General features: G+C 37.2%; 2 protein-coding genes across 3 annotated transcripts in view; one reads left to right on the top strand and one right to left on the bottom strand.

Annotated features, from left to right (window-relative positions):
- Nucleotides 1-10,809, top strand: part of RIC1 (RIC1 homolog, RAB6A GEF complex partner 1) — a 177,356-nt gene extending 166,547 nt beyond the window's left edge. For both annotated transcript variants that reach the window (XM_044656642.1, XM_044656637.1), the window contains 7 exons: nt 1,625-1,783; nt 1,895-2,031; nt 3,898-4,184; nt 4,963-5,160; nt 5,835-6,012; nt 6,385-6,573; nt 8,532-10,809. In XM_044656642.1, coding sequence (XP_044512577.1) covers nt 1,625-1,783; nt 1,895-2,031; nt 3,898-4,184; nt 4,963-5,160; nt 5,835-6,012; nt 6,385-6,573; nt 8,532-8,817 — 1,434 coding nt within the window. In that variant the 3' untranslated portion in view covers nt 8,818-10,809. The remainder of the gene's footprint in view (nt 1-1,624; nt 1,784-1,894; nt 2,032-3,897; nt 4,185-4,962; nt 5,161-5,834; nt 6,013-6,384; nt 6,574-8,531) is intronic.
- A 4,741-nt stretch (nt 10,810-15,550) lies between these two features.
- On the bottom strand, nt 15,551-69,280 carry ERMP1 (endoplasmic reticulum metallopeptidase 1). The gene is made up of 15 exons (XM_044657036.1): nt 68,958-69,280; nt 67,183-67,484; nt 57,122-57,249; nt 55,535-55,640; nt 39,088-39,234; nt 35,968-36,060; nt 33,923-34,135; nt 32,021-32,241; nt 26,227-26,401; nt 23,906-24,096; nt 19,997-20,149; nt 18,507-18,709; nt 17,671-17,786; nt 16,692-16,855; nt 15,551-15,715 (listed from the first exon to the last, which is right to left on the bottom strand). Exons 1-15 carry the CDS (start codon nt 69,278-69,280, stop codon nt 15,551-15,553), a joined length of 2,700 nt encoding a protein of 899 aa, XP_044512971.1.
- Nucleotides 69,281-72,089: the final 2,809 nt, after the last annotated feature.

The raw sequence follows: 72,089 nt of genomic DNA, 5'->3' as shown, positions 1-72,089 counted from the left end.
GATCCCAAGTTAGCTACCTTATGATAAATCTGTCATTCATTCTAAGTTCTTCAGCCACCTATCAGAATTTGGGTCGTTGGTCTTTCTGTAATAGACTTTGAAACATTAATGAGCATTTATTAAGCAATTACTGTGTCAGGCATTGTGCTAAATGCTGAAGATACAGTGAAAGGCAAAAACTGTATCTGCCCTCAAGGAGCTCACATTCTGGTGGGGGAAAACAATATACAAATAACTAACCAGGATATATAGTATAAATGGGAGGTGATATCAGAAGAAAGCAGATAGGGGGTCCAGGAAAGGCCTCCAACAGAAGGTGGTATTTGAGCCAAGTCTTAAAGAGAGCTAAGGAAACCAGGACATGGAGATAAAGAGGGATCTCATTGCAGTCCTAGGAAATAGTTGGACATGGAAGCACAGGGATGTACAGGATATTATAATAGAGTAAGTAGGCTGGTGTAGCCAGGTTCTAGAATGCATTAAAGAGTAAAGTGTAAGAAGACAAGAAGACAGGAAGGTAGGAAGGGTCCAGATTAGTAAGCAGTTTAAGTGCCAGATGACTTTGTATTTGAACCTGGAGGTAATAAGGATCCATTACATTTGAGCACATGGATGACAGAGTCAGACCTGTGCTTTAGAAAAATCACTTTAGCTCCTGAATGTCAGCTATATTGGAGTGAGAGACCTAACTTAGGGAAGGGACATCATTTAAAAAGGAACTGCAGAATGAATGGAGAGTACATGTATACTAGAAATGTACTCAAAGTAGAAACAAAGTTTGCCAACAGGTTGGAGAGATAAAGCTATATGGAGGAGTCTAAAATGATTGAAATTAAATTTGATCTCTTGGCACCTTACAAGAAGGAGGTGAGCAAAGTCAGGGTTTAAACTTATTAGGTACTTATATAATAATTGAGGATGTATGCATGTAAACAATAAATATATTGATTCACTACTTCCAAATATCAGTTATTTCATAGAAACTATGGAAAGCTACTAGATTATCCTTACACTAGCAATATAAGGTTTTATGATATTATTTTTATTCTACTTACACCAGTAGATTAATTTTCTCACCTTCTCATAAGATTAAGTAGTTTTTACTATTTATAGATTTTAATTTTAACCCCACTAAGAAACCAGCCATCTAGAACTGCTTATTCTAGGTTTGGGGAATCTTGGGGGGGGGGAGGCCAGTCACATTGGATGTTCCTCCAGTGGTATATATGACAATCCATCTATGACTTTCTGAGTTTTTCTGAGATCCTTGTACTCCCATAAGTCTTCTACAGTAGCTCTACCTGGCACCCAAGAAGCTTTACTTTGGTCTTTTGATATTCTTTTGGAACCAGTTCAGCACCCATGTTCTTCTTTATCCTTAGCCCATGCTCTCACTACATGACCAACTTGCCTCCTTTTCTGATTATAGATTCTTTGATCACTTTTAATGTGTGGCATTGTTTATAATATGCTCTAATCTACTTACACCCACAGTGGATTTCCATTGTCCTTTTTGTCATCCACTATTATGACTGATTGGTGATGGGGGAGTAATTTTCAAAAAGCAGTGGTATCTGAGTGACCCTATTTTTATTTTCTTTTGGGCCACCATTGTTGCTTCTAGAATATGGAAGTCCCAACAGTGAGCAGACAGCATGCCACTCTACTCTTCAACACTGCTTTGGAGCAAGGAAAGTGGGACCTCTGTCGACATATGATTCGATTTCTTAAAGCCATTGGCTCTGGAGAATCTGAGACACCTCCACCAACACCTACTACTCAGGTTTGAAAGCAAAATGGTACCATTTCAGATCACCCATTAGCACTTGGCTTTTATTGATTGGCATCGCCTCTTACAAGCTCATTTTCTTTGTCCTGTGGACATTTCCATTAGGAACCCAGTTCAAGTGGTGGATTTGAGTTCTTCAGGAACCGAAGCATCAGTTTATCACAGTCAACTGAAACTTTGCCTGCAAGCAAATTGAACTTGCAAAAAACCCTCAGTATGCCCTCTGGTCCTTCTGGGAAGAGGTAAGAGGAAGAGGGGAGTCAACAGAAGTGAAGAATTAGAAAGAAAAAGGAAATTAATAAAAGCATCCATTAAGTCCCTATTATGTGTCAGGCTCCTTGCTAACGACTTTACAAATATTATGTGATCTTCCCTTCCAAGAAGCTTGTGAGGTAGGTGCTGTTATCCCTGTTTTACAGTCAAAGAAACTGAGGCAGACAGGTTAAGTGACTTGGCCAAGGCCCCATAGCTAAGTAAATATCTGGGGCCCAATTCGAAGTCAGGTTTTCCTGACTCCAGGCCTAGAGTTCCATTCATTGTGACACCTTATTGCTTCTAATGAAAATATTTTACTGTTTATTACCCAGTAATCCTATGCAGCTATCTTTATATATGGTAGGGAGGTGCCTCTATGGATTTTGATAACTAAATATCACCTGAGGATTTTTCATTTCCTTATTCCAGATGCCCTCTAAAGTAAAATAGTTAGACTTCCTTTCCCTTTTTCCCCATTTTCCTCCTTCCTTATCTGGTATCTTTGCCCCTTAACACTCCTCAGCTAACTCCTTGAGTAGTCCTGTTTGCTAAAAAATGAGAAGAGCAAGTGAGAAAACAGAATTAAAAGTTGTGCTGGTGATGGTGATTATTTTTCTTTGGAGGGAGAAAGTGTGGTTAGAAAGAAAATGGATTGTTAAAATGGACAAATAATCTCTATTCTTTTCTCTTGGCAAGTAGTTTTACTGCCCCCCACCCCACAAAAAAAGCTTCTTTATACTTTTGATTGCTCAGGATCCTCAGGAGGAGGAAATTATCACCTTCCCCTTCTCCTCAATGGAGAAACAGGAAGCATAGAGAGCCCCCAAACTAGATCTGAACAGTGTTCCCAAATTATCAGGCCATCCTTTACAGTTCACTCTGTGGAGTCCACAATTCTGTTTTCTGTATCATGTAGTCTTTTGATGATCTTTTTTCCCTTAATCTTATTAAAACCTTTTCAAATCCTCCTACCTTTAATATGTTTTTTGTGTTTACAAGTAGCATCTCACCTTTACACATAGGAAACATGGGATTTGTTTCCGTTTTTTCTAAAAAGTAAGAAATAGCATAGAGAAAAGAAAGCTGGTCTCGGGTCAAAAGACCAGAGTTTGAATTCCCAGATGTGTTACTAACCTGTGGGATTCTGGACAGGTCTGGTTTATTGGGGCCTTGATGACTTCTAAGACCTCTTCCAACTCTCCAGTAACTTTATCTGTATAGTGCCTGGTCCATAGTAAGACCAAAAAAATTGACATCTATTGTCAAATATTAGTTCTTTGTAAATAATAGCTTTATAGCTCCTGATGCTAAATCTATGGCTGTCTTTCCCATATTTTGACCCCAGTGTGTCATTGTCTATTGTTGTCTTTCTCTTTTTCATCTGTAAGTGGCCTCTAAACTTTGTTTTGACATTTATTCTGAACTTAAAGAATACAGTAATGCTAATGTCAGAGGTCAAATTATCATCTGTGGCCAAAGTGTCATCCAGCCTCCTAAGTGATGTGTGGAATCAGGAAGGAGGATCTAGCAGAGTCGGTACCTTGGACTGTGTCGTGTGGTACACACTGGCAATCCTAGCTGTTGGACAGGCAAAGGCTAGCAGAGTCAGGGAGAAATGGGGCCCTGGTTGGAAAATGGAGGTCAGTGGAGTCAGACCTAGGAGCAGCACATGGGCAGCCTGGATGAGATGGAAAGAGCCAGCCTCTAAAACAGGCAGACGCACAAGAAGTTCATTACCTGTCGGACTAGTTCTGATGCTGAGCCACTGAGGAAATCATTGACCTCCGTGTCTTGGACTTCCGCCAAAGCCTCCTGTAAAATGGTGCTACACTTTCTTCTCTCTCCATCTTCAGGTGGAGCAAAGACAGTGACTCTGCCGAAAATATGTACATTGACATGATGCTCTGGAGGCACGCGCGACGCCTCTTGGAAGAAGTGCGGCTGAAAGACCTCGGCTGCTTTGCCGCCCAGTTGGGCTTCGAGCTCATCGGCTGGCTGTGCAAGGAGCGCACCAGGGCTGCTCGGGTGGAGGATTTTGTCGTTGCCCTGAAGAGACTCCACAAAGATTTCCTGTGGCCATTTCCAGTCATCCCCATTTCTTCTATCAGTTCACCATTCAAGAACGGAAAATACCGAATAGGTAACAGCGGCTTCTTGTACCACAAACATGGGGCTGCTGGTGGATGTCTGGGAAGATTTGTTCACTGAGTCCTCCTTGGCTGAGCTCTGATAAGATGGGAAATCGCTTTTAGGCCTATTTTACAGACACCATGTAGGGGCGACCGTGCCGCCCCCACGACGTGTCTGCCTTAGAGGTCACACGCGACCACCAGTTACCGCCTCGCCTCCCTGTACCATGTCCTGTAAGTGTAGAGAACTCGGCACCCGGTGCTGTCCGCGGTTGGGCATTCAGGGTCGTCCGTGAGGAGCAAAGTCTGTAGTCTGACATCCACAGCCTGATAGGAGCGTCCGAGAGGGCGAAAATACTGGGGGGAATTTTGAGGAGGAATTACATTAGGGGGCAGCAATAGTACTTCCACCTGCCAGTTGTTGATTCAGACTTGCGTTATATAAAGCAAGAACTATATGTAGTCTTTTGCTTATTTTGATTGATGACATATACGGTCTGATATTTTGGTCACGGTCATTGTTAATACTCCCTGGTATGGCCTTAATAAAAATTAAATTAACTTTTTTTTGTGAGGTGTCAGGCTGGTTTTGGGAGGAGGGGGGTGGGGATCAGATCTTTTATGTGGACCTTTGCATACAAGTTTGCCTGTTCAACAAAACTCGTGTGTGAGGCATTATAAGGTGTTGGGAAGGAATTAAAAGAGTAACTCTTTATAATTATATACTAGCATCTAAATATTTGTTCTGGAAGAAAGCAGTGTGAATCCTTTTTCATTGTCTCTATGCAGGTGGGGGAGAACCATTATTAAAGTCTCAGTCAGCTGACCCTTTTTTAAACCTTGAAACGGATGTTGGAGTGCCGGCTGCCCCCCCAAGAAGTCAGAGTTGGCTCGGCAGCATTGGTTCCACGCACCAAGAGATAGATACAGCATCATCCCATGGACCACAAACACAAGATGCCTTCCTGTCACCTTTATTAAATAAAGGTATACATCATTTTACAATCATCATTGCCATATGATAAAAAAGTAGATTTTTAGGAACCATGAAAATAGGTTTATAATTTGGATTTTTGATAGGAGGACTGACTTACCTATAAGCTTGTGAAAACATGTTTAGGTGACATTTCCAAACAAGCAATATTAATCAGACAAATGCATTGATATTGGCTCTTCTCTAGTATTTTCAATGAAAATGCTCTTTATACAGCCTAGAAAGTGGATGTAGGAAATGTTAAAGAACAGAAATCATGATTATACCGGAATTCAGAAACTTAAGTATTATTGGTACATACCAGTGTCTTCACTATGAATAACATTAGTTACTTTTGTCCATTTTTTTCTGTATTACACAAAGGTGAGTAAGCTCAAGCCCTAGGCAGTTTCAAAACAATTTACATAAGCATAGAGACACTTGGGCTTAACTAGCTGTCACAAAAGTAAATGATTATACTTGTACCACCTACTTCAGTGTTAGTGTATAGAAAGTAAACTTTAAAAATACTATAGAAATAAAAACTATTCTTTATTGCCTTGGTTTTCAGTCTGTCAGTGTTTGAGAGAATTCATTTTCCATCAAGTAATTTTATATCAGTTTCAAGATTTTTGAAGTGTCATCTTAGTGGGACTAGCAGAAAACTATATTGTAAATTCCTTACTAGGGGATGAATGCAGTATTGGTTCGGCCACAGACCTGACTGAAACCAGCTCAATAGTGGACGGTGACTGGATGATGGTGGATGAAAATTTCTCTACTCTAAGTTTAACACAATCCGAGCTAGAACACATCTCTATGGAGTTGGCCAGTAAAGGACCACATAAATCCCAGGTGCAGCTCCGGTGAGTCTTATGTAGTTAGAATTTTGTACCCCAGGGCTACGTTCCCCAGAACTCCTTTCCTCTCATGCTTACGTGTAGCGACGACCGAGGGGTCTTTTACTGCTAACGTGGCTGGGAAAACACTTTTTCTCTCTCTCTCACTTTACTTCCCTTTACCTTGAATTATTATTATTAATAAATCTTATAAAATAATACTTGGAGTACTTGGATATTTAATTATAGTCTTACAGTCTCATATTTAAGAGCAGAGAAATTTTTTAAAGAAGCATATTGTTAACAATAGATAAAAATGAGTAGCTCTTTCCCTGGTGTCATTTGTTTTTCACTGTTTGTAGACCCTCCCTGCTATAATACACTTTTAATTTTGTACAGGTATTTGCTACATATCTTCATGGAAGCAGGATGTCTGGACTGGTGTATCGTTATAGGCCTTATTCTTCGAGAACCTTCTATAATTAATCAGGTGTTTGGTCTGATGCAATCTTCAGAAGTAGATGGAGAGATGTTACAGAACATAAAAACTGGGCTACATGCTATAGATAGATGGGCTTCAACAGATTGGTAAGTGACAGCTTCCACTGGGCTTTCTTGTCTATGAAATCTCTTAAGACAATTCTTAGCTATTTTTCTAGTTCTGTTATTTTATTTTATTGTAAAAGCTAATTATAGCTCCATTTTCTTTCTTTTTTTTTTTTTTAAATATAGCATCTCTCTGACATTAGATAGGGGAAATCTTTATCCTGAAGAACTGACACTGAATTCTTGTTAATGTATTTTGCTTTGTTTATTTTTAAATAGAGAATCTTAAGAGCTATAGTTACATTTCATGAAAAGAAACTAAAATCAAGAACTTATATTTTTAAAAGGTGGGGAAATTATCCCAGGTGAAGCGTTTCATAGCAATTAATCATAAATTCAATTTTTGGTTAGCATTACTACCAGCAGTTTTTAGAGAGTGTAAAGAACTGGGGCATATCATATAAAGCTGTGGAGAGATGGACCACTATTCATTTTTAGATATATTTTTATTTATTTTGTTAAATAGTTGCAAATTGCATGTCAAAAAATTAACTTTTATTTTTTTTAAAATGTTGACTTCCAAATTCCTGCCCCATCCCATCCTTGAGAAGGAGTATTTTATAATGTGAATTATATATGTGTGAAGTCATGCAAGACATTTCCATATTAGGAAATTGGAAAAGAAAACACAGACCAAAAAAAGAAAAATATCAAGAAAGTTAAAAAAGTTTGCTTCACTCCGTACTCAGTCCCTCAGCACATATTCTGGAGGCACATAGCATTTTTCATGTCTTTTGGCATTGACTTGAGCAGACCAGCTGAGTTTTTCACAGTTGGTTGTCATCACCCTATTGCTGTGTATGTGTACATTGTTCTCTTGGTTCTGCTCACTTCACTTTGTATCAGTTCATAGAAGTCTTCCCAGGTTTGTCTGAAACTTTATCTGCTCATCATTTCTTATAGCAGAGTAATATTCTATTACAGTCACATACCACAGCTTGTTCAGCCATTCCCAGACCGGATAGCCATCCCCTCAATTTCTGGTTCTTTGTCAGCACAAAAAGAGCTGCTATACATGTTTTTTGTACATATTAGGCCCTTTCCCCCCTTTTCTTTGTTCTCTTTGAATGGAGTCAAAAGATATGGAAAGTTTCATAGCCCTTTGTGATTAGTTCCAAATGTGTTCTCCAGCATGGCTTGGATAACAGTACATGACTGTCCTTATTCTTCCACCTGCCTTCCATCGTCTTCCTTTTCTGTAATGTTGCCTGACAAGTGTGAGGTGGTACTTCAGGGTTGTTTTAATGTGCATTTCTCTAATCAGTAGTAATTTAGAGTATTTTTCATGTGACTACTCTTGTTCATATCCTTTGATCATTTATCAACTAGAACCACTACTAGCAAAATTAATCTCAATTCAACAAACATTTTTTAAATGTCTACATGTTCAGGCTATTATGTTAGAAATATAGTGCTATTCTGAGGGACTTATGAGAAAGAACACTATCCACATTCAGAGAAAGAACTGTGGGAATAGAAACACAAAAGGAAAACAACTGCTTGATCACATGGGTTGATGGGGATATGATTGGGGATGTAGACTCTACGATCACCCTAGTGCAAATATGAATAATATAGAAATAGGTCTTGATCAATGACACATGTAAAACCCAGTGGAATTGTGTGTTGGCTATGGGGAATGGGGGGAAGATCATGAATCATGTAACCATGGAAAATTTTTCATAATTAATAAAATAAAAAGAAATTAAAAAAAAGAAATAGAGAACTTTCTCTGAAGGAGCTTACCATCTAATGAGGAAGGAAATACGAGTACAGAAGTAACTGACACAAGACTGTGAAGTGCACACTCACACTTCTTTATTTCAGAAGACAAAGAAGTTGTATTTATAGGAGCCTTGTGATGTGGCACCATATTAATTATCCGTACTAATCATTTTAATATTAGCAGACCAATATTGAATTTCTTTGTCTCCCTTTAGCCCTGGATACAAGCCATTTTTAAATATCATTAAGCCACAATTCCAGAGACTGAGCGACATCACAGAAGAGCAGATCCAGCCTGAAGCCTTTCAGCCAGTGAGCAAGACTCCCGAACAGGCTGCCAGCCCCAGAGCCGAGGAGAGCAGAAACTCTGCTTGCCACAGCAGCAGCCCTTCAGGTGAGGCTGGCAGCAGCAGCACTGCAAGCTGGACTGAAGGCACCATGGCTGGATCCCCAGAAGAAGAATCTTTTCAGGATGGGACCTACGACTGTACGGTCTCCTAACAGAAGTGGTTTTCTGTCACCGCAGGCAGTATTAGCAGAGTGCGACTGAGTACACTGTGAACAAGACAGATGCTTTAAAGGGGAGAAATCTATTCAAACTACTTTTTTAACTGACTTTTCCCTCCCTCAAAGAAATTTGTTTGAATCCATAAACAAAATGATTTCAAATAAATGTTCTTTCATTTAAAAAAAAGGCTTTTTTTAAGCTGCAAAAGTAATAAAGATTATTGTACAGATGTACATGAGAATACCTGGTTTTATTTTTAAGGATTTAGAACTATCAATAATAAACCCTTAGGTGGTTCTCCATCAGCCTAAACTTTTTCCTGCTGTTCTTACAGCAAGTGGTTGTTTCCACAACCATTCACAGTGCACAGTGTGATCCATTAACACTGGCTGCTGTGAATTTAGCTACCTGATACACTTTGTGTAGGACCCTACACACAAGTGAATTATGTACCAGAGCTCATGGAGACACCACAAAGGACTTGGCCGAGTATACTAAGTTCCTTCTTAAGTTTTATTCCTGTTTTACCTAGCTGTAGGCTGATGAACCCCAGTTCCTCTAAAGGGTACTCACTCATGAATTATGCTGTGGGGATACCACAAAAATATTTTGTACTAAAAAAAGTGTATCTTTGTGTGAATAATCCTTATTTGTAAATATTCTCAAAGGAGCTGCTTCTCTCTCTGCTTGAGGCTTTGTATCATAGTTTGTAAAGTATTACATTACTCTGTACCCATGACATGCAGGAAGGGCACCTTGCTTTGGAGTAAACAGCCTCTCTCCAACGGACGTGGCATAAGAGACGTAGTCTCATACCTTGATCATGGAGCCAGTGAGGAAAGGCTTTATGCAAATTCATGGAGGGTCTTATTTATTGCTTTTGTAAATGGATTAAAATGAATTTTTTTTGTAAATACAATTGCTAATCCTGTATCATAGCTACTTAGCACCAGTAATGTAAACAACGCTTGCTTCACTGTCACTTTACAAGCATTTTATAATGTATTTCAGGATAAGAAATCAATTTTTTTTTATATAATGCTATGGAAACATGTCTACATAATTATTAGTTGCTTTATGGTACTTTCATCCCAGCCTATATCTATCACAATGTACGTAATACTAATTATCTTACAACAGTATTAACTTAGATAGCTTGTTTGTACTGTGCAATTTGAACAGAGGAATGCAACATTATTTTATAAAGCAAGAAACAAAAAACCCCATTTATTTTTGTAATGACAATATTTGATTGATGTGGACCAAATTCCTTCCACCCTGTAAGACACTCTTCTTGTAGTGTGGTTATAAGCATCCATCTTACTCTCAGAAATAGAGCTCTTAGAGCAAAAGCAAACTAGCAAGGTTAGGTTTTCTTGTAGTTTTTTCTTAAGGGGAAAGCTGAAGACCATTTAGGAGCCTTTTAGCTGAAAACATCAAACATATTTGAAATTATTTTAGAGTTCAGTAATTTGCTGTTGCTTTACTTTTTATATCACAAGTGCAATAATATTAAATAATAAAATTCCTGGCTGGGTGGTATTTAAGTGATTTATTGGTCCTTGGGTCCTGTGGTGCTAGTTTTGAGTTTCAAATATCTTTCATATTTTTCTCTACCCTCATAGGCAGGCAGAACCTTGCATGTGAGTGACAAAATAAGTATTTAAAACCTTTTTAAAAAATAATTCAGTTTTGCTACAAAGGGCAACTTACTGTCTGGGATGGAAGAGCTGGGCATCACAACACATCCCATGAAAGCAAATACAATCCGTATTCCATGAAAAGGGTCTTTCCCTGGGAAAAAGATGAGCGTAACAATTCATAGAACTTTTCAGCTCATGTGTTTTTTTGGAATGTGCAATAACTGAAGCCCCACGTCTCTACATAGTAAAAGATGCAAATTTCTTACTGATGAATTATAATTAGGAGGCCTTGAAGAAAAGATTCTGCAAAGTTTACAGGTTTATTTTCTCTCTCCAGTAATAAATTTGTTATATATACTTTAATAAAAAAATTTAAATTATCCTTTTGACTGACTTATTGTACAGAAAACAGACCCACTGTTTAAGCCACATCTTATGTTGTCATTTGTCCACTCCTAAGATGACAGATATACAGCCTATCAAAAAAAAGACAAAGTAATTGAGATAAAATTCATTCTTAAATTAGAATTTCCTTAATGTGTATTTTCTAATGGGCATACTTAACAAAAACAAAACCATCCTGGGAACTTGACTTGATCTGACAGCTGATTATAGAAATTACATTCTCTCTATTTCTATATAAGTGTGTTTCTAGAAGTAACTCAAAGCAAAGGTATTCTGAGGATCCCTTTAGCAGTTCTAGTTTGACATCTGGGTCATAAATGAAGTCACATTGTCAGCTGGATCTGGAGTTGGGGAAACCTCTGTTCAAATCCTCCCTATGGCATGCTGTAAGACCTTGGGCTAGTCATATGCTAAAAGGTATATGGAAGGCACTATCAGGCCTTGCCAGGCCCCCACCCCACCCCTGGGCTCTTACTTAAAACACATCTTAAATGAACAAGTCTGCAAACAAGACTAAAAAGCACTGGGCCAGGAGTCAAAGATCTGGGTTTCAATCCTGTCTCAGCTAGTCATTTAGCTTCACTGGGCTGGGGTTCCTCTTGGGATGGCGAGAATCAAAATAAGATGGCTGCAGCGCTACACAAATGTCACGACTGCATATATTGTGTGGTGTCTGCACTTAAGGCTTAGTCTGGTGCCACACACCCTAATCTCCACCTGGCCTGGGGGGGGGGGGGGCGCTCTGAACTCTCAGAAGCGTGCAGACAGACTCCAAGTGAGCACAAACGTTTTACTGAAGCTGTTTTCTTCTCAGTGGTCCCTGCGCTACTGCTCAGAAGAACATTTTGGCTGCAGATAAGTGATAAAACAAATCAATCTTTTTAAGTTTGTAGCCCAGCTCATAGTTAGTTACATATCATAAATATGTAGCATTAACCAAACAGCTTTTACGCTTGTGTAATTTGAAAGTAAAAGCTGAGAGCATGAAATTGACTGTAAATAATTTAATCTTCTTGAAGCTCTGAGCATAAATACTCTGCATTCTGTTTTGAGTTTTTATGTGATTTAAGTCCAACTTGAAGGAAAAATGTATAAGATGGCATCTTATCTGGGCCACAGTAAAGCACAAGAAAAGAGTCAAAATGATTCTTAAGATATCACCCTAACAGCCTTTCTACAGAGAAAATTTGAACAAATCATTCCTCCTCAAATATAGACAAATCTAAGCAGAGTATGTGGATTCACTTGTGCTTCTTGTTTCTGTTACTAATGGTGAAGATGCTTCAACTTTAAATGACAGGTTGGGATTGAGAGCCTAAATTAAGGGAAAACTTGCAGAGATCGTTTTCAGGTCAAAAGTAAATGACAGAAGAAGGTAGGAAAAATAAAAAAAGAAAGGAATAAAACAGTTAACTAGTTGAGCCTCAATTCATTTTTACTATCTCTTTATTAAAAAAAATTATTAACACTTAGAATGTTGATGATTTAACAGTAGCAATCCCTCCAATCAATCCACTGCAGCTGAGCAATTAGCAATTCCCAAATAACTTGGCTTTAATTTCTATGAAGTTGAGATGTAAAGTTTCATTCCAAGGTAAAAGTCCTACCATAACACACATTCCAGTTAAAATGTTATGTTCTTTGGTCACATCATCCACCATAAAGAGAAACCATAATTATATTTTAATTACATTTTACAAACAAAACAGATTTTTTTAAAACACACGTATGTAACTCTTGAATGGAGGGGAGGGGAAGGAAATCAGAAGAGAGAATTTCAGAGACTGAACAATGTTTTCCCTATAAAAAGAAAGGGTGTTAAAAAGTTTAAGTAACATAAGGCAGCGAGTAAATCTTCAATAATCCCAACATAAACCAGGCAACTCAAATCAACAATCACCAGGGTACGTGTCCACACATACGCACGCACATACACACGCACACGCACACATACTTTGTATATATGTTTTTATAAAGAATGCTTCCTGAGTCAGCAAGCTGGCTATCTATTCCTCAAATATGCACACAATTATTGCTTCAGTGGTGATATTTTAAGGGTTCATAGCATGCTTATTTACATTTGTTAAACCGTGACAACAGGAAACTCCATGTGACAATCATTCTTGAAGTCAGAGGCACAATGTAAAATTCAGAAATAGCTAAATCACCCTTCTTCATACTTTCTCCAAACATTGTGCTACTTACAGCTTAAATGCTGTATAAAATAGAGCATTTGTTATGATTTTAAAAGACCTTTCTCAAAATGAGTCACTGAAATGATCTTATCAGAGGCTCTAAAAAATATAAATGAGTTCATTTATTCTAGATGCTACTGGTCTGTCAAGAACAGCTCAATGTGCTTATTAAATAGCTCTGAGTATTTTATTTATTTGAACTTTTCTGGCATGTAATATAAAAATGGAAATATTGCATTAACATTCTAATAAGACTAGTGATATCTCTGTACTAAAACCACCTGGAAAGACCAACTCCTATGACAACCAAACTTCATAAAATGATCAACACAATTAAATGAAGAATATATTTTAAAAGGACAAATATTCCAAAAAAGTAAAAAAAGAAAATCATGATTACCACCAAAAGTGAATAGCAGCATCCTCCTTATCCAGGAAAAATACAAGGGAGATATTATTTTGCTTTCTAGAACATTTATATCTATCCCTAATAATAAATTCTAATCATTTCAGATTTTAGGTTAAGCACAAGGACAGAAAATGTGTATCTACTTAGACATTTATAAAGAGAATCCCTTTTCTGTCCATCCCATTTTCATAACCATGGAATAGAATACTCTACAATAGCTAAAAAGTTCCCACATGCCTCAAGCCTTCAGCATCACAAAATCAGAAATGATCTTTCATCAAAAGGCCTAGCAGTAGCCAGACACAGACACTGAATGGAAGTTTGGTGCTTCAGAAACAGTAAAGCCTCCAGAATGCAATGTGTAATAAGCCAAACCTTCTGGCACCCAACTTTTAGGGAGTCCTGCTGCAGTCTGCTGCCCATGGGGCTCACTTTAGTTTTAATGAGACACAAATTAGGTAGGCAACTTAGAGAAGATATCCTATTCAGTGGTCCCCAGCTTGTAAAAGCAGACCACCTTTTCTTACCATCCTATTCTCACTTCTAAAGGATATGGAGACTTTGCTCATTTTAGGGAGGTAGACACTTCTCTGTTTTTTCATCTCTAATCATGGGACCTTATCTAGTTTTTCTTAATAAAGTGAATGTTTAGTTTGTAGTCCTGCATATTTGCTGAAGCTTAATAAGTATATCTATGCCCTCTTTTTTATTTTTGATTAAGGAAAATCTAGTAGAGTTTACTATCCATCTGCCTCAACCTGTCTGCTATAGGGACTCAACAGTGACCAAGGCCATTTTACTGATAGCAAGCTATCTACAAGTGACATAAAATTGAAAATGAAAAGCACATTACAATCAGATACCAAATTCCCGGGCACTATCACATCATTTTCACAGTATGTTCTGGGGTTCAATCTCACCAGAAGACACATCTTCAAACTCCCAAGGAAAACTAGCCATGCAAGAAAATAAAGGAATGGATTTATAGAACTAATCTTATAATAGAATGCAACATGAACCCAGTACAGTGTCTTCCATATAAGACATCTTAAAAGACACAGAAATAGCCCAGAAAAATAACAAATCCTAAATAATAGAGAAATCAGAATAAATATTTATAAAATATTCAACCATATCAAAAAAAAAAAAAAAAGGCCCAAGGGGCAGCTCAGTGCTCTGATGCAGCAAGTTGGGGTCATCTTGCATCTATCTGTGTCTAGATTCAAGCACTAACAGTTCCCTGGAAAGAAAGGCCTATGAGAACCCAAAGGAAAACTTGGCTTCTCCTACATACTCCATTCCCTAAAGTGGTATATTCAAGAGCAAGTACACAGATTTCTAGAATATAAGGCATTGAAAACACCATGGCCGAGATATGCAATGGTGATCCAAGACACTGGCATGCAATTCCCAATATTGGTGAATATTTCACAAGTGTAGCAATGTGTGGGCACTCTTCAGTTTCTTTAAGGATTACAGTTCATTAGAGCTGGAAAGGGACTTTGAAAGATCATCCATTCCATCTCGATCCTTCACACAACCATATTATCCCCTACACAGTTCCATCCTAGTTAGCATCACTACTTCGTACATTGTTCTACCCACTGAACAACACAGACACTCTATGGCTTTAAATCAGAAATGCTAATACTTGACACCTTGATAACACTTAATTCAACATTGCCTGATTTCTACATGATCCTGAGGGAACAGTATCGTGTTCCCTTTTTCTTAAAAGGTCACATAAGAGATACCCTTGCAAATGGCAATGACTACATAGGCTTTGCTCTCTGGCATTTTCAAGAATCAAAAAGGCAAACTCTCTAGTGTTCTGCTGCTTGAAAGTTTTTCCCAGCCTCTTTTCTAGCTGAAACAAGGAATAGCAAAACTATCAGTTGTCAAGTCAGGCTTTCCCACCTATTTTAAGAAGCTCAGCTTCCATAGCACACTTAAAAGCCATAGAGTGCACCTAATCACAACTGCTGAACCAAGCCAATTCCCTTCCTAAGGTCATATTCCATGTCAGACAGGAATGGAGGATGGCACTAGCCATGTTCCTACAACTGGACAAAGATTAAAATACATAGAGCTCATAGGTGCAAACCCAACCGGAAGGAAACGTCCAGTCTGGGAACCTGTCCTTCAAGGCATCCAGCTGGGGAGACCTCTTGTCCTCTCCAGAAAAGTAATGGGCAGCGATGGCCACAGTGACCATTCCCTCAGGATGTTCTTCTGAGACCTGGCAGAGAGAAAGGGGCAGGTTTCATTTAGTGTTTGATCCCCCTCATCCTGACTAATCTTTTTAGTGTTTCACTCCAAATACAAATTTAAATCTGCCCAAATGGGAAGCACAAGGTAAAATAAAAAGTTACCATCTAGGAAAATGCATATTTTGAGGTCAAAACCTCAATGAGCAGAATGAAGATGAGTGAAAGAACCAGTAAATGTGCAGCTCACATGCAGAATGAAAAGAAAAAGAGAACTGTTACCAAGCATGTGCCAACAGCCATTTTGCTAGAGAAATTAATTTTTTCAATGATGTCTGGTTACAAGAATTGTTTAAAATAATTTTTTAAGTACATTTTCTAACCAAGTAGGGCAAAGTCTACAACCCAAGGTGCTCTGCCTTGGACTAGTCATATTCCTTTATAAAGCCCAAAGGAAACCCACTACCCTAAGGCTCTTCAACCTTTTTCAACAACATGTGCGTCTGAATCACCCCCCGCACCAGGTCAGTGCCAAGCCCCTCCCCCATCCCTAGACCCCGCCCCCCACCAGAGACACCAAAGAGGAAGGATGCGCTCCCATGGGCTTGGTCAATGGCCCGAGTGCTTTGCTCCCCTCTAGCTCTACCACCTGTGAGCCACCCACCTTACCCCCGTGCTCTCCCATTGACAGCTGGGCAGGGGTGGGGGATGGGGGAAACATCATCAAGGGAGGGGAGGAGCTCCGCCTTTCTAGTTGGGGGGGAGGAGGGGGTGTGCGCGCTCTGAGTACCATAGGTTCGCCATCACTGGCCTAGGCACAAGCTAAGTGCTGGGTCCCAGCTCAGCTAGTCCATTTCACAGCAGCTGCCTCTCACCTGAACCACCATCACCTCATTCTATTTCCAGTTTGGTGATTTAACTTCTGTGGCCTGACTAAGTTCAGTGACAGAGAATTTTCTAAAGTAAGTGCTGAGAAATCAAAATAAAATTCAATTTTCTCCTTCCCACCTGCACATCTATCCAGAATTGCCAGGGAGAAGCCTGTAGTCCATGAGAGTAAAATACAAAATAATCTCCTCCTTTACTGGTAACTGGTGTGCCATTGCCAAGAGACCATTGGGAAAGTGTTGACCCATCATGTGTTCGGACATAGAATGACATGTGACTAGGACCTATATGGTAAGAAATAGAATAATTTAAATTGAATAAGGAAAATCATAATAGTAAAAAGTCAGCCTTCTCCTGCCCAAACCTATCCATGAGTGTCCAAGTTGCAAATAAAATAATTTTAAACCCTTATCTTAGAATCAATACTAAGTATTGGTTCCAAGGCAGAAGAGGTATGGGCTAATTGGGAGGGGGGGGGGGGTCATACAGCTAGTGTCAAAGGCCAAACTGGAACCCAAGACCTCCCATCTCTAGGCCTGTATCCAATGAGCCACCTCACTGTCCCAAATTGCAAATATCTTTTGACTCACCCCTAAAATTTAGTTTGTATTTATATAGTTCAGAACAGTTAGTGAGAATGAGCTTCAGTTTCTAGGACTGATATGTACACCATCCTCCGCACAGCCCCAAAAAGGTGTTATTTCCAATAAGGAGAGACATCACCTATGATTAGGTATTTGTGCTCACTTTCAAAGAGCAACTCTTATGACATTACAGAAATGATCAGGTACAACCCTGTAAATAAAGCTAGCAAAGGAGAGAAAAACTATAAATTGGCTTTAGGTTATAGAAAGAGCAGAAAAAAAACAAGATCAATAAAACAGAACAGTTTACTTGTGCCAAATGGAAAGCTGAATTTCATTAAGCACAGTCCCTAAATGAAGGCAGTACATATTAACTGGAAATGGGAATATCCTAACCTGGATCAACTATTTTTAGAGAAACTACAGACCTTTCCCACCTTACTCATCATGACACTAAATTAGAAAAACATCAAATAAGAGAAAAGATAAAAAGAAGACATAATAATCTTACGTGCCTGTTACTTCAAAGGTTAATTTCATAGAGTCCCAAGGTGTTTGTTCTTTCGATATAAGTCTGAAGTGAGCAGGGTTTCTGGGAGAAACTTCTGGTGCAGGAAGATACCAGTTTTTCCTTATTTAGAAAAAAAAATTATTTTAAGAGCTTTAGAAATGCTTTTACTATGGGATGGAATCTCATGTGAAGAAAGTATTATGCACATTTTTTCAACATAGCATCTGAAGCACCAAAGATGTGTAGTTTAAAGTAACATCATAATTTCTATGTCAATAAATCAATTTCAAAAATCATCTGGTTAATTCTTTCTGTAGGGAAAGAATCTAAACAGCACCTCCTAAAAGACCAAAAGAATTAGCCAATAGTAAAAAATGATCACCAAAATTTAGGTTAATATAAAGGGCTTTAATCCCTGATACCACTGCTCTCCTTGTATCCTCTTGCCTTGGGACCAGGCTTTCCTTCCCAAAGCATAAAGGCTTCCTAGAAAACTTTTCTGATTTTTCTAAAATATCCAAACAAGCTAAATGAGACTGAAGCTTCCTGCTTAATAATATAGGCTACTGTATATATAATATAGTCTCATAATATAGGCTACTGAGCAAGCCTGCCCTTTCCAAAATTCCCAAAGAAAGAATCCCTAAGACTGACAAAACTGAACCACTACAGTGAGAAACATCCCTCAAAACAAGCAGAACTCTGAATGACATAAACAGTAGGAAGGATTCATGATTCTTCATCAGCATAAATATTTAATAATGGAAGAATGACTCACTAATAAGCATTAGAAAATCTCTGTCCACAAAGGCACCTAAAAATAACAATGTTCCTACCAACCTGATTAAAAAATGCACTGGAAGGTACCAAGGGAAACCACAGAGGGGAGCTGCCTCCTCACAAGGGGCTCTGATAGTGTCATTGATCTCAGGAATGTGGGGAGTGATGTGAGACATTCCAGTGTAATCAAATCCATTAATCCATATTCCAGAGTCTCTTTTCACTACATTTCCATCCAAGCCATGAAATGTTCTAGTTAAATGCTGAAGAGGAAAGAACACTGATTAAAACAAAATAAAGCAAAAAACTTAAATCAGGAAAAGGATAAAGAATCATACCAAAAGATGATTTTAAAAAATAAAAATGCAATTCTCCCTAAGCAATAATGTAAACTTTGCAAGTACTTAAATACTGAGATAACTTCAAGTCACAAAAACCAAGCTGAACCTCCCAAAAGATTTCTCCATACCATATGGATTCCTTTGCTCCCCAAACTGATTTCCTATGGCAATTAATCTTTATTCAGGAACCTCCTACTTTTAGTTCTTTTCTCCTATTTTGTTTCAAGATTTGTCCAACAATCAATAATTTAGGGGCCAATTAAACAACCTAGGAATTATCCCAGATTCATAATTCTCCTTCTATTTTTCTTTCTTTTAACAACTTGTTAGCATGTCTATCAAAAAATGAGGGCAAGAATAGGACAGGCAGGCCATATCTAATCAAACACTGGTATTACTCTACAGCAGCTCAGAGAGTAGATTTCAACTATCCAAAAGAATGTAAAAGGTTCACATTATTCATTAGTCTCCATTATTAGTCTCTCATTATCATGTGATGCAAAGAAGTCAACTTCAATTTTACCAGCATTCTTCAATACAAAGTCTTTATTTTGCCAAAAATTTAGAGTTCAGATTTATTGTCAGTCCAGAAGAATACAACTTATTTATCACAGAGGATTTTTTAAAATCCTTACCTTTTGTCTTAGAATCAATACTGTGTATGATATTCCAAGGCAGAAGCGCACTAAGGGCTAGGCAATAGGGGTCAAGTGCCTTGCCCGAGGTCACATAGTTAGGATGTTCTGGAACTAGATTTGAACCAGGGCCTCCTGTCTCCAAGCCTGGCTCTCTATACAACTGCCCCTACAAGATGACTTATAAACTGATTGATAACAATTATCTATGTATTAAAACTTAAAACAATTATCCTCTAAGCATTTTCCCAATGTAGTAATTTTGAAAATACATCATAATTATTTTTCCTTGTTCTGGTTTGACTAAGTGAACATTTTTCTATTAACTGTCTAAGAAATTAACATTTTATCTGATCAGAAAATTTCCAGCTGACAAATACTCTTCTTGAAAAGTTTACCACTACTCAGTTTTTTCCTCATGGCTATCCCCTCAAAAAAGATGAAGATCAGCTCAGCAAGGTCAGACCAAGAATGAGAGTCTGATTTCCTAATAACTAATGAATCTCAAAATCTTCCTAAAATCTTAAAATAACTCAACATAAAAAGTTTTTTGTTTATTTTGTTTTGTTTTTACCTGAAGAAAGACTCTTTTAGGCTTTGGATTAGCAGGATCAGCACTATATGGAAAGAAGATACCACTGCAAACAAGAAGGAATGTAACTGCACACACTGAAGCCAAAACTAATATCGTCACCTTTGTGTTTTTGGCAAGGTAGATGAAGTTAATCTGAAGTACAAAACACAAAAACAGGCATCAATAACAGATTGGTTAAAAGATTCTATTAATGCACTCAGGTTAACTTACACCATAAACTTTTTCTATCACATAAAAATAAAGTGGTGAGGAATTTCTAACATAGCTCTATCCAACATCTCGGACACAGAGCAAGGATTGTGTAAGGATGCTGATTGTTCAAAAAGATCCCAACAGAGCAGAGGTCCTACGCAGAGCTGTAGACACCACCAAATCAGTCATAACACTGCCTAACTTGATGGTCAGAAATCAGGGAAAATAAAGCAGGGTGAGCACTTCTTGCAGGGCGCTCAAATGATTATGCTCTGTGTTCACACCCACTTGTTCTTCTACCATAAAACTATAATGGCTATCTTAGCACAGCACCAAAAAGGATCATCTAATTGGGCAGACAAGAAAGAAAACATCAATAACATCATAAAATTACAAGAGCGGTATCTCAGCCATCTACCTCCAGAGAAAAGAACTGATGGGAGTTTTTTGTGTCTTCTTTCACAAGATGATTAATATGGAAACATGTTTTGCATGACTGCACATGTATAATCTGTATCAAATTGTTTACTATCTCAGGGAGAGGGGGAAGGGGAGAAAAAAGGAGAAAATTTGGAACTCAAAATTTTAGAAAATGAGTATTAAAAATTGTTTTTATATGTAATTGGGGAAAAACAAAACATTTTTTAAAAGAGCAGTGACTCTAAATCTCTTCAAGGCTGGTAATAATACAAAAATTCAACCAATATAAATTATCTATTATGGGCCTAGCACTGCAGAAAGCACTGGGGACCTAACATGTAAAGATAGACTTTCCCCAAAAAACTTATTTTCTACATACAACTTCTAAATTCAATGCACAGCAACTACATGGCATGGTTTTATGGAATACTGTTGATGGCTCACGGAAACTAGCTCTAAATAGGTGTTCAGAAAATCATCATGACCTAATAGATAATGCTGGACAAATTCCACCTTAGACACTTACTAGCTGTGTGACCATGAACAAGTCCCTTAACCTCTCTCGGCCTCAGTTTCTGTATCTGTAAAATGGTGATAATAATACCTGTAATATATATTTCACTAAGTCACTAGAAGGATAAAAACATATATAAAAGATTTTGAAAAGTTTAAAACAGTTTATATAAAAATATAAACATTATCTATCATCATCATCATCATATCAGATTAAGAACAAAAGGTCCTTAGAAAAATAATCAGAAAATGAGGCCTAAGGAAGTGACTCACTTAAGCTCACAAAACCATTAAGTATCAATATCCAATCAATAAGGAGAAAAATAAAAATAAATAAAATAAAAAGTAGGTCAATTGGTTTGGAATGTCAGGTGTGTGAAAAGAAGTAATGTGGAAGAAGGCTGGAGCTGTAAGGCTTGAAATGACCCACAAAGTGTCTGCATTTTGCCCTGGGGGTGATAACAGACCCAGCACTCCTATAGGAACAGCCAGCCTCTGCTACAGGGGACTCACTAGCTGGGCAGAAAAGCTCCCTACTTCAGAAGGCTGAGTCAAGAGCCTCCTGAACTGTGTAAAACCAGGCAATGCCAGTCCTAGGAGGTGGATTCCACAATGTAGTAGAAAGGGCACTTGCAGAGCACTGTGCCTGGCACATAGTAAGTATTTAATAAATGCTTGTTGATTGACACTTGAAGGCAGAGGCCCTGGGTTGGTTCACGACCTGCCTTTTCTATTCATTTAGAATCTCTGTGTCCTTGGGCAGAGCTCTCAATCTTTCCAGAGGCTGGAGGGGCTTTGGAGATTTCTAGTCCAAATCCCTTATGTTACAGATAAGGAAACAGCTTCAGATGATAAGTGATCTACCCAAAGGTTTATACCTAGGAAAGGCTGAAAATTAAAGAAATAAAATAAAATAATGTCCTTAAGAGTTTCAAATACTTTTCAATCTTCAACATAAACTAGGGAACCCTAAGTAGACTCAGTCTTAGAAACAATGAAATGACAGACCACCAAAGCAGAAAAACTGTGAACCAGGAAATTATGATAGTAGTGCTTCTATACACAGTCCTCTACACCCTTTGTCTTTCTTCCCCAGAGGAGCTCCTGTCTGCTCTCAGCTTCAGGCTTTTCTGTTGCCCTAATGAGTCAGAGGAGAGAAAAGGAAGAAGAAAGGAATTGGAAGACGACAGGGTCAAAGATTCAATCTTGGTCAAAAAGCTAGTCTTCCTGCTCAAGTTAAAATAAAAAGTTAACAAAACAATGGACAAGGATTTGTTACATACCTTGATTAAAGTCTTCAATAAAACAAATAGCCTTCATTAAATAAAAAACTGGGATTTTACAAATATTTCCAAAGTTAGTTACCAAAGAACTTAAGGATTCTACCAACATAGCATAGGGTTGCTCAAAGCAGGAACCCTTCATTTACCCAGCTCCAGAGCACTGAATTGTTATCCTCAATTCCTCACTCTCCCTCACCCCACATACCCAATAAGTTTGTGAAGTCTGACAATTCTACCTGCCCAATAGAGCTTGTGTCCATCTTTCTCTCCACCCTTTTCCAAACATCCACCACCTACTACCTCTCAGGCTATCCTCCCTGCAGCTCTCCTTTTTCCAATCCATCCTATACACAGCTACAAGAGTAATATTCTTACAGCACAGGTTATATAGGACCATGGATTTGGAACTATAAGGAATCATGGAGGTCACAGAATTCAACCCTTTCATTTTAGGAATGAATATGCGGCAGCATAGGTTAAATCTTAGATTAGTCACATGTCTAGGAATTGGCCAGCCTGGATTTGAAACCAGACCTTCTGACTCCAAAACTAGCCTTTTCCCACTTTATCATGGTACTTCCCTGCTTGAAAAACTAGTCTATTACCCCTAAAGTTAAATATAAAAACTTCTGTATGTCATTTAAAGTCCTTCACAACCTAACTTGAATTTTTTTAGACGTTATAATCCTTTATATACTTTTTGGCCCAACCCAACTATTTGGACAACAAAAATGTCCTTCTTGTTCTTTTTCAACTCTGTGCCTAGAATGCCTGCTCAGCTCCTAAGAATCCCTAAATTACTCCAAAGTTCAGCTTAAGAATCCCTGCCTATACCCCAGCTGTTGAAGTCTCACTCCAAAACTGCTTACTTTATTTTGATTATATCCTGTATATACTTGTGTGTTATGCCCCTTCCCCTATAAAATCCAAATTGCTTTAAGACAAAGACTGTTTCATTTTTGTCTCTATATCCCATATGACTAGCATAATGACTGTCTATATATAGTAGGTGCTTAATAAATACTTGCTGATTAATTAATTACATCAATAATTCATCCAGGATAAGATGCTACTAAATTATTATTAGATCCACAAATGATTGTTCCTCCTACCCCTAGCTACAATATGTGACCTAAATGTTATATTTCCCACAGGTTCATAAAAAACATTAATAACCATTCAGACAGGCTTCGAACCAAGTAAACCACTAATGGATCTCAATTATCATCTGCAATAGTCTTCACAATCTCAAAGTCAAATATAACAAAGACAATCTAGAAAGAAGTTTAAATAGAGAGCAGGCCAAAATTCAGTGTATGTAATCCACAAATTTTTCACTCAACAATATTTATGTGGCTCTTTTTTTCCCCTTTAATATATCCTCCCCAATTCCTAAAATACAAACATGACTGCTACATCTAACACAAATTGGACTTCGAAAAAATTTGCTTTTAAAAGGAAAAAATAAAATTTTTCTTACAAAATAGGAAGACAAAATCATTGCACAGAGAGCCAAAATGGAAGCCAACACAACATCAGGTGGGATTTCTGAACCACTTCTTCCCAAGATGGGTGTAAACATTTCAAACACTGCCCAAATGAGGTACAGTGCATAGAGATATGGAATAAACATGCCCAGAAGGTAAATCATGATAAATCTTCCTTTGGCACCTGTAAGACAAGAGGGAAGAAAAAAGTTTACAATCTGTTCTGAAGTCAGATCTAGATTTTATATCATCACTATACATTTGAAGAGCAATTTATAGGATAGATATCTAATAGTTAAACATTTAAAAAAGAAGGTTCAATATAGTTGTCCCTTTTGTAAAACTTTAAATATTGGAAGAGGGCAGAAAGATTCAGATATAGTAGCATGTAAACTCCATGTGTGTATATGTGTGTGTGTGTGTGTGTGTGTGTAATGGTAATACATAAGACTATTTGTCAAAGACATGTGAAAGTCCCTGCTTCTTCTGAGACTTATGTTCTACCAGGAGGTAAGGCTATAACACACACAGAAATAAGCAAGAGTTGATAAAAACTGAGGAGATATGGAATTTTTACAATGTGAGGAAGCATGAAGTAGATGGAATTAAGGAAGGTTTCATGGGAAAAAATAGCATGTGAACTGAACCTTAAAGACAGACAAGGATTTGAGATTTAAAGAAGAGAAAGTCTGAATTTATGTCAGGATGCCATAGCAGAAACAGATGTCAGGTCTAAAAGGACAGAAATGACCTAGACTAATAGAAGGGAAGGCTCTGGCACTTCCAAATAACAGAAGCCAGCAAGAATAAGATACTAGTGGTAAAACAGGAGCACAGGACAAAGGCAAGCTGTACCTGGCTAGGACCAAAAGAGAAAGTTTCTTTCTAGGGGCCAAGTTCATGTGCCATCTACTATGAAAAGTCCCTCCTAATCCCCTTAAGTGGTCACGGCTTTCTCCCTACTCTTATTTCTATATGGTTATCTCTCCAAAAGAATGTAAACACCTTAAGGACAGGTACTATTTTACTTTTTAGTCAACCTGCCCAATCTCCTGCACATAGCAGCTATTCAATAAATGTTTAGTGGATTAGGTTGGAGAAAAACCTAGAAGCACATTTTAATAAGATAACAGAGAGTCTTTGAACTCACATATACTCAACTTTCCAATTGTTTGGATAGCATTCTTTAGATTTTTTTTTGTTTGTGATCAATGATAGAATAGGCTGGGAAGAAAGAATATCATAGAAGATTTTAAAGAATGCTTTTCTCCCCACTGACTAGTCATTAACTTTAAAATTAGGCTGGGGACTCACCTACTCATAATAGCTTAACTAACTGTGGTTCTCTGGAAACTAGAGGCCAGAGTTGCAAAGCAACTAAAATTTAAATATGTTTACCATTTTAGAAAAACTCAAGTGATGGCAACAATCAGATCATGGAAACTAATGAGATTACTGGTTGATAGACCAGCATGCCCTATCAACAGCCAGGATGGAGTGATGATGAGACAATTCCTGAAAACTGAAGAAAACTCCCACCTCAGCAAAATCTGGGAGAGAACAGTCTGTAAGAGGCAGGAAATGTCTTAGTCATCATGACCTTACAAGTATAACTATACCATACTGACCTTCCTTTTTTTTAAATTTTAAACCCTTAACTTCTGTGTATTGACTTATAGGTGGAAGAGTGGTAAGGGTAGGCAATGGGGGGGTCAAATGACTTGCCCAGGGTCACACAGCTGGGAAGTGTCTGAGGCCGGATTTGAACCTAGGACCTCCCATCTCTAGGCCTGGCTCTCAATCCACTGAGCTACCCAGCTCCCCGCTGACCTTCCTTTCTTTTGAAGGGAAGAATAGAGGGGAAGACAACTAGCTAGGGATAGTTACCATGTTCTTAGCTAAAGAAAAAACACAGATTATCCTATAGAAGGCACTATTCTAGAAAATTCATCCCCAAAGCAAAATGAGCCTAATCAAAGTGCTCATTTCTAAGCCTCAGGTATTTCAATTTTTAATGTTAGGAGTCACTCACCTACATCTACTAGAATCTCAGGTACATTTTTATCATTTGTTTACTTGGATTACAGTGAAAGTCTAACAGAAAAAGAAATAGCAAAATAAATGTAATTATCTTCTATTTTAGCTATAAGGTCCTTTAGGAACACAAAGGAAGGAGAACTACAAAGTATTCTGGCCCTTAAAACAAAAACACCCTACAAAGCAAAGATCAAGGTTAAAAAATATGCCGAAGAAACATATCTGGAATATAATTAGAGGAAATCTCCCCCCTACAATTGTATGAAAAAGTCCCTACCATTTTGCTTGAACTCCTTATTGACAAGCAGCTTTGTGAGCAATGGAAACACCACCCAGATAGCACTAAGAAATGCAGAACACAGTCCTTGGGAAGTGAGCAGAAGAAGAGAACTACAATGCACGAACACTGAGATGTCAAAAAATACCTCTCCCAGGTATTGTTCATTTGTATGCTGAAAGAAAAACAGAAAGTTTTCCTTGGATGGTTTTGTTTTCTTTTGTCTTGCAATTTAATGTAATCACTTCAATATTCTTTTAAGTAAACATTCTCAAAGCAACCTCCTCCCATACTGGCATATAGTATCATTAATACTTTGTAACCAAACCAAAGTTGTGAAACCCCACGAAACACTGTTGAGCTGATAGGTTGCTCTTGACATTTTTCCTATGCAATGATATCCTAAAACATTATTCTCATCAAAACTATGATTTTGCAGAACTAATTAATTTTTCTAAATAAATAAGTCGTTTAAATAGTGCTAGAAGCCATCCCCCATTCAATAAAAGGGCAAGGGATATGAATAGGCAATTTTCAGTTAAGAAATCAAAACTTATCAATAAGCACTTGAGAAAGTGTTCTAAATCTCTAATAATTAGAGAAATGCAAATCAAAACAACTCTGAGGTACCACCTCACACCTAGCAGATTGGCTAAAATGATAGCAAGGGAGAGTAATGAATGTTGGAGGGGATGTGGCAAAACTGGGACATTAATCCATTGCTGGTGGTGTTGTAAATTGGTCCAACCATTCTGGATGGCAATTTGGAACTATGCTCAAAGGGCTTTAAAAGACTGTCTGCCTTTTGATCCAGCCATAACACTGCTTGGTTTATACCCCAAAGAGATAATAAGGAAAAAGACTTGTACAAAAATATTTATAGCTGCGCTCTCTGTGGTGGCAAAAAATTGGAAAATGAGAGAATGTCCTTCAACTGGGAAATGGCTGAACAAATTGTGGTATATGCTGGTGATGGAATACTATTGTGCTCAAAGGAATAATAAATTGGAGGAATTCCATGTGAACTGGAAAGACCTCCAGGAATTGATGCAGAGTGAAAGGAGCAGAACCAGGAGAACATTGTACACAGAGACTGATACACTGTGGTACAATCGAATGTAATGGACTTCTGTACTAGCAGCAATGCAAGGATCCAGAGCAAGGCTGAAGGACTTATGAGAAAGAAAACTAGCCACATTCAGAGGAAGAACTGTGGGAGGAGAAACACAGAAGAAAAACAACTGCTTGAACACATGGGCTAAGGGGGATATTATTGGGGATGTAGACACTAAACAATAACTCTAGTCCAACTATCAATAATATGAAATTAGGTCTTAATCAATGATACATGTAAAACCCAGTGGAATTGTGCGTCGGCTAAGGGGAGTTAGGGGTATTTGGGGGAGAGGGAAAGAACATGAAACATGTAATTATGGGAAAATACTCAAAATAAAAATTAAAAAACAAACTAAAAAACCAAAAAATAAATAGTGCTTGAAGTTTTATAAAATGCTTTCCCCAGAATCCATATTTGTCTACCCATTTTACATATGAAATAACTGAGGCAGAGATTAAATGATTTGCTTAAGGTGACACAGATAAGACAAGGGCTGAACCACCAGGTTTCCCAACTCTGAGACCCCTAAATCACACTGCCTCCATAGTAATCTGTTTCCTTAATGTTTTATTTATGCTTTTTTGATTTTACTATGTAGAAATCTTTCCACTGCCCCTTACCACTTTGAAAATGAACTTTCTTCTAAAAAAAGTTAAAACAAATATGACATCTGTTAACATGTGAAACATTCTGCCCTCGGAGTACCCTTTCCTCTGCCAAGTAGGGATTATGTTTCATTAATTCTTCTTCAGGACCACTACTATTGTTGTTTGGTCACAATAATAGTAGTAATAATAGCACCACCACCAACAGGAGTAGTAATAACCTACATTTTAAAATGGGTGCTCAAGCTTACTTAAAAAAAGAAAAAGAAAGAAAAAAGGCACCTTTATTATTTCCCTTTCACTAGCTTTCCCAAATGAAACATCATCCATGATAAGGAATCCCACATGGGCTGTGTCCACATCACACTCCATGCCAGGCTCCTCCTATCCTCCAAAACCCTGACTCCATATCTGCCCTGGGAACTACTGAGTCATTTAAACATTAGGGAGATAAGAGAAGGGTAGGAGTGTAATTCTTCTAGTCACAAAGACAGTCAGATAAAAGTATTGCTCCAACCATCACTCCAATATGTCCCCCAGCTTCCCAAAATAAACCTTCCAACATCAACTGAAAATGACAACTTATTACTACAAAGGGCATTCTGCTCTCCTAGCAGTTTCAATTACTCTTCTCTTTCTTTATTCAAATATTCTAAAAGTTGGCAGCCACAATTTAACAATTCAACCTTTATCAGTCACCTACTATATACCAGGTACTGTTCTTTATCCTATAGCATTTATAACATGTATATCAGTGATTCCCAAAGTGGGTGCTACCGCCCCCTGGTGGGTGCTGCAGCAATCCAGGGAAGCAGTGATGGCCATAGGTGCATTTATCTTTCCTATTAATTGCTATTAAAATTTTTTAAAAATTAATTTCTAGGGGGCTAAGTAATATTTTTTCTGGAAAGGGGGCAGTAGGCCAAAAAAGTTTGGGAACCATTGAATTGTAGATGAACACAGACACGGACCCCCAAAACTGAGGAAATTCATAATGGAGGAAATAAGCTAAAACAGATTTCCATTCTAGAAGTTCAAAGGGCAAACACTGTACTTCACAATAAATTGTTTTATTCCATTTGATTTGTATACTGAATCTGAATTTCATCTTCACCAAATCTAACTCACACAGGTGAAATTCTATAGTAAGGCAATTATTATCCAAACTGTGACCAAAGAACAAGTGCTTCTGAAGTCCTTATCATCTCCCTTAACCCTCTCCTTAACTTTGTGGCTGTCTCTGTCATACATTCCTGAATAGGGAATCTGTACTAATAAAAACAGGTAGGAAAAAAGGAACAGAAAAAAAGTCAAGAAATAACTTTATAATTAACAATAATAAAATTTCAATTGCAATTTTCCTGAGAATGAATCTTGTACAACTTGTGTGGAAAATATAAAACTTTACATCTATAGCATTGGGGCCTTCTAACTATCATAAAGTTGAAAAAGATATTAGTGTACATATCAAAAATGACTGTCAAAGGAGAGTCACGTTAGCAAACTCAAGAAGAATGGAGACATGAGTGATCACAGATTATGACCCCAATACTTTCTCTCCGTGTAGAGGAAGACCTGGTTTCAAATTCTGGATCTCCTATACTACCCAGATGGGCTTAAGTCCCCCAGCCTCCCTAGGAATGAGTTTCCTTGTTGGTGAAATGAGGGGGTCAAACAAGATACACTGAAGTCCCATTCAGCTGTAAGTTCTTTGAGAGTAAGTACATAACCAAAAATTAGGCAGAATTTTTGAGAAATCTCCAAATATAAAATTTGGCTCAAGTTACAGAATTAACTTATGAGCTCTTTTTTTTTTTCCTTTTAAGAATTAAGCTGGGGGTCGCTAGCTGGGTAGCTCAGTGGATAGAGGGCCAGGTCTGGAGACAGGACACAATTCAAATCTGGCCTCAGACCCTTCCTAGCTGGGTGACCCTGGGCAAGTCACTTAACCCCCATTGCCTAGCCCTTACCACTCTTCTGCCTTAGAACCAATACAAAATATTCATTCTAAGAGAGAAGATATAGGTTTAAAAAAAAAAAAAAGCTGTATCTCAGAATTTTCAAGTTAGTAATATTAATTCTATTAGTATACAAGGACTAAAATAATATTCTTTTACAGGAAATTATCTACATTAGAAACAGCGGGATATTCTGTGCCTAATAACTAAAGATAGTTTCCTGTAAAGACGTAGAATATACAAACAATATGCTCTCTTACAAGTATTAATGAAATTAACACAAAAGCAAAAGGAAAAGAACACAAGAAGCAAAAGAGTCTAACAAATGTGCAGAATTCAGTTATCTAAGTTCTTTATCATTCTTTAATTGATGTTATTTTTAATGTAAAACAAGTATCTTTACAAATTGGTCAATGAAGAAAAGTCACATGGTATAAAAAGTCCTCAGAAAAAGTAATTTGTTTAAAAATTTAAAAAAAAGAAAAACTGACAGCTTCTAAGATACAAAAGTTCTTAATTTTTAAATATTTATTTATTTAGACTATTTTTCCATGGTTACATGATCCATGATTTTTCCCACCCCTCTTCCCTTCTCCCCCATCCTCAAGCTGACAAGCAATTCCACTGGATTATACATATATCATTGTTCAAAACCTATTTCCATATCTTTCATATTTACAATGGAGTGATCTCGTTTAAAGCTCAAACCCCAATCATTTCCCCATCAAACCATATGATCAATCATGTGTTTCTCTTTTGCATTTCTACTCAAAAAGAGTTCTTATGAAAGTTGGTACACTTAGAATTTTATCTGACTACAACTAAAAAATTTGAAAGGTTTCTATAATTTTCCATATAACTTAGAAACAGGAACATGAAGCACAATGACAAGACAGGGCATAAAAACCTCTCTGAAGTTAGTTTGGACAGAACTGAACAAAATGACTTTTAAGGATAAGTAAACAAAGCTTCATGGCTTGAGTTTCTGAGCTATTCTCTTCTAAAGTACCAGCCCTGGTTCCCAGCCCATGAAAAATGTTATGAAGCAATAACAAACCTGCCTAGTTTGATCTAAAAAAGTATCCTCAATTAAAATCTACCACAAGCAGAACTATGATTAAAAAAAAGGAAATTTAGCTACTAATAATGCCAATTTTTGGAATCTAAGTAAAGCTAAAATATTTCCCATCAATTGGTTTGAATTCACAGAGAGCACAAATAAATATGAAATTGTGCATATGTTAAATGCTTGGTTCTAATATTGTTTGACCTACACTTTTCTGGATAAAGTTCACCTCCCTTAGGGCAAGATTCTGCATTATAGTTATTTTTTTTAATATTCATGCATAAAACCCCTTTTCCTAAGACATTTGATCTAAAAAATGTTTTGCTGTATACTTCTAACTAAATAAAGAAAAGCTGGGCAATATTCCTGTTCTGCTGGTAATAATCAGATAAGAAAAACATCTTTTCTTATTTTCTTTTCACAAAGGAGAAGGCTAACAGGGAGGGGCTGAGGGGGAAGACAAGTACAAATAGCAAGACCTAAATAAGAAATGGAAAGAGCCTATGCTAACAAGCCTCACTGATGAGAATACCAAATAAATTTTCAGCATATTACAAATTTCATAACCTGTTTAAAATAACCTTGATTTGACATAAGAGAAAGAACCCTATCCACATCCAGAGAAAGAACTGTGGGAGTAGAAACGCAGGAGAAAAACATTTGCTTGATCACATGGCTTGATGGGGATATGATTGGAGATGTTGACTTTAAATGATCACTCTATTGCAAATATTAACAATATGGAAATAGGTTTTGAACAATGATACATGTAAAACCCAGTGGAATTGCTTGTTGGCTCCAGGAGGGGGGAAGGGAGGAGGGGAAGGAAAAAACATGAATCATGTAATCATGGAAAAATATTCTAAACTAATTAAAAAAATGATAATAATAATAAAAAAATAAAATAACCCTGATCTGAGAAACAGTTCCTATAGTATAACAACAAACAGACATCTAAGAAAGACATTCTTATTCCATCATCATAGTTAAGATTTTTCCATACTTTAGGAAGCAAAAAGCAAATCAATAAATCTCTTATAGCACTTACCACATAGTAGAATCTTTTTGCAAGTGTGTGCACAAGTGTTATCTTAGCCACAGCTGCAGTCCCATATAGACAGACGGAGACATAAAAGTGGTTATACCATGAAAGAGACTGTCCAATCAAAGAAATGAACAGGGCTATAATAAGAACAGTAACTAAGCTGGTAAACCAACTTATCAATGTGATGCCAAGTCCACAGAAGAAATCCTTTGTGTAGTTAGTAGCTAAAGAAAAGAAAAGAAAAGTTTAGGATACAAACTTTAACAAACTCACTACATAACAAACTAGTAAAATTACTATAGTAAAAGTTAAGTCAGTAAAGTCTTCTATGTCATAAAGAATAAAATTATTTATTGAAGATAACATTTTTTAAACACTAACAAAAGTGATTCAAGTTATTAAAATTTTCCCCCAAAGAAAGCTCAGAATAATTAATCAACTAGTGATCACTGGATACCTATAAAGTCCTGTTGTTAATGCTAGCCATTCAAATAAGGCAGCCCAAAATTGTTTGTGTATAGTCCTGAATGTAGAAATAAGTCTACCTGGCCTCTGGAGTCTCTTCCAGTATATTCTATGTAAAAGACTTATTCGACATGAACATTTAAGTCAAAAGATTCATGGATGTACATTTGTAAAGTAGGTCACAACCATATTCGGTAGTTTTGAAGGCACAGTGGATAGAGTGCTCGGTGTGGGTCAGCAAGATTTGAGTTCAAAGTCGACTAGACATTTACTAGCTGTGTCAGAAATAAATGTAGGACTCTGGTGCTTATTTTTCAGAGTTTACTAGTTACTTGGATAGACATAAAGAGAAAAAAGCCTCCACACTAATCACATGGGTGGTCTCAACCTGACCACTGCAGTAGCCACTCTAGTAGCTCCCCCAGCTCCATCACCTGCGATGGAGGGCCCCCACGTCCTGGATCGTTGCTTTTTTAACCTCTCCTTTCACATCCTGTTCAAGTTCAGAATCCTATCTGGGATCAAGCACGTAGGCCACAGTCCTGTGACTCATGCTAGGTGCGTAGCTGACACAAACTCACGCAGACACTCTGGCTGTGTTGCCCAGAAGTGGGGAGGAGGAGAAGAGAACTTTCCTCACACAGCTGTAAGACCTGGGCAAGTCATTTAACCTCCCTTTGCCTCAGTTTCTTCAGCTGTTAAATGGGAATAACTGCATACTTCATGGGACTGTTGTGAGGATCAAATGAGATAATATTTGTAAAGTATTAAAAAGTGCTTAGCGCAGTGCCTGGCACATAATAGGCTACATACAAATGCTTATCCCCTTCCCCTCTCCCACTAAATAGATATGTATGTATGTATGTATTATATATGTGATTTATTGTTATATATAATCATATATAATGCATATTAGATAGGTCATATATACACCTGTTCTATGAATATTAGAATATTACATTAGTTTAGCTATCAAATGTATCTTATAATTATATATAATATACCTCATGCTATAAGTATAACATCTGATATATATTAAACATTATCTATCTGTCACAGGGCGTGAGAGTCACCTGAACCATAAAGAAGGTGAGTGACTTCTCTAGGATCATGATTTGATCACAGGATCCTAAATCTTAGGATCACAGGCAAAAATTAAAGCTATCTCCTTAATTCCATGTCCAATACTTTAACCACTACACAACCCCTCCCTACTTCTTGACCTAGTACAAAAAAACGCCTGACTTTCTATTCATGCTGACTAAAAGACAAGACTTTGAGAAGGTCATGGGATACTCTAATCAACAAAGATGCGTAGACTACTTGTGGGAGTCTTTCTTAGGACCATATAGAGTTCTTCCATTTCTTATGTAAAGATAAAGAGTTATTACCTCATAATAATTCTACTGCTCTATATTTATACTGAAGATATAGACTCACCTTTCTGTTTGGGCTTCAAGAATTTTTTGCCCAAGTATAGGATAACAACTACTACCACCATGTAGTTAATTATTGAGCCAACACGAGCTGGATAGGCTATGACAAACAAGCCAAGCACATCAAAAAAGACCATGTTTCCATGTCGGTACTCAAAGGAAGAAGCCAGCCTATCAGACGTAGCTAAATATTTAAGCACAGCTAAAATGTTGTCACCTATAGGAAAAAGCATATCATTTTAATGTACTATGTATAATTATTCTATACATATTTTAAAATAAAAATTATCAAGCTACGGAAGTCAGTTGATCTTCAGTGATGTTTTAAGTAAAGAAATAGAAATATTTCTCTTCACATTCTTCCTCACTTTCTTTTTCCTTTCATAATCATATTTCTTGAAATAGATGTCTAAGTTCATGGCTTCCATTTCCTGTCCATTAATTCTGTCCTTGATTTCATCTTACCAATCCCCTGAACTACAATTTCAAAAAATTACCATGACCACTATCTGGTCAAGTCATATCATTTAAAGCTAAAAAGGACTACTTCATCCATCATCAGTTTTATAGAAGACTGTATGTTAGGGTTCAGAGAGTAACATAAGTTTTTTTCCATGCTAGTCCTGGCCTTCTCAGCTTCACTTCAACCTACTGGTTTACCCCCTTCCCTCCAAAGTCACACTTTCTTTGAATTGTCACAACAGCAGCTAAAGCAGATGCTGAAAAAATATACAATGGCTATGCCCACCTCATCTGGATTTCTCATCCCTGTTTATCTCCATAACCTCCTACCATCCACTTGGCGGTCTCTGGGAATAAAGTAAACTAGCAGTATAACTGGTATAATCCTTCTCAGATGCTTTAGCTGTGCGGCTGTGAGCAAGACACTTCATCTCTCTAAGTCTTAAAATGGGAACAGTGATAGCACCTACTTCATAGGGCTGTTGTGAGAATCAAATGAAATAATGGTATATAATGCACTTTGCAAGCCTTAAAGTGCTACACAAATGCTGATGATCATCATTATTATTCCTAGCTACTGCCTAAAACCTCAGTTGCTTCTTCTGTCTTCTTCAGGGCACTACAGAACAGAACTGTTTCACAGAGTCTTTGTAAGACTTTTAATTATTAGGAAACAAAAGTGAAACATAGAGGGAATAAAAAAAGGTTCCCTCTTATTCCCACTGGAACAGATTGCTCTTTGTTTACTAGTTCAAAAAACAAAGGGAATGAAGAAGGTTCAATTCCTCTTGGGCAAATGAAGTTCTTTCTCTTACACAAATGCATAAACACTGGTACTCAGGAGCATCTCCTATAAACCCCATCAGAAGTCTCTACTACCAAAATCACAAAGTATCTGCTACTCCCATGTAAAAATGTATTCTCATAATTTTCAGTGAAAACTCAGAATTCTTACACAAGGAAAAAGGCTTCTCAATCATGGTTAGGTAGAGTTGCTATAATATAATTTGTACCACATCACAGGTACATTATGGGGTTAGGCTTTTCTAGTTTGGCCTAAGTATTTAGTCACCACTAATAATGTTCTTTCTATAAGAAAATACATTCTGCATTCCAAAAAAACAACTAACAAAAATGGAACATGCCTGGTTAGTGTTAATAAAATGTAAAAAATTCACTCTTAGAAATACTGTTAAAAGTTTGTTTTCACCTGGCATAATTTCTTGCTTAGTCAGCTCCCTAAACATAAAAAATCCAGATTAACTATAAAAGAGATATTATTGCTAACACATAAAACAATTATATTTTTAGCATGATTTTTTTAAGTAAAAGCTGAAAAATATCACAAAAATGCTAAAAGTAATAGAAATTATAGTTTTTTTAAAACTTAATGAGCACTACTAACCCAACAACCAAAAGACAGATTAAGGTCTTTGAATAGAGATCAACATAAACAATGGTCTTGGAAGTGAATGGCCTATAGTCTCATTAAATACATTCAAGCTCAAGAAGTGACTTATTTTAAAAGATAGATGAGTGGGTAACCACCATGTCTAGCTGTACCGATTGTGAAAATCTAATACCAACCTGCTCTTTGAATAGAATCGGTGAGAATTCTGTCTGGTGTATCATACCTGGTATGATAAATGTAGCCATTCTCAATAAAAGCCAAGTCTATTCCTAGGAAGTGAAAAGGGAAACATGAAACAAACAATGCAATTCATAAGTTAATTTTATTTTTATTGAATATATAAAAGTCAAACTCTTAAAGAACAGCCTCACTTACAATCTGTTCATTTCATATATGTTGTTTGTATCTTTTTGATTGCTATCTGGCCAGAACCAAAAATTAAATTTCAAACAATTTGTATAAGGGGCTGCTCTTTTAGGCACAGAAGAAATAAACCAACAAAATTTCAAAAATCCCCACTGCACTGTCATATATCAGGGCTTGATAGATGTGTTATTTGAGGTAGATGGAAATTAGCTGAATAAGCAAAGGATATCAGATTGCCTGACTCAAAAAGAAAATTACCTCCATACAATTTATGATTCACTTTTATTCATTTTAAATGCGAAACTCAGAAAGGAGAAAGCCTACTCTCACTTCAGTCAAAATTACTTACATAATAATCATAATAAGAATCACAAAATGAATTTGTCTTCCTCCTGCCAAGCTAATGACTATTTCTAAAATAAAAGATGTCCATAACTATATCTGCCAATTATTAAGCAATGCTTGAAAATAGTTTGATTTTTTTCAACATCACCCCTCTTGGTTCTCCCTCTGACGTGTCTAAACATTCCTGGCTTTCTTAGTATTCCTCATGTCTTCCATCTCTAGGTCTTTGTCTAGGATATCTGTCCTGAAGTTCATTTCCCTTTTACCCCACCTTTTTGGAAGTCCTATTTTTCTCTAAAACTCAGCTCAAGCACCAGACTTTCCTCAATGTTCCCCCCCACCTAGCTGCTAGTGCCTCAGGCCTCAAATTAATCCATTTTGTTTATATTTATAAATGCAGTGGATAGTGTTGGACCCTGAGTCAGCAGGACCTTGAGTGACAAAGTTCAAAACCAGTCTCATATATTTGCTGTGTGATCCTAGGCAAGTCATTCAATCTCCACCTGCTTCAATTTCCTCAAGTGAAAAATAGGGATAACAATAGCAGCTGTCACCTAGGATTAGTGTAAGGATCAAATCAGATGTTTTTTGTAAAGCATTCTGCAAACCTTAAAATGTTATATTAATTGCTATCTATCATTGTTAACATATGTTTCTATTGGAGGGCAGTGGCAACGTCATTTTTGTCTTTGTAACCACAGCACTCAGCATGGTGCCTAGCACAAAGTAGGCCATATACAGGTGTTTGAATGGCTATTGTTGACTAATGATTATTTCATAATCATTAATTAAATCTCAATAATTCTGTTAATCAGGTAGATAACTTGCCCTACTATACTCATATATAAGGGAAAACAAGAGAGTCTGTGAACCAAAATCACTATAGTAGTTATGATTAAAATTCATATACTAAAGAATAACATCTCTCAGGAAATATTAGTAGAAACCTAAACATGCACATTTAAAATTTTAGGCAATCATTTCTAAAAGGAATTGAAGATATCATCTAGGTGTAAGAGTAACCATCCAGGGGTTTACCACGAAGAGGAGATGGATTCATGAGATATAACAATGAGGGATCTGAGTGTCCATCCTCCTTCTTCATGTTAAATATTTTCCCAAAATATGTTCCCTAACAAGGAGCACAATGTGAAAGAAAGGACACTGGCCTGGGAGTCAGAGGACCTAGGTCTGCATGCTGGATCCACACAAAATAACAACAATAACATTTATAGATCACCTACTATGTGCCAAGCACTGTGCTAAATACTTTATAATGAATAAAACCAATACCTAACATTTATATAGTGCTTTCTACATGTCAGGCATTGTGCTAAGTGTTTTACAATCATTATCTCTATTGATCCTCACAATCCTAAGAGGAAGGTGCTATTATTATCCCATTTTACAAATGAGAAACAAAGATGAAGTGACTATTTGAGGTCTGCCCTTCCAGACTCCCTAAAACTCTCTATTCACTGTGCCACCAGCTGCCTCAATTCTATGTGTTACCTGTGCTCTCTCAAGGAAAATCACTTCACCTGTCTGGGTTCCAATTCCCTTGCCTCTAATGTGAGAGGACTCAATGGGGTGAACTCTTATGTCCTCTTCTGGCTCTAACTCCTCTGATCCTATGATCCCAATCTCATTTCTTCACAATAATGTATGTCTATAGGCTACCTAACTTCTTGTTACAGAAATAAAACATCATGAAAGTAAAGAATGGCTTTTCCCTAAGGGCAAATTTTTTTTATCCTTGAGCTATCCTCTAGAAAATAATAAATTTTAATGGAAGAGTATAATTTCCTTAAAATAACTGTTTTGACAAAGAGCTTTGAGGAATTTCTCTTTCACTAAGGTACACTTGGACAAACCAAAATCATTTAACATATACAATTTTAAAGGTTAGATGATTTCTTAAATTTCCTTCCAAATGACTCCTCAGAGACTAAAAATGGTAAGAAAATGCCACATTTTAATTAATAAAAGCCAGACACTAAAATAAATTAGGGCCTCAGGCAACTTGTATTCACGCTAAGATTATTTTTCCCTCCTGAGGGCATAAAGAGATAAACAATAAGACAAGGTAGTAGCTGTCAGCGTGAAACCCTTGGAAAAGGTTCAATGGCAGATGCCAATATTACCTAGAGCTCTGACTCCCTCACAGAACAGGGAACATGCATAAAGGGTTGGACTAGATAATCTCTAAGGTTACTTCCAACTTGTGATTGTACTCAATATGACATATCTCACAGCTTTCATTTGTACAGAAAACTAGTACAAGAATTAATTATCACAGGCTATAAGACCTGAGTTCAAATTCTGCACCTGCTTCCTCAGCTACAAAATGCAGATAATAATAGCCCCTATCTCACAAGGCTCCTGTAAGGATAAAATGAGGTAATATTTGTAAAGGTCTTGACAAATCTTAAATCCTAATATAAATGCTAGCTATTATTAATAATTTTACATGCTGTCATTGAGAGAATTGAAATGATAATTATTTGAGGTTATGAGGAACTATTGAATTTTTTTATTCTTATAACATATTTATGGCAAAATGTTGCTAATATAACATAGCTTACCTGGAATGCTACCAAAATCCCTGTAGATACGGAAATCTGTATCTGAAGGAATAATTCCACTCTGAAAAACCTCCTGAGCTACCACTGAGGCAAAAGGGTGCTTTGCTGACAAAACATATGCTTGGACTAACCAAGGATTTTCAGGACCTACAAGGAAACATCAGAATATAATTAACAAGATCCAGCTGGCATTACCTTGCATAAAATGAGACAAAAGACTACTAAATTTCATAGAAAACAAAAAACTTGGTCAAGAAAAGGCAAACCGAGCTTGTTGGGCCCAATTTATAGAAGCACATTATTCAGCCAATCTATGGTATGATAATATTAGAACTGGATTGCTTGTAGGGACTTATAGGTACAAACTGTAGGTACAAAGCTACTACAGATAGTCCCCAGTGGACAAATACAGCTTATAAACAAACACACAATATAGTGGGTTATCCCCATTTTACAGATAAGGAACTATTGGCAGCAGTTACATCTGTACAGAACTTAAAGGATTAAACATAAAGCATTTTTCTCACCATCCCATGAAGTAGGACAGGGATAGGAATAGCAAGGAGACAGGGAACTCTCAGAAGAAACTCTCTCAATTCAGATTCTCCATGTAAACTACAGCCCTCGACAGCTGCCTAAAGTGGTTCCTCTCTGGGCCTGAAAACTGGAAGGTCTGGCTCTGAGGAGTGCTCTCTATGCACAAGGCCACACACTGCTTCCCTGCTACAGGTATAAACAAGTCCAGAGAGGTAAGCTGTAACTTGGATATAAAGCTAGAAGGGACTCCCGTGTCATCCACTCCAAACCCCCATTTTATAGAGGAGCAAACCGAGAATCAGGAGGATTCAGTAATTTGTCCGTGAGCTCACAGGTATGAAAGTAAAGCTAATATTGACAATCAAGTTCTCGGACTCCAAATCCAGCCATCCTGCAGCTATCCCTCACTGCCTGTATCAGGGTGAAGAAGGCACAGAGAGCCAGTGGAATCCAGGTTTATTTATATTTTTTTCCTTAAGTCTGATTCTCTTTTCACCAAGATAGCCTAGGGGAGTGGGAGTTGGAGAGGGGGAGGAGACAGAAATGAAAGGAGAATCTGCTCCTCTTCCTCCTCACTATTTTAAGGAACTTGCTATTTGTTTTACAAATAATTTTGATTATCTAATCTATTACTAATTCACTTAGGTTTGTTTTCTTTCTATACTTCACATAATTCTTGCAAGATTATTTTTGGTTTTAAAATATAAAATGAATATGAAAAAGTCACTGAATTTTCTATTTTAATTTAAAATCTTTTAATATTTTAAGAATGTAAAAGATAGCCCTTTCCTCAATGCAGATTACAAATCCTTATTCTTTATTTGGCTGTTTCCCAGAGCCAACCTTGTGAAAAGCCTCTCTGAAATCAGCTAGGCTGGTCCTCAGACTAAAGACAGTCTATCACCAGACTTATACTCCAGGTCTCTTATATACACCACTGGCATAGTCTTCAAGAACTCAGAGCCACCTCCACACAAATAAAAGTATTGTAAAAAAGCTCTAGTGGACACCCAATATCAAGAGACAAAATATTAAAATGATGTCAAGGTAGCAAACCTATTAATTATTTCAATAATGCCATAGTAATCAGGCACATCTATTCAAGGAGGCTTTCTGGCCCACATGGATTTTGTGATTGTTAATTCTCATCAATCTTTTATTGGCCACCACCCACACATGTACAGGTACTTGAAAAGAGAAACCTATCCAGTCATGTAACCTTGAACAAGTCACTTTACTTTTCTAGGTATGTTTTCTTTCCAGTAAAATGAGAGGGCTGGAACAGATCATTGCTAAGGTTCTGTTCATCCCTAATGTACAATGATAACGATCTCTGATTCTTCACTTAAGAGGCTTTAAATAATTGCCCTAAGACAACCCTTCAGAGTCCCCTGGTATTCCCATCACAGGAAGAAGCCAAGACACAGGTCCTCCTGAAAGGTAAAAATAGTGCTAAGGCTTTTTTTCAAACGTAAGCAGAACGGAATGACTGATGGAAATAAAAGGAAATATTTGGAGAGATTATAACAGTCTTCAGATATTTTGTGTAGAAAACAAATGCTTGAATATTTTTACATTCAAGAGTACCTCTAAAAATCTATTCCTTGCAAATGACAATAGAGGTATCGTGCTGAAAAGTAAATCCAATCATAGAAATTTTTCTATTTCATAGTGCTTCCCTCCCCTCCCCATCCATGAACTAAACCAATAATTCTTCTAACTTCTTGGCCTTCTACTTCTGACTGCTTCTAATAATGCCTCCCTTTTCTTACCAATCCCAGTGATACTTTACAGAAGTTGGAGTTGATGCAGTCAAAAACTGTTATTATGGGAAGCTATGTGGCAGGTTGGAGGAACTGAAAAGATGGTGAGATCTTCTTCACACTAAGTTACAAATATAGTTCTCCAGGGCAGTATTGCTTTTTAACCACTGGATTTTGAAATGAGAGAGAGAAAAAAAACTGACAGCTAGGGTAATCATCAGATCAACAAGAGAAGCCTAAGGATTATTGCTAGCTTTCCACTTTCTATTTCTTTACAGACATAATGCAGAAACCATACCTTCAAAGTAAACAATATATTTCTTTACTACTAAAAGGAAAGGGGACAGCTGGGTGGCTCAGTGGATTCAGAGCCAGGCCTAGAGACAAGAAGACCTGGGTTCAAATTTGACCTCAGATACTTCCTAGCCATATGACCCTGGGCAAGTCATTTAACCCCCATTGCCTAGCCATTAACAGCTCTTCTGCCTTGGAAACAATACTTAGTATTAATTCTAAGACAGAAGGTAAGGGTTGTTTTTTGGTTTTTTTAAAGAACTAAAAGAAGGAGATAAATACTTCCTAAATCTGTGTTTAAGAGTAAATTAAATTTTCATTTTTTATAACTCAAACATTACACAGTGATAAGGCTCAGACAAATTTTTATTACTTGCCAAAATGCTTAATTCCTTACAATAAAAGATCAACACTAATTCTATTTTATTGGCAGAAATTCTAAATTAGAAATTTTTTGACCTGCCAATGATTTTAAAGTAGTTCCAAGAATAAAACCAAATATTTAATGTAGTTTGGTTACTGTGGCTACTAGATTACATATATCCATATGTTCACGAAAGTACTTCAATGATAAATTGTGGGAAACTGTCATTGATAATTTGAAAACTTAATTATTTAAAGTATATTTAAAACACCTGTGTTGTGTCCTCTCTAATATGGCTGCTGCTTCAAAAGTCTATGAAAAATTACTTGACAGCTCCAACCACAACCAATATATCAATTACAAAATCCTGCAAAGCTTTGCTTTGTAATTTACTCTGTATAAGGTCTCATACAGCATCCTGCACAGGAAGTAAAGCTTAAAAAAAAAAATCAAACATCAGATTTTATCTAAAGATTTTAAAGTCATTTTGTCAAAATGCTCTGCCATAATAGTAAACTTTAAAAATTAGAGTTACCTTAAAGATTAGAGTTTAAATTTAAGGTTCTAATGTTCTAATGCATGTTTAAAGAATAAGAACTATATTCATATAACCCTTTCAGAAAAAAGATTTGTACATAGGATACAATAAGCTATGATAAATTAAAAGCCAAATTTTAAGGAGATCCTAGGGATCCCATACCACAGTGAAAGATTTTTAAAATGATATCCAGTGACACTATCATCTGTCAGGCTATCAGATCCCATTAAGCATCTGTTAATTTCAGTTCCTTAATTACAGAATTATGTCTCTTAGAGATGTTAATTATCTATCAGAAATAAAAGAAAATAAAACAGGAGTTTCCATTGTTATATAATCTCCCTGCAATATTTTGCAAACAAAATCCAGTCTTTTAAAAATTTCATTTCCAAGAATTAAATGAATAAATGATTGTCATTAAAGGAGATCTGAGAAAGAATTTTTAAGATGAACTTTGCTTTAGAAAGGATAATGCAACAATAAAGAATACAAATAGTTTTGATAGGAAACATTAAGAGGCACAGAACAATAGTTACAAATGCAAGGCCTATCAATAACCAATGGAAGAAGGGACCCATAGGACTTGTTTCCCTCCACTCCCTACTTACCTCTTTCATTGAAAATGAAAGTTACTTGGGGGCAGCTGGATAGCTCAGTGGATTGAAATAGGAGCTACCAGGTTCAAATCTGGCTTCAGACACTTCCTCACTATGTGACCCCTAAGCAAGTCACTTAACCCCCATTGCCTAGCCCTTACTGCTCTTCTGGATTGGCAACAATACATAGTATTGATTCTAAGACAGAAGGTAGGGGTTTCAAGAAAAAAAGAAAAAAGAAAATGGAAGCTATTAAGCTGACCGGAAAGCCTTCTAATTTTTTTTTAACCCTTACCTTCTGTAATGGTTCCAAGGCAGAAGACTGGTATGGTTAGGCAACTGGTCACACAAATAGAAAGTGTCTGAGGCCAAGTTTGAAACCAGGGTCTCCTATCTACAGGTCTGGTGTTCTATCCACTGAGCCAACTAGCTGCTGTTATCTCTTAATATTGTTAACATTTTAGAGATAACAAAATTTAATACAGAAGGGGGAAAAAAACTAGAAAAAATCTTAAAATAGTCTATCCCTATTTCAATAACTTTGGGGGAGTGGGAAGAGTGAGGTAGAATGGGAGGTTTTTCTCTTTAAAAATGGAAATCACCCTTTAAATTAGCATAATTTTATGGGAAAAAATGTCTTCTTTTGTCTAGACTTGTGATTTCGCTAATGTAGGGAATGCCCAATTAGGAAACTGGCAGTGCCAATTTATTTAAGTCAGCAACTGTTCTACCACTTCTAAGCTTAGAGAGTTGCTTGGGGCACTAAGAGTTCTGTGACTTGCTCAGGTCCACAGAACCTAGGTCAGAGATAGAACCCTGGTCTTCCTGCATCCAAGGTCAGTGCTCTCTCTAAGTGTTTACATTCCCTACACAACGATTCTTAAATGAATCACAGAATAAAAAGATCATGTAAAAATTATCTATAGTATCCATGATTATACATAATTCCTGCATACCAAGACAAGTAGTACAGAATTCTCAAATACAAATTCGAAGTTTCAGAGGTCAATTCCCTTTCAATAAAATAAGGAAGTATTCTGGACTTCCTTTCCTTGGGAGTTTCTTATTGTTTTTTGAACTAATATCAGGCATATTTATTCTACTGAATGGACATCCTTTAAAAGACCACTAAGGGAAGAGAAACAATCAGTATAATAATGGGCATTTATTCCTTTGGCGATTAGAAACCCTGCAGAGCAAGTAAAAAATGTTTTGGGGGTTTAGAAGTTTGGACAGGTTCCTCTTAGGACTCTGTGACCTTAGATATACAAATGATACAACTCCAAGAAAATAAAGTTATGTACTGAATCTGAGTTAAATTAACCTAAATTCAAATTGCTTACTCTTAAGCCCTATGAATCTCAGCAATTTCTGTGGCTCTGCCTTCCAAAAAACACCTTAACTCTGATGCTTCATCATTTCATGGAAATGAACATGGTTTGCCAACAGCTGTGCCAAGAAACCTTAGTAAGGTCAAATATGTGCAAAAGGCTTTTAATATGTTCTCAGAACTCTATATTTGCTCTCTTAGTGCCATATTAAGTATGATACTCATCATCAACAGGCTTCCCACCAGGTGAATTTTTGTCCATAGCAACCATGAAACTATGGAAAATCCAAAGTAGTGAAAAGTGTTAAAATCATTATCTGGGATAAGATGGATGCTACCTTGATTGACAGGACTGGCAGTTGAGAATTTGGAAAGTTCCCAGGTGCCATGAGCCAGGGGCAAAAATCAGTTGGTTCCACCCTATAAATACCCCCAAGGAACAACAGTTGGGAGCTCGGATTTGAGCAGGCTTCTCTTGGAGCAAGAACTGGGACAGAGGGAGGTGAAGGGTAGAAGGGGTAGGCCTGAAACTGTAACCTGTACCTGACTGAGAGAGAGCTAGTGATCAATCAAGACCATTGATAGTAGAGCTGAGAGAATATATAGATCATCTATCAACATCAACACACAGAATCTGACTTAGAGACAGAGTCTCAGAACATAGAAACACACTTAGAAACAAAAACTCCAACACAAAAAGACCAAAACACAGATACAGAGATAAATGAAACACAAGATCACACAGACAGCCAAGACACAGACCAACATCGGGAGCAAGACACTCAAAGCATTGACTTAGACTACACAAATGCCTCAATCACGCATGAAGACCAACAATTTGAAAGCCTATCCACACAAGACCTCAGCAGTGGTGAAGAATAAACACTAAACCAATAACATCAATGACAAATGCAAAAACACCAAAAAAAAATCTCATAAGAAGAAAATTTTGTGGCAACACAAAATTATAAGACAACACTACACAATCACACACTGGTTCCTGATCCAAGGAAATCTCTACAAGCAAACCAACATCAGACAAGATGGATATGCAGCAAAGGCAAAGATGAGATTCCAAAGATTCCAGAGACATCAGGACATCAGGATCAGCAGAAGGACAACACAAGAGACATTGCACAAAGACTACACAAGGACCTGAACTGTGACAACACCTATGTGATTTGGACAACTTCACCGGAAGAATCACAATGGCAACAAGATCAGCTGAACAAGATTAGGTTTGAATGGTGCAAGGTTTACACATTTAGACACAAATCAAATTTCCACATGCACACACAAGAATGCATGCATCAGAACACCTGGCTGATGGACAGAGATTCAGAAAGAAAAAGGTGAGTATAAACCCAAACAGCACATGCTAGGTCATAGGTCCAACACATAGACACAGCAAATTCACATCACATGTACATAGTGTAAATAGATGTAAATAAGTCTGAGTACAAAGTACATTGGCCATATTAGACAAGAGAACTCAGATTCCTTGTTAGGTCAAACAATACTCATATTCTTTCATTAGAACATCACATGAAAAACCTTGTACATATGTACTGTATTGCTACTAATCCATAATAAGTGGATAGCTTACTAATCATAGGGAGAGAATAGTAAAGGAAAAGTTCAATTCTAGATAGCAAAGGGACAGTGTAAAATAGTTACAAATGGTCAAACAGAACAATCAATAGAAATGTCAGACAGACATTGGATAGTGTAGGTTAGTTAGCAATGTGACTAATAAATTAATACACTAATATAGCTTAAGAACTTACACACTAATCTTCCTAATAATAGATTAGGGACTAGAAGTGTAAAAAAAGTTAGAATATTGTGTGTTAGAAATATTTATCCTAAAAATTCAGTATTAGAAAACATATAAGATAGTTTGTTGCAGAAATGCATTTGCTTCTAAGTAAGATGCACCATAGATACTGTTATATTTGTTACAGATCATTATGTTCAAATTCAAAACCTATGCAAAAGCAATGTATTCAAACCCCACACTTTCCTAGAAAAATCTTTCCCAATCCTTTGTCCTTAGCATAGATAAGCATAGGTAGATCAGGACATTAGATTACATAGGATTTATTGTTTTGGGAAGGGTAGATAGAGGGATAGGAATGTATAAGTTTAGTTAAGCATAGAGTAGAAATCCACCAGTGAAGAAGATCAACAAGGAAATTTACAGGTTGAAATTTCCATAAAACAAAATGGCATTTATGTTAAAATCATTATCTGGGATAAGATGGATGCTGCCTTGACTGACAGAGCTGGCAGTTGAGAATTTGGAATGTTCCCAGGTACTGTGAGCCAGGGGCAAAAATCGGTTGGCTCCACCCTATAAATACCCCCAAGGAACAACAGTTGGGAGCTCAGATTTGGGCAGGCTTCTCTTAACTATTGAGCCATATCTAGCTCTTTTGAGGGCCAGATATGGCTCTTTCTGCAGGAGCCATAAAGTCAATTTTTTTTCAGGCGCTGTTACAGGAGCGGCACTGTGAGCACTGTACGGCTCTCATGAAATTACATTTTAAAAAATGCGACGTTTATGGCTCTCACGGCCAAAAAGGTTGCTGACCCCTGTCTTGGAGCAAGAACTGGGACAGAGGGAGGTGAAGGGTGGAAGGGGTAGGCCTGAAACTGTAACCTGTACCTGACTGAGAGAGAGCTAGTGATCAATCAAGACCATTGATAGTAGAGCTGAGAGAGTATATAGATCATCTATCAACATCAAAATCAATAGTTTTCCCTAATCTCTGGCTTGGCTGTGGCCAGGTCAGGTCAGTTAGTGAAAGGGTGAAACCTCCAGTTTCTACCAGCCTAGCAGTCTCCAGACTTGATCAACAATTAGTTTAGTAGCCAAACAAATAGCAATAGGGTTCCCAGATCCTCAAACCTATTACCTTGTTTTCCTTTCCCCATTAATAGTTTCAATAGAGTGATTTAACAACAAGTACCTTTCCTGAGTGGTTATTCTACCAAAGCCCTTGGGAAAGGGAGATCAATACGCAGTCAGATAACAATGTTTCCAATAGCCAATCAATAGCCTTATCAACAACTAATCCAACCTCAGGTTGGGCCTAGAGGGGTTAACCATCTATCTAACCTCTCAAGGTCCCTAATCTGAGCAACTGTTAGAAGGAAACAACTGACCGGCTTAATCAATCAAGCCTGTCAGAGAGAAGAGGCATAGATTACATAAATAGCTATTGTGAGAGGAGTGTGTGTTTCCTCCCTCATCAACTATAGCCAGTTTAGTCCTTAGGTACCTGATCCCTCCTCCATTCATACTATCTCTGAGATCTATGTACCATCCATCCATCAAGATCTAGAGGAAGATTTATAGAGAGATATATAGATATTATAGTGGCTTTTCATTCCTTTTTAACAAAAGAAAGATCAAATATTTTTTAATTTTTAGAAATATTAATTCAATTGTTTCCAAGCTAAATATAAGATTCTTTACCTAACAGGCAATAAGGAGACAATGAGTTGAAACCAGTCTCGCAGGACAGGAATGCACTTCCTCCTCACCTCTGCCTCAGAGAATCCTTCTCTTCCTTCAAATAAAACTCAGGCAACCTCTCTATGTGGGAAGCTTTTCCCAATATCTCCAAACTGCCAGTGCCCTTCCTCCCAAACTACATTGTATTTATTTATATTTATTCTACATGTACTTGTGAAATGTCACAGGTTAACAGGTTTCTAATGGCTTTTGTGATGTTTATAATTACTTTGGAACATCAAGATTATAGAATGACAATATATACCTGAAAGTGACTTGCAATGTTTCAGCCCAAACAGGTCAGCATGCCCTGAGCAGTACCTGTGCTTTCCTCTATTTTACTGAAGTTGCATCTGGTACATTCCAAAGATTGACAGCATATTTCTTGTGGGGGGGCATAAGTTTCTCAGGATGACCAATCACTCCTTCCCTTTTTTCTATATAAACCTGTATCCTCCTCAGTCTCTTCAAGGAACTATGTGCATGTTTTTTAAACCTTTGCTTTCTGTCTTAGAATCAATACTATATATTGGCTCCAAGGCAGAAGAGAGATAAGAGCTAGGCAATGATAGTTAAGTGACTTGTCTAAGGTCACACAGCTAGAAGTGTCTGGAGCCACATTTGAACCCAGGTCCTCTTGTTTCTAGGCCTGGTGCTCTATCCACTAAGCCACTTAGCTGCCCCCCCCTACCCTCCTCAATGTCTTTTTTTAACTCTCTCAATGTAAATAAACATCTCTGCCACAGAGCTGAATGCCTGATTGGTTTACTAGAACAATATAAATGTTGCTTGTTTTGTTTTTAGGCTATTTGTTCTCTTTCCCATTAGATAGCAACTTCCTTGAAGCAGGAATTGTTTCCTTCTTTGAACATGTATCCCCAACATCCAGCCCATTAGCTGGCACATAGAGGGTGCTTAGTAAATACATAATGATTGGATTTAGAATCACAAGACATGGGTTCAAATCCTTTTCTACCATTTACTACTTATATGACCTTATATGATACTACTTATAAGTCACTCATCTCTGAAGGACCTCACTTTCCTTATCTATGAGAGTTAGGACTAGATGTCTTCTAAGATCCTTTCCAACTTTAAAGCTAAGATCTTATGATAGGAGAGGAAAGTAAACAAAAACAAGACTGACATTCTTACTGTACATTAAACTAGAATATATTTTAAAATTGCAGTTTAGTAGAAGAACGTGTCATAGGGTCTTCTTATAAAGAGGCAAGGTGGAACTAGTGTCACTCTATAGCCAAAGACATTAAAGAACATTTCATGAGACCCACTAATCTCACATAACATAAGCAAAAAAGATCACAAGGAAGATGTACCAAAATTGTGCAGGATGAGAAAATAGCATAAGTTACAAAACATAAATATTCCAAATTAAATCTTCATATATTCTAATAAACAATGACTTCAATATAAAGTTAGAAAAGAAGAGAACAAAAATATATATTTAAAAAGATGGTTCACGATTAGAAACACTTTGCCAAATCATGGAAAAGATACTTTAAAAAATAAATAAAAATCCCTACCTTCTGTCTTAGAATCAAGACTGCGTATTGGTTCCAAAGCAGAAGAGCAATAAGAGCCAGCACTCATGGAGCTGTTCCATTCCCCCTCTTCACAGCACCCAAGGGGTAATGAGAGAAAGGGGAGCGCCTCAGAGGCAGCTTGAAATTGCAGTCTAGGCACATGAACTTGAACTTTGCCAATGCTGGGCTAGGCAATGGGGTTTAAGTGACTTGCCCAGGGTCACACAGCTAGAAAGTGTCTAAGGCCAGATTTAGGACCCCTATCTAGGTCTGCCTGTCAATTCACTGAGCAGTCACCTAGATGCCCCCAAAGGATACTTTATTTAAAAAGGTTATTTGTTTGGAGAAAAAAAAAGTTTGAAGTCTAAATAGAAAAGAATTGGGGGGAGGGGGGACAGATACCATCACCAGACCTCAACTAAGTTAGGAAGAAGTAGTCATCAAAATTATTTGATAATGGTTAAAAAAACAGAAGAGAACAATGGGACAGGCATGATAAACAAAAAAATAGAAACAGCACCAAAAATCTCAGTGTTCAATAAATCAAAGAATATAAATTACTGGGATAAGAGCTCCCTTTTAAGCAACAGCTTCTATATAAACTAAAAAAACAATTTGACGGAAATTACATTTAGAACAAAGACTTATATTATATACTAAATTAACCTCAAAATGGAAACACAACCTAAATTAAAAGGTCACATCATTGAAAAAAAAAATCAGAAGACAAGATCAAGTACCTTTTACAATTATGGGCAGAGGGAAAAATAGTTCAATCAAATAAAATCAACATAGGATATAAAAGGTAAAAACAGACTATATGACTATATAAAATTAGGATGTTTTTCCAAGAGTAAAATAAATGATAGAATTAAGAAAGAAATTGTCAAATAGGAAAATATTCTGATCAAATATCACTGATAAAAGTTTAATCTCAAAAATATACATAAAATTGACACAAATATGTAATAAAAGCCATTCTCCAATATATAAGTGGTAAAAGCATAGGAAAGAATGGTTTTCAAAAGAAATAAATAATGACCACATGAAAACATGCTCTAAATCACTTTGAGAAATACCAATTAAAACAAGTAAGGTTTTACTTCATCTCACACTCTCAAACTGGCAAAGATGAAAAAAAAGTGAAAAGTCAACATTAAAAGAGTTAGGGGAAGCAAAACTGGATTTCAAACTGAGTACAAATAAGAGTAACCTTACTAAAAACAAAAAGAAAGAGGACTTCACAAATGATATTCCAAAGGATACTACTTCTTTGCAATGACATGAACTTAGTTAAAACATACCCCCCACAAAAGTTCCACTATGTTTATTCATAAGGTCACAAATTTGGAGATGGAAAAGTTTTCATAAGTCACCCAATAGAATCCCTTCATTTTACATGTGAAATTTAAGGTCCAGGGAGGAAAGAAGGGAGGTTTCTGTATCTAATATGTTCCAAGCACTATGCTAAGCACTTAACAAATATTATCTCATGATCATACAACAACCCTGGGAGGTAAGTGCCTATATTATCTCAACTTTATAGTTGAGGAAAACTGAGGCACAGAAGTTAAATGACCAGGGAGGGCATTTTGGCAGCTAATTGGCACAGTAGATAGAGTGCTAAGTCTGTAGACAGGGAAGATTTGCAGCAAGATTTAAATTTAATTCTTCCTGACTGTAGGCCCAGCATACTATCCATCTTGTCATCTAGCTGCCAGAATACTATGGTGTGTAGTTGCCAAAGAGGACCACAATCTCTAAAGTAGTGATTCCCAAAGTGGGCGCTACTGCCCGCTGGTGGGTGCTGCCGCGATCCAGGGGGGTGGTGATGGCCACAGGTGCATTTATCTTTCCTATTAATTGCTATTAAATTTTTTTTAATTAATTTCCAGGGGGCTAAGTAATATTTTTTCTGGAAAGGGGGCAGTAGGCCAAAAAAGTCTGGGAACCACTGCTCTAAAGAATTAAAATTATAGGTTTCTCAAAGAACAATGAAAAGCTAATGGGTAGGCATAAATAAATTGAAACAAAAACACTTGAAACAAGTAGTGGCATAAAAGCTGTCATCAAAGAGATTTACAACTCAAAAAAGATACTGCCAATTTCGGGGGTGGGGGGGGGAAGAATAATCTATTAATCAAATCCCAAAGAAAAAAACCCAGGTCCTGGGAGATTTATAAGCAATTCTATCAAATAAATAACAATTAATTCAAATATGAAAAAACTATAATCAAATTCAGAAAAGCAAACATCTTTCCAAACTCCAAAAACAAATATGATCCTTCTAGTTCAGTGATGGTAAACCTTTTAGAGATGGAGTGCCAGCTTCCCACCAAGTACCACTGTTCTCTCCCTCACCAAGTACTGGGTGTGCTCCCCCATTTATCCCATACGGGTCTTAAGGTAAAACCTGGGGTTAACATATATATTTTATCTGGGTTCAGAAAGGTGAGCAGGAGACAGGAATGGAAAAATCTGCTTTTCTACTTTTAAAGCCTATACCTATTACACAGGGGAGGGGGGAAGAACTCCCACTGAGCTGCTGGGCAGAGGGGTGGGTGAAGTGAGGAATGTCCTCAGTGAATGTAGAGAGGGGGAGGGAGTAACTTGAGCACTCTACTTCCCTCCAGAGCTATAGCCTGTGAGTCACCTACCTTACCCACTGTGCATTCCCATTGATAGCTGGGCAGAGGAGCAGGAATGTGAAAAAATGTGACCAGGCACAATGGAAAGGGGGGAGGGGAGCAGCTCCAACCCAGTCCCTCTACCTTTCTAGTAACATACTCTGGGGTGAGGGTGAGGAGGGAGGACAGCTGCAGGCCCACAGAGAGGGCTCTGTGTGCCATCTTCAGCATCTGTGTGCCATAGGTTCACCATCATTGTTCTAATCAAACCCAAGAGACATAAAGCAAAGAAACCAAGGACCAATATTCTAATGAGTACTGACACAAAATAGTTAAATATTAACATAGTGATTAAAACAACATATTCAAAAGATTACCTAATATGAGAAGGAAAATAAGTGGGATGGCTTTGCATCAAAAACAAGAGTTAACAGTCTGTGCTATGACACATAAAAGAGATGATTTTGATTATATTAAAAAGGTTTTGCATAAACAAAAACAAAACACAAAATCAGAAGGGAAACAAAAACTGGGCAAAAATTTTTGCAGCACTTATCTCTGATAAAGGTTTTATTTTTCAAAAATATAGAAAACAGAATTAAATTTATAATACAATATCAGTTGATAAATGGTCAAAGAATATGAATAGGCAGTTTTAAGAAGAAATCAAAGCTATTTATTGTCATATGAAAAAATGTTCCAAATCATTATTTAGAGATATTCATATTTATATAATTCATACAACTTGAGAAATCACCTCACCATTATCAGACTTTCTAATATGACAGAAAAGAAACTGATAACTATTGTAAGCAATACAGAAAAATTGGGACACTAATGCTCTGTTAGGGGACTTGTGAACTGATCCAACCATTCTGGAGAGCAATTTGGAACTCTGCCCAAAGGCCTATAAAACAGTACTTAGGGGGCAGCTGGGTAGCTCAGTGAAGTGAGAGTCAGGCCTAGAGACAGGAGGTCCTGGGTTCAAACCCGGCCTCAGCCACTTCCCAGCTGTGTGACCCTGGGCAAGTCACTTGACCCCCATTGCCCACCCTTACCAATCTTCCACCTATGAGACAATACACCGAAGTACAGGGGTTTAAAAAAAAAAAAAAACAAACAACAAAAAAAAAAACAGTACTTACCCTTTGACCCAACACTACCACTACTAGGTCTATATTCCAGAGAAAGATCAAAAAGAAAAGAAAGAATCTACTCATACAAAAATATTTATAGCAGCTTTTGTGTGTGTGTGTGTGGTGGCAAAAAATTGGAAATGGAGGAGATGTTCATCAACTGGGCACTGACTAGACAAGCTGTGGTATATGGTTGTAACAGAATACTATCATGCTATAAGAAATGATGAGCAGGATGATTTCAGAAAAACCTGAGAAACTTAAATGAACTGATGAAAAGTGAAGTAAGCAGAATCAGGAGAACATTATATAGACTAACAGTAATTCTGTATGACGGTCAACTGTGAAAGACTTAGTTATACAAAACAATGATCCAAGACAATTCCAAAGGAGTCATGAAGAAAAATGTTATCCACCTCCAGAGAAAGAACTGATGGAAAATAAATGCAGATACAAGCAAACTATTTTTTCACTTTATTTTCTTTGAGGGGCTTGAGGGGGTTTCTTTTGGATGTCTTCTTCTACAACATGACTATTATGAAAATATGTTTTGCATGATCATACATGAAAGCTATATCAAATTGTTCATCATCTCAGTGGTGAGGGGAAGAAAAGAGAAAATTTAAAACTCAAAATTTTAGAATACTAATGTTAAAAATTATTTTTATATGTAAGAAAAAATAAAATATTACTGAGTAGGAAAAAAAGTAAAAGTGACCTTTTTAATTAGGTCACTTTTTAAAAGTCTAGAGCAGTGATGGTGAACCTATGGCATGGGTGCCAAAGGTGACACGCAGAGTACTTTCTGTGGGCACACAGCCATCCTCCCCCCATGCCTGACCACATTTTTTTCAATATCCTCCGCCCCTCTGCCCAGCAGCCCAATGGGAATACACATGGGGTAAGGTGGGCAGCTCATGGGCAGGGCTGGATGGGAGCAGAGCACTTGAGCCACTCCTCTCCCCCTCTCTACACTCAATGAGGCCATTCCTCACTTCACCTGCTCCTCCCCCAGCAGCCCAATGGGAGTGCTTTCTCCCTCTTCTGTGTGGGGTAAGGGAAGGTGGGGAGCATAGCATACCCAGCATGGGGGGAGGAGGGGAGGGACGCTGGGTAGGGCATGCCTCTCAGGATGGGGGGGGGGGGGAGGGGGTGGAGCCTGGCACTCTGTCTTTAAAAAGTTCGCCATCACTGATCTACAGTTTGATATCCAGTCTACTGCACTAGTAATGTCAAGAGATGCAATGGAAAGATCTCAGCAAGTTGCATGATTCTACTGTGAAAGAATAAGGGATAATATTAACAGGCATTTCACAAAATGAGATAGCATAGATCAATTGTGATCTGTACAACTTGAGTACCTAACTTCAGTGAGACTGCAGACCCAATGAAGTATTAAAATGTGATTTTATCAATTTTTTAAAACTATACATTTCAGTTTTTGCAAAATTAAATAATCCTCATGTAATATAATTGACCCTAACTTTGTCTTCCTTTTTCTTTGCTTTTTTTTTAAACCCTCAAATTTCTATCTTAAAATCAATACACATATTAGTTCCAAGGCAAAGGGGTTGGTAAGGCCTAGGCAACAGGAGTTAAATGACAAGGTCGCACAGCTAGGAAGTATCTGAGGCCAAATTTGAACCCAGGACCTCCCTTCTCTACACCTGAAATCTCAAATCCACTCAGCTACCTGACACCTGACTGTCCTGTTTCAAAATTTCCAGAAATGTTAACTCTTTAGTCATAAGTCATTATAGAAACTGGTAATTTTTAACAAAATAAGGCAATATTATAATGTCTACTACACAGTTAAGAATTCTATAAGCCAGAATTATATTACTATGCTGGCATTAATCACAGAAAATTAAAGTCATAATATTAATGAACTGAAATCTAAAATAAAAGACTACTTAAATGTTATTGGTTTAACATACTTTTTACAAATATAGTCCCAAGCATGTTCAACTATAAAATTAAATTCCTAAATATTTAAGTAGATACCAATTTTTAAATTCATAACATTTTTATCATCTAAAACTTATGTACATGAGCTTCATAATCTTATTATAGCAATTACTTTCATGACATATCCTAAACATAATTTTCAAACTCTAAAGGAAAATATTCATTTTGGTATAAAGATTTAAGTTTAAAAGAAATAGTTTAACTAAAATGCAAAATGCCCAATTACATACCAGTTTGGAATACAAGCTCTTTTCCGCCAACACCTGCTGCTTCCAGGTTAATAAATGCACGAATCAAGTTAGCCCAGGGGTGCTGAGTAATGAAGCCATGGCTGGCCTTAATGAAAAGTAAAGGAAAAAAAAGTTATATAAAGTTCTAAACTAAAGCATCATCACATTTTATTCACTCTATGGAAAGAACTTTCCTGATGAATAGGAGATATAAAATACATTTTCTCAAAAGAAACAAATAAGAAAACACAAATGCTATCTGGGATTCTGGGTGCCAGAGTAGGAAAAAACACTAAATGATTAGCAATTATTAGTTCAAGGGTCTAGTCCAGACCCCATCAAGTCACCATAACTTGAAAGTCTGTTTTCTTATCTATGAAGTGGAAATATCCCATTGCCTTCCTCTCAAAATTATTGTAAGGATGTGATTCATACTTGACTCTGATCCTTAAATTTTGTGAAAGATAAATTGAGTGAAAGTATACCAGCAGCACAACTCATTCATCTCTTTATTCCTTACTTAATACTAGGAGCTACTACTCTCAATTTTCCACCCCTATCCAGGGAGAAATCACAATTAAAGTTATAAAGGAATAAATGACAAAATAAAGAAGTAGGGAGGTGCATATGTTTGAAGTATGGCTTTTTGGAGGACACTACTATCACAACTTGTCTGCAACCAAAACCATTACTTTTTTTTTTTTAATTCAGATACTAGAATAACTATCACCAGTGAGAAGTGGCAAAAATATTACACAACTCTTAAGATCAAGAGCTATAGGAAAACTATTGTCACAAACTTTATAATATATTTAATAATATATTTGTTCCTGAAAAGCAGTAAATAAGCACAGTTTCTAAAAATCAATCATAAAATCTTAATAGCTGAATGGGACCTTTTAAAAATCTATTCTGACCCCCTCATTTCAGACAGAGAAATTGAAACTGAGATAAAATTTTATTTTAAAATTAATACTTAAAAGGGGCAGCTGGGTAGCTCAGTAGATTGAGAGTCAGGCCTAGAGACAGGAGGTCCTGGGTTCAAATCTGACCTCAGACACTTCCCAGCTATGTGACCCTGGGCAAGTCACTTGACCCCCATTGCCTACCCTTGCCACTCTTCCACCTAGGAGCCAATACACAGAAGTTAAGGGTTTAAAAAAAAACAATAAAATCAATACTTAAAGAAACATTGCAATGATTTGTTTCTTAAATCATCTTCATATAATATGAAAGACTCCAACTCCCTCTTTCTGTTTTGGAAGTTTGCATTTTCATAAATTGTTTTTGTAAAAAAGAAGCAAATTTATTTTATTTTTAAACCCTTCTCTGGCCATCGCTGCCCTATACATATCTCCCTATAAAAATAAAAACACATGAGGGCTAAAACTTTCTCTTCTGTACTTGTATTACCAGTTCAACATAATAACCACTAATAAATGCTTTTTCATTCACCTATTCATTTATTCAAATGCTGCCAGAAAAAAGATAGAAACATTCCATTTATCTTTCACATATAATACAAATTTTTCTCTCTCAAATAACAGACATTTAATCAAGCCTAGTATTCAAAGCAGTGATAGCTACTTGTAAGACATTTTCTTCAGCGCCATTAAAGAGAAATATGACAGCATGTTGTAAAGCTTCTGATGATGTTGACATGACTCGTAAGATTTCAAGCATCACTGAACAGCTAACTGCATCATCACTGGCACCTTCACAAAAGAAATGAGAGATTAACAACATGAAATGCATTTCCAAATTGCTATTTTATAGCTTTCATAACTTGACCACCCCCCATGACTACAAATTAAGTTTAACTAATCATTTCTTTCATTATTTATTCTATAGTTCATTACATGTTGAAATACACTTTTAATTCCTTCCATTCCAAATGTCACTATCCAATTCAGGGTCTCCTTACCTAGATTAATAGATTCAAATCCATAACCATCACTCTCATTCTCTCCCCACTCCAACTAGCCTCGCCTGATACTACTTCCCTTCCATATTCTATATACATACAAATTTAACTTCTTCATATTTTCCTATTTTTAGAATGTTCTTTCCCCCATTCCTATTTCTGTTACAATTCTTATAACTTGAGGTTCAATTGATGGACTGAGTCTGCTACATGAATATGCCTGATTCCAGTCCATATATCCCTACTCCCAGTTTAAAGTGATCACTCCCTCCTCAGATCATTTATCAAATCACTTTGTACATCTTTGACACTTCTCTCCAGGAATTAGTATTAATTAGGCATCTTATCTCCTCCTACTACACTGTAAGTTCCCTAAGGGCACAGACTCCTCTTACTTTGAATCAAGGAGCTTTAAATGCCAAGAAAAGTACATTGTACACAGCAGAACCTTATTGTTTTGTTAAATCTGTGGGTGCTATATACTTTCCTATCAGATAACTCATAAAGATATAAGATTTAGAGCTAGCAAGGAAGAATTATTTAGGTCTAATGGTTCCCAACTTGTGAATCACAACCTTATTGTCAGGAATAGATTAAAATACCAGGCACTATCCTTGAGATTTCCATTTAGCTCCAACAAAACATAATTTTTTTTTTTTAAACCCTTGTACTTCAGTGTATTTTCTCATAGGTGGAAGAGTGGTAAGGGTGGGCAATGGGAGTCAAGTGACTTGCCCAGGGTCACACAGCTGGGAAGTGGCTGAGGCCGGGTTTGAACCTAGGACCTCCTGTCTCTAGGCCTGGCTCTCACTCCACTGAGCTACCCAGCTGCCCCCAAAACATAATTTTTAAATGTTACTGAATTCATAGTGGCTTTTCATCATTATATGTTTTCTCCATCAACAAATGCGAATGTTACAACTACTGTCAGGTGGGAGACCAAGTTTGTGTTTTTTTAATAAAAACCCTTACCTTCCATCTTAGAATCAATACTACGTACCGGTTCCAAGGCAAAAGAGCAGTAAGGATTGGGAATTGGGGGCAAGTTAAGTGACATGCCCAAGGTCAAAAAATCTAGCAAGTCTAAGGACATATTTGAATAAAGGAAGATGAGTTTTCCTGACTTCAGGCCCAGCAATCTATCTACTCTGTGACTTTCTTTCCTGATGCCATTATTAGCAGACCCAGGGGAGAAGGCAGGGGGAGAACAAGATTTCTTAGAAAGCAAATGTTATATGTGATATGTCTAGCTATATCTAGAGATGACTGATATAAAAACAAAAAGTATTAATATCATTTTTTAAAGAAAATGCTGTCACTAACTGAAAAGCCCCCCCCCCCAAAAAAACACATCAGAATCAGGTTACAGATAACTGAAATGTGGTTTTTCTAAACACACTAGCTTATAGTGATTTACATAATGATTTTTTAAAAATCTTTAATTTAGAGTAATAGTAATCTTTTACATAGACAGGCTCACAAAGCTAAGCTACCTAGCTACTCTCAGTAATACAATGATCCAAGATAATTCTGAAGGACTTATGATGAAAAATGCTATTCATTCTCCAGAGAAAGAAGTAATAGTCTGAATGAAGATCTAAGCATACTTTTTCATTTTCTTTATTTTGCTTGTTTTTTGTTATTACCTATGTTTTCTTTTGAAAAATGGCTAATATGGATATTTTTACGACTGAACATGTAAATTGGTATCAAATTGCTTGCCTTCTCAAGGAGAGGGGAGGGATAAGAGGTAATGAGAATTTTAAACTCAAAAAAATTTTTTAAAGATGCTAAAAATTATATTTACATGAAATTGAAAAAATAAAACTTTTGTTAAAAAAAGCTAAGTAATAATACATTTCTCAAACTACAGACTGTGATACTAATGAGATTTGAGGGTAAAGCTCTACAGTATGAGAGGTAAAGAGTATTTGGAATGACTAATTCATGTTGGAGGCCAGGAATTCTACAGGGAAGGACCATAAAACTGAAAACAACTCAAGGGGTAGCTCAGAAGAAGGCTAATGGGCCATGTGCACCAAGGTGAATTAGCCTTAAAGGAAAGAGAATTGGAATGGACCTTAAGGACCATCTAGTCTAATACCACCATATGTCCATTCCCCATCCTACCTTTTAAAGATAAGAAACAGACCTAAACATGTGAAATGATTTACCCTGGGGAAAACTTAGAGTTAACAAATAAGCAAGAAAATCCATATTCAACTAAGTTATCCAGTGACAAATCCAAGGCTCATTTCACAATACATTCAGTCTATCAATGTTGGTTAAATGAACAAACTCGAACCAGACAGATTATTATTTGATAAACTCAGCTGCTTCCACAAAGCTCCTCTCTCTGAACCTGCTCAGTATTCTCTAGTGAAGGCTGTCCTAACTTCTATCGCTTCTGCCACTATCATTCACCACTACCACCTTTGAAGCTTCCTCCAAAGATTTTTAGTGTTCATTATGATAGAGGTAATTTTGACAGTGAAGAGTAGATACTATCTTTGTCAAGGAAGGTTATTTGGGAAGGAACTGGTGAAATGAAAAAATCTGATGACTCAATCTAAAGCACAGTATACTGATGAAATAGTTAACTATAGAAGTAGAAAGGATTTTGCATTATCAGCAGAATCAAATATTAAGTTTAAATATTTTCAAGAAAATAATAGGATCCTTCCCCACCCCCAACCATTTCAAGGGGGGAGGGGCATTGATGGAAGATGTTATATCATAATAAAATATATCAATTTTTATAAGTTAGTATATTTAATTAAGCTAGCTATGAATTGCCTGCCAATGACAGTTTGACTTCACTTCAACATGACTATAAAATGAGCCTAACTATAAGATTTAAATGAGGCTTTAGCTTTTTAAGCACTATAAAAATATAAACAACTATAATAACAGAGAATTCTATATACATCTCAAATTAGTAAAAGCTGCTAACATCTACCTAAGGTACCAATTTTAACTGTTAAAATACAAGCTACAGCTTTGGGGTCAATAGCGACAACACAAGAATTATTAAGCCATACTTGCTCCAGTAATAATGGCACATTATAGCAACAGAGTACAAGATGTTGATAAAGCATTCCTGGATTGGATTATAACTAAATTAAGCTAAAAGCAAAATGAAAGAATTATCTTATTCATATGTATAACTTTCATAAAAACCTGAAGCACTAGATAAGTGATAACAAAAGATAAACTCAAATTTTGTTAGATTGTTCTGAGTGATATTTTACAATTATAAAAAAAAGCATTTATAAGGATGAGAAAAAAAGAAAATTTAGAAGTTATTCATTGTGAAGTTATACCTAAAAGTATAAAGGATAGATTTTTAAAAATAAAACTTCAATTGTTTCCTTTTTATACCCACAATTCCAATATCTTTGAATATAGCCCAAGACAGCTCAAATACCTTTTCAAGACACAAGAGAAAACTCAAGATAGGATAGAGGCAGTATGGCATGTTGGAAAGAGGTCCAGCCACGGAGTTGATAAAAGCAGGGTTCCATTTCTATCTGACATACACTGGCTTTGGGAACACTGGCAAGTCTCTAACACTATCAGTGCCCCAGGCAACTCTTTAAAGACTTTATGATATAGCTGATTTGCTGATCTGCAGTGTAGAGTTTCCATACAGAGAACTGAGAGTTAAGGGACAGAGAGACTGAAAGCTAGGTACTCACTTTTCCTTTAAGTCTAAATTTGTAGTACTCCCACAAATGCCTTTATATCAATGGCTAGAACCACAAGGCAGGTATAGATGGGCTGCTTTCTGTAAGTAATGTTATTTTTAGTAGGTTATCAGTTCACAGGTTTTAGATTATACATTGAGAATCATTTTAGAAATACATACCAGTACTATAAACTAAGGCAGCTAGATGGTGCCATGGATTGAAAAGACAGGAAGGCCTGAGTGCTAGTGTGACTCAGATACCAGTAGTTGTGTGACCCTGGGCAAGTCACTTAACCTCTATTTGCCTCAGTTCCTCATCTGTAAAATGAGGACACATTTGGAGAAGGCAATGGCAAACCACTCTAGTATCTTTGCCAATAAAACTTCATGGATTTGGGGTCACAGAGTGTTGGACACAACTGAACAACCATATCAACCAGGTCTTTTCTACCTAAAATCTCTATATTACGAATGTATATTAAGTATTATGCTGATATAATTTTTGGAGATGAGCTATTTTGGAGAATTTGTGACATTCGCCTTTGAAATTTATGAGTACTGAAAGTTAAGTTATTGATTCCTTCGAGTCTTCCACATAGGCAAAGATTTTTCCTGAATACAGTACTAGATAAAGCAAGGCACAAAGACACTCCTATTTAAATTATTATAAAGTTGACCAGACCTGTGAAGTTGGAGTAGGACAGATTCCAATAACAGCAATGTAATTACCTGCATGACTCTAAATAATTCACCTAACTCCCTAGGGTGGTTTCTTCATCTGAGGAAATGAAAGGGTAGACTAAATGATACCTAACTCATTCAATGGTTCTATAATGAAGATCTATTTGAAACAGTTATATAATAAAAACCCAAAATATTAAAATTAAAGGAATAAGAACTAACAACAAAAAGGCTAAAATAAAGTAATTTCACTTGAAGGTGGCATAACTAGGTGCAGAATGTCCAAAATACCCCACAAAATTTAGAAGAATAAATTTAATAACTCAGTAAAGATACAAGAGGAGCCAAAAAAAAATGACATAATGTTTTTATATATCACTTAACAAAAATCAGGAAAAATTAAATTGAAATGCCATTTAGTTCATCGGGGGAGTGGGGGGAGAATCAAACAAGTATTTGGGCATTAACCTACCAAAACATGCATGAAACCTATATAAAAATAACTTTAAAAGTTTTGATAGCAATTCTAAAAGAACATCTGAGATGAAAATTTATCCCTGCCATGGTTTTAGAAAATAAATAATATTTCAAAACTTCTCAAAATAGTTTATAGATTCATGAGGGCAGCTAGGTGGCTCAGTGGATTGAGAGTCAAGCCTAGAGACAGGAGATCCTAGGTTCAAATCTGGCCTCACATTTCCCAGCTGTGTGACCCTAGACAAGTCACCTAACCCCCATTGCCTAGCCCTTACCACTCTTCTGCCTTGGAAACAATACACAATATATGACTCCAAGATGGAAGATAAGGGTTCAAAAAAAAAAGAAGCTTATAGATGCAATACAATACCAATGGGCACTATAGAATTACATTAGGTAATAACATTTCTTTGGAAAACAAAAAAAGTATATCAAGGAAAACTATTAAAAAATTTAAAAGGTACTTACTTTGCCAGATTTTTTTTTTTTAATTTTTATTTTAACATTTTTTTTAAACCCTTGTACTTCGGTGTATTGTCTCATAGGTGGAAGATTGGTAAGGGTGGGCAATGGGGGTCAAGTGACTTGCCCAGGGTCACACAGCTGGGAAGTGGCTGAGGCCGGGTTTGAACCTAGGACCTCCTGTCTCTAGGCCTGACTCTCACTCCACTGAGCTACCCAGCTGCCCTTTGCCAGATTTTTTAATGGTAATTTTATAACTACCTAGTGTTGATTTTTTTAGATAGAATAAAAGGGAAAACTTAGAAATAGAATTAAATGTATAAAAAGAGACTGGACTCATGATTTCACTGATAAAGGAAACTTCCAAATGAGAAAGCTTTCTGTATCTGTGCAGCTTAATTTTGAAAGTTGACTGGTGCACCAAGAGGTTAAGAAACGTACAACGTATAGCCATGTGTCTGGCAGAGGCAGGCCTTGAACCCAGCCAGATTAAAAATATAACTAAATATTTAACAAAATACAGTAAGAGGGGCAGCTAGGTGGCTCAGTGGATTGAGAGTCAGGCCCAGAGATGGGAGGTCCTGGGTTCAAATTATGGACTGAGACACTTCCTAGCTGTATGACCCTGGGTAAGTCACTTAACCTCCATTGTCTAGCCTTTACCACTCTTCTCCCTTAGAACCAAAACACAGTATTGATTCTAAGATAGAAGGTAAGGATTAAAAAAAAAAAAGACTCTATCCTGAGGACCTGTCCAGAACCAAATCCTAGTTCCTTACCTAAAAAGGCAATCATCAATTCATTAATTAAAAAAAAAAATGCAGTATGGCCCCAATTTGACTGTGGGGGATACCTTCCAAAACCTCCTGCACCTCAGAGAGAAATAAAATACCTGCTGAGCCTATAAATATGTGCTTTTCTCTAGTTCCTGCCCCTCCACTTAGTGCTCTGCTACCTCCCAAACCATTCCTACCAAAAAGAAAAAAAGAAAAGAAACATAATGAAAGTGGAAAAAAGTGAAAGTGAAAGCAAAAAGACTTCTGGCACTTCCCCCATAAGAGTCCCACAGTAAATAAAAATAGTATAGAACCGTTTAATGTTAATATGTGGTCAATATGTGGCCAGCAAGGATCCTTGTGTATGATTTAGTGGGCTCCCATTTCTGAGTTTGACACCATTGCACTACAATATTCTCGCCTTGCCCAACTATAAGGCTACAGAAACACTGGGAGAAATACTGATTCAATAAAAATTGTCAGGAAAATTATATAGCCATATAGCAAACGATGACGTGAGACTCAAACCTCACCACATATTCTATGTATGTCATATTACGAGTCAAATTAAATCAGTATTGTAAATCTGTTTTAAACTTATAAAAATTGCTACAGAGTGGAAGAAATCATTAAATATAAAATTCATAGATCTGAGTAAATAAAAATAACTAGATTTGCAAAATGAAAAGCAATTCATCCAAAATAGAAAAGCAAATGGGGTATCTGCGGTAAATATTTCTGATAAAAAATATGAAATGAATGAGGGAATGTTAGATTTATATAAGAGTAATACCAAATCACTAATGAAAATAAATAGTAGGAGGAGGTAGACAAATTGTTAACATCATTGTAAAATATATATAATGTATGTATATGTATGTGTGTGTGTGTGTAGATATATATAAAATCCTCTGAGAAGTGAAAATTAAAACTCTGAGATATAACTTGATACCTAAAATAGCAAAGATAAGTAAAACTGATCCACTCCAATGTTGGCAGGGCTACATGGAAACAGGTCTATTATACATTCTGGTAAAGCTGTAAAATGGTACATTTTTTTATGAATCAATCAGACAACATACAATAAAAGTTACCCAAAATGATCACACCCTTTGACCAAGGGTTCTCATTTGTGGGCCTACATTCTAGAAATGTTATTAAGAGTTTGGAAAAAACAGCTTATCTGCACAAAGTCAGAGATGTTCATTTGTAGTAACATAGAATGAGAAATAATCTATATAGTCTGTAACTGAGGAATGACTAAATGAAAGTAAAGAAACATTATTGTGCCATAGAATTGACAATTAACTGATTACTTAATTTAGTAACATAAGATACAAAAATAGGCATATATAAAAACTTGGCAAGACTTCTACAAAGTGATGCAGAGGGGAGAAAAAAGGATAATTAAAAGGATAATTAAAAGGGGAGAAAAAAGGATAAACACATCATCTTATTTAAAAAGGACAATAGGAGCAAAAAATTTTAAGTACTTAGACAAAGGGAAATCAGACAGAGATACATAGGAAAGAAATTGTGACATAATTTTGTGAATTTTTTAAATCAAAATAAAAGTGAATTTTATTATTACTTATTTTTATGAATTTTATGAATTATTAGACATTTTGTTCTTTTTTGATTGTTAATATTTGCTGAGCTTGTTTTTAAGCATATAATTTTTCAAAATATTTATATAAATAGTAGGGTTTCAATACAGATATTCACATCAAATTTTAGTCTTTAATTAAACCTAGTTACAAAATAGGCACCATTATATATACTATATATATAATTTTTTCCCCCTTTTGCAGGAGAAGGGGGAGAATTAGCTTTCTGATGCTACAAGTAAATATAACATGCTTTGTACCAACCATTCAGGAAATCAAGAATTTTAAGAGCGTACCAAAGACTGCTTTCAAATAGAGACAGAGAGGGACTTACATGCTCCAAGTCTGTTTCTACTTTGGTAAAGTGAGGAGATTGGGTGTGATGATTCTGGGATGCTTTCTAGTTTTAAAATACCATCAATTTTTTTTTTGGTGATATCTTTATTTTTTTTTTTAAACCCTTGTACTTCGGTGTATTGTCTCATAGGTGGAAGATTGGTAAGGGTGGGCAATGGGGGTCAAGTGACCTGCCCAGGGTCACACAGCTGGGAAGTGGCTGAGGCCGGGTTTGAACCTAGGACCTCCCGTCTCTAGGCCTGACTGTCACTCCACTGAGCTACCCAGCTGCCCCATCTTTATTTTTTTAAAATACATCAACATTTACTTTCTAGTTAATCACTGTTCACTTCTTTACACATCACATAACTTTTACTTCTCAGGCTACTCTTATTAAGGTTGTTAGACCCAAGGAATGTAAAATCAGCTTTTATTATTATTATATCAAAGCATTTTCTGTGCAAGAATTAGTAATTTGGCACTTAAAACAGCACAGTACACCTAAGTGGAGGTCAATGGAAACATGCCAAGTAAAATCACAGCTGATAGAGCATAGTTCTGAAATAAAAAAGGGCATTCAATGTCTCACAACACCAATGAACAAGCAAAGGGCCTGCTATAGCTATCAATGAAAAAGAAGGTACACTTATCATGTGTCTGGTGTGCTGTCAAAGAGAAAGTCCTCCGTTAATTCACAACTTTCTAAATCTCAAATCCTCTATTAACAACAAATACAGAGAAAATATAAATTGATGTCACTTAAAGGACATTAGCAAGAAAGACAACTTATTGCTCGACAGATTGCTAATGTTATCAAAATAAGAAAATCTGCGCTAGAGAGTAGCAGTATAAGTCTATAATCTTTGCTACTGCCTGGCATATCACTAAATATTAGAAATTCTGAACTACAATAAGGCTAAAGCAGAATGGGTAAATACACTGAGAATGGGACTAACATAGTAAGTCTCTGGGACTAGGTGGTTACAAGGCTGCCTAAGAATGGGCAGAGTGGAGGTATAAAAAATGCAGGTTAAAACTTCTGTATTATGGGGCAACTAGGTAGCTCAGTGAATAAGCCTAGAGCCAGAAGGTCCTGGGTTCAAATTTGGCCTCAGATATCTCCTAGCTATGTGACCCTGGGCAAGTCACTTAACCCCAACTGCCTAGCCCTCATTGCTCTTCTGCCTTGGAACTAATCCTTAGTATTGATAGAGGGAACTTAAAAGGTTAAAAAAAAACAAAACCATTTCTGTATCAGTTAGCACTGGGATTAACCCCAAAAGTGGCTGATGCACTTCTAGCCAGGGAGGGATAGGGAGACTGCCTTACCATCACCTCCCTAATTCCTGTTTCCCCTCTCCCCCCTACCAGCCCCAACCCAGCAAGAAAGAAAATAAGACTATCCATAAAATGGTAAGTTGTTACCACACAAACTCGGTTTAGAGCAAAGGTTTTTCCCTTTTTTGGTATGTTATGGATCCCATCCGCCCCTTTAGCAGCCTAGTGAAACATACATTATTCTTCTCAGAATTGAAGGGAATGCTCAATGTCATATAAATGTCAGTGAAAATAAATATGCATTACTTTGTCATACAAATTCACAGAACCCTAAAATCTACCCATAGACTCCAAGTTCAGAATCCCTGTTTAGACAAGTCATTCTCTAGCTACTTTAAAATTATAAAATATAAGCATACCTGGAGAATTTGCAACTGAGTCAAAATGACAATTGGATAGTACTGCATGCTGTGCTCCATTTCTAGGTTCCAGCTTTACTACCACATTGGTTATGTTATCATAGTAGCTAGTAAATCCTCCTAAGAAGTCAATGCTGAAGGAGCCTGTTGGATGTTGCACATCTACTGAAATCTTGTGAATGCTGTTGCTTTCAGCTCTGATCAATTTAATCTGTTCCAAGAGGTAGTTAACTGTGAGAACTTCATTTTCTAGGCTTCCTGTAGTTCTGGGACCAATGGAAGTTATATGTTCAAGGTAATTCCTACAAGAAACCAAAAAAGAGCAAAATGATAAAAGATTTGCTAAGCTAAAACCACCACAATACTATAAAATAAGCTACATTTACCTACATAGCTTAAATAACGCTTAAATAGCACTACTAAGGGGTCATGACTACTTCAAATATATTTTGAAATAATGTAAAAATTCCTATTAACTTTTTCATTTCATCACTTTGATACAAGGATTTGGAATCTAAAAAAATTCTTTTCACAAAATCCAACACAAGTACTTATTTACAGTACTAACAAATCAAGCCACCAAAAGTAATAAAAAAAGTGTGTCCAAAAGTCATGCCTATTAAGAGCCAGATAGTGTGGCACAATATAACTTCTTTACACAGAGGGTGACTGGTTCACAGTTATAAGTCAGAATGACCTCCTCCTTCATGCACACAAATAACCACCCTACAGATAAAGTTGTATTTGGGCCAAAACTAAACCCATTCAAAAAGATAACTGGCTAAATTATAACCCCTTTGCAAAAAATTCTGATAGAGAAAGTATTTAAAAAACAAGCTTTCTCTGTTTGGTATCCAAAGTCAACTTTAAGTATTATGTCTAGCGAAATATTTTTCACTTATGATTTTCCATCTCAAAATTAGCCCAAAAATTGATTTTGTAAAAAAAGACTACAAAACAAATCTACAGTCTGACAAGGTTGTAACTTTCACTTGCATGTAAGTAAAAGCAACTCCAAAAAAGATAAAGGTGAATGAAAGTCTGAGAAATAGAAATGACCTCTATCTCCAATTAGATAATCATTTAGTACAGGGGAAGAAAGTGAAGCTCCGCGGTGCAAGGATACGCCCAGAGTTACACAGGTAGTAAAAACAATCAGTCCTACAAGTCCGGTGGTCAAAGGCTCAAGTCAACCAAGCATTTATTAAGCGACTGCTATGTGCCATGGCCTGTGCTCAGCAAGGGGTTCACAATCCCATCTGGGCGACAACAAGGACACAACTAAGTATCCATCCCACCCCCACGTGCCGATTTTTCATTTGGAGCAATCAGTCTTGCAGGAGAGTAGAGGATGCAAAAGACACCATTTTAGACCGTGAGCTTTCTTTCCATCACCAGCTCTCAGCACAGTGCCGGGTAGGCGGGTAGTAAGTACTTAGTAAATGTTCTTTGGTGTGTCTTGCCTTGGAAAAGGGAGACCTTGAAGAACTGAGCCAAAAAGGGACTTAGAGCCCATCTAGTCCAACCCCATTCAATTTGCGGAGGCAGCCTGAGCCCAAGGCGGTTAAATGACTTGCCCAAGGTCACCGAAACAGGAAGCACAACCAGGATCCGAACCCAGGTCTCCTTCGCTTCCAGATCCCGCTCCTAGTTCCACTGCAAGTAGAGCAGGCTAATGCAAACAGCAAGTGTTTAATAAATGCCTGTTCTATGCAGGGCAGCGCATTACGTTGTGTGCACGTGAGGGGAGGAAAGGGGTCCGAAGCCGCACCTACCGGGCTCGGAGCGCGCTGAACTCCGGGCGGGGCCCCGAGACGGCAGGCAGCACGAGCTGCCGCAGGGAAAGCTGCACGAGCAGCCGGAGCCCGAGCAGGTAGAACAGGAGCGCGAGCGCGGCGCGCGCCTCCGACACCCCGGACTCCGCGACCCGGCCGTCACCGCTGCTCCGCCTTCGCGTCCAGTCGTGGGCGCTCGTCCCGAGGAGCGGCCCCTGCTCCGAGGCCTCCGGCTCCTTCTGCCCCGGGGCAACCGAGTTCCCCCGGCGTTCCCCACTGACACGGAGCCGCCTCACGGCTGCCGACTGCGAGCCCCAGTCCATGGCCGCGAGCCCGCCAGCCCCGAGCCCCCACTGACCCAACTGCCACTGCCCGCCAGCTCGCCCCGGCAGCCGAGGGCAGCGCCTCCTGAGGAGCGGACGGAAACTGCACTGGGACAAACTTGTGCTGATTGGTCCTCTCTCGCGGGCCGCCCTGAGCCCTCCTCCTTGGCTGGTGGAGGCCCTGGGGTGGGGCGGGGCGTGCGTACCTGGGTGTGTGTTGGGATGCCCACTCAGGTGGACTGCAGAAATTTCCAGAATGAAAAGCCAAGTTATCAGCGCTTCACTGCAACTGAAAGGAAACTTAGGAAAGGCAACGGGGAAATGGACGAGGCTGAACGAACTGTAAAATTAAAAGAGAAAATCCAATCTCTCTAACCCCTCCTCCCCCCAATCCCCAACAGCGGGTAGATTGAGCAGGCTTGACTCTAGAGGGGCCTCTGACCCAGAGAGAAAATAGGAAGTAGGACAGAGCGCGATAGTCCTGGACTAACCCCCCCCTCCCCCCCCCCGTAAATCCTGGGAGCTATTACCTCCAGCATCAAATGCAAAAGGCACCTTCCTAGCCTCACTCCTTGCCCCTGCTCTTAAGATCCAGGCCAGCGACCTCCTTGTCCTTCCGAACAAATAGCATCCCTACTCCTGGCGCCATAAATTTTCACTAGAATGTTCTCCTAACCTTGACCTCCTGGCTTCCCTTGCTTCTTTTAAGTCGCAGCTAAAATCTTGCATTCTGCAAGGAACCTTTCTGGACCGCCTTAATGCTAGTGACTTGCCTCAGAAATAACCTCCAATTTACTTAATTTATTTTTATAAATATATATTTTTATTATCTATTATTTTATATATGAATATAGAGATCTGTCTAGATACCTAGATAAAGATATACATATATGGATGTATATGTATATATTCACAATGTATATGCATATGTATGTGTGTGTATATATGGTGTGTGTGATATATATATATATATAACCATATATATAACCGCATTCTATCTGAAAGCAAGAAGAAATGGTTTGGTGCTAATCACTGGATTGCCTGAGGGCAAAAATAGTCCTTGCCAATATTTATATACTATATAAAGCTATATAGATATAAATGTAGATATGTTGTTTTCTACATAGCTGTTTTACCAATTACTATGTAAAATTCATGAGGTCAAGGATGATTTTTGCCCTTCTCTGTAACCCTCAGGGCTGAGCACTGTCTAGTATGTTGTTTGTCTCTTTGGAAGAAGACCAGTGGCATCATAGGATAATGTCTTGACTTCTCTGAAATAGATTTGTGAGGCAGAATTGTGCAAGGTCATAAGCCTTACTATCTCCCAGAGTTATTGATCAAAGTCCAATGGCAAGACAAAAGTGGTTCAGTGGATTGAGAACCAGGCCTAGAGACAGGAGATCCTGGGTTCACATCTGGCCTTAGACACTTCCTAGCTGTGTGACCCTGGGCAACTCACTTAACCCCCACTGCCTAGCCCTTACCACTCTCTGCCTTGGAACCAATATACAGTATTGATTCTAAAACATAAGGAAAGTTTTAAAAAGAAGACAAAAGTCAGGACCACTGTCAGTGGCTTGGGGTTCAGAGAATGACCTTGGCATGTCTGATGTCTGATGAAGTTCTAGTCTAAGAGTTCCACCGTGCCTGCTTCAGCCACCTTCAAGAAACTTTGGAATAAATTGTTCTTATCTACCTAATTTACATGGGAAAGTCTTCACATGTTTTCAGTAAACACCCCCATAATTCACTAATGGGTTTGAGACACAACTAGCAAGTTACCCTTAAATTGCAATAACCTCATTTACAGGATAATTAGGGAATAATTAACAGAGAGAAGGCACTGGAATTAATACATCTAATACAGTGATTCTAACCTTTTTTGTGTGCTCTGAACCCCTTTGGTAAGGTAGATAAAGCCATGGACCCCATCTCAGAATAATGTTTTTAAATGCATAAAATAAAATACACAGGATTATAAAGGAAACCACTTATATTGAAAAACATCAATTTTTTTTAAGTTCACAGATTCCAGGTTAAGAATCTCAGAGAGGCACATAAATTTTAATTGTTCTTACTTTTCCTTCATAAAACTTATACTCCCAAGCCCTTGTCATTAGAAATTTGGTGGAACAAGTGAGCAGTCCACCATTCTCACAACCCTTGATTCATTTCTTATCTTTCCCTATTATTTATCCTCTCTCCTACGACTGGGCTAACCACTGAACAAACAGGTCCAGCTGGATGGCCAGATTTCTCCCAGTGTTTGTTTCTACATAGTTACCGGAAAGGAACTTTTACATCTGATTGAGCACTAATAAGATTGAGACATCTTATTTCTTACTCGAGAGCCTGTAAAGATAGTGACTGTAGGACTTGAGGCACTGGGGTACAGGTTACTGATCGCTACTCTCCTACTCCTAAATGGGAAGGCCAACTGACAACTCAGTTTTCCCTTCAAGAAATTTAGGGATATGAAGTCGATTAGAAAGGAGTTAAATGGGAGAAGGTGAGAGAAGAGGGCAAGGCAGCATACCTAGAGTTAATTAGCAAGGAGATTGTTGAACACTATAATTTTAATCCTCAGGAGGGCATTTTACAAACTGATTCCAATATGGAAAAGTGCCAACAGAAACTTACTGTCAGAAAGCTAGTCCCTAGTCCAAGTTTCTAAAGGAGATAATTAAAGAGCACTAGGTTAGGAATAAATTACAGGTACGAATAATTTGAATTAATAAATTCAACAGTCATTATTACCCAAGTATTATGTGCAAGGCAATATGCTAGAAACTGGGAATATAAAGTT

This window comes from Gracilinanus agilis, chromosome 1 (genome assembly GCF_016433145.1).
Source record: "Gracilinanus agilis isolate LMUSP501 chromosome 1, AgileGrace, whole genome shotgun sequence".
In the NCBI taxonomy this organism is placed as follows: domain Eukaryota; kingdom Metazoa; phylum Chordata; class Mammalia; order Didelphimorphia; family Didelphidae; genus Gracilinanus; species Gracilinanus agilis.
This window is presented reverse-complemented; position numbering and strand designations above follow the sequence as displayed.

Bases quoted from the DNA above. Each gene is read 5' to 3' on its own strand.
- ERMP1 (XM_044657036.1), bottom strand. From the start codon at position 69,280: ATGGACTGGGGCTCGCAGTCGGCAGCCGTGAGGCGGCTCCGTGTCAGT. The intron at 67,485-68,957 runs GTAGGTGCGGCT...GGTTTCTTGTAG, and splicing joins TTCAGCGCGCTCCGAGCCCG to GAATTACCTTGAACATATAA. The intron at 34,136-35,967 runs GTTGGTATTAGA...TTTTTCCTATAG, and splicing joins CGATTCTATTCAAAGAGCAG to GTGACAACATTTTAGCTGTG.